Consider the following 72089-nt stretch of genomic DNA (forward strand, 5'->3'; position numbering starts at 1 on the left):
TGTCCTGATATGAACAATTTTTTTTCGCCTTCGTATTTTCTAAAAGGCTGTGTGACTTTCCTATGAGACTAATAGAAATAGTTTCCATAATATTTGATGTTATATAAATATAAGTGCGCTCTCTGTCCAGAGTGAGTGCGTTTGGTTTGGTGAAATTTTATAGGCCGATATCCATACTGAGTGGACATGTATCTTTCATCTTATTACACATTTTCAGGTATTGAAGTTTTAATTTGTGTGGAACCACAATTAGGAATTCGATGTCGTCCATTTTCGTGAACAAACTGTGAGGTTTGCGAGCCAAATAAAGCCGGCGACTCCCGCTGAAGGGCGCTTAGAGCGCAGTGTCACCTTAACCAGCTAGTGTCATGTGCGAACACACTGTCTCTCGTGACGTTCGATGTCCTGTCTCCGTGCATGTCAGCGCTTGCTGTCTCGTGCCATGCACCGAAGGCTTTAAATGCCAACCATAAGTGGCAATCCTAATATGTCTAATGCTGTTTCTTTCTAACATTTTTTTTCAAGTTTCTTCGCTACAAACTGTGAACCATAACCTGAAAGTAACGACTGCTATTCCACAATTTGAACAAAATAACATCTTTACAACTGATCAACCAGCACTTCGTTAGTTACTCTGCAGATGCTGTAAAATCTCACGCATTTGGTGGAAACATCCAATACAATCAAAGTACAGGTACACACACTTCTGGACACAGGCAACGGACCAAGCTAATCTACTGTTATTAGCTGTATAGGTTTATCCATTTCGATGCTTTGTCTTAAACCCTGAGTAGGTGCTGAAGCTGTTCTAAAATTTTGGTGTAGGTCATAAGCGATGACCTGGTTCTATACCCACCTCCACATGTTTTCAAATTTCAGCATCTCTTGTAACTATGCAATACATTTTCTGACACCAGAAGGAGCAGAAAGGCCATAACTACGATGCATTAAATTAATTAGCTCATCTGTCTGTTCATTTGGCAAGCATAACTTCCAGTCCCCCCGCCGGCCGCGGTGGTCTCGGGGTTAAGGCGCTCAGTCCGGAACCGTGTGACTACTACGGTCGCAGGTTCGAATCCTGCCTCGGGCATGGATGTGTGTGATGTCCTTAGGTTAGTTAGGTTTAAGTAGTTCTAAGTTCTAGGGGACTGATGACCCCAGATGTTTAGTCCCATAGTGCTCAGAGCCATTTGAACCATTTTCCAGTCCTCCCCATCGGCTTTAATTCTGTGGAGGAAAATGCCTTGGTGTGATTTTTAGCATATTCACGCCTTACAGTGTTTACAAAAATCTAAGATTTTCTTAACAAATGACAGTCATTCATCCCGGGTCTGTTCCTATGTGTTTCTATGCAGATATACCGAATTGCAGCTCCAGTCTGTGATCATCTCAAGTAAAACAACTGTAGACCATTATGGCTGAAACTCAGCAGGTAATTCGGATAGAGCATCCAATTATAATATTGCCTCACCCTCACAGAGTGTACCTTCAAATCGAACAATTCTAAATTGTCCATTGGTCCAACTTACTATGACTTAGTAGTCACTCCTTAAGGAGACAAAGTACTTTGTGATTTGTTACCACCGTTGTATTGTTACCAAACAAATACCTTTCAAATTTCTGGAACCCATACACAACTGACAAAGGTTCCTGTTCTGTAGTACAATAGTTTCTTTCTACTGCTGACAACGTTTTACTCATGCTATAGTGCAGTGCTGACTCTCTTCATTCTTACTTTCCAATTGGAAACTCTCAACGTCAGTATCATAAATACACGCATTAAAAGACACTAACAATAATTTCAAGTTATCTGATTGATACACAGTATTACTCTGGACTAATTCCGACTTCAGTTTCAGGAAACCAGTTTCGTATTCCTCTGTCCATGCCCATGTGCCATAAATATTTTGCAATTGATTCAAGGATGCATTGATATGAAAATCTTACTGAAAGAAAACAAACCAAACATGACATGGGACTGTTTTTTATTCGTATGACTAGGGAACTCCTCTTTAGCTCTTAACTCACTTACTTCAGGAAGTATACCATGCACTCTGATGATGTCTCCCAAGAATTTAATATCTCTCCTAACCAGCTCAGTCTTACTGAGCTCTGATTTCAATCAGCCTTTGTGCATCGCTGCTAAAACCCGTTTAAATAACTCAAAATATTCTGGACAACTGGGCATAGCCAGCAGTACATCATAGACATATACCATCAATTGATTCATTAGTTCTGGTACTAATACCTTATGTGTTGTCCTCGCTAATTCTGAGACATATATTCAACCCAAAGAGCACTACACGTAACTGGTAACGCAATTTACCATCCAAGACGGCCGTGAGTAGGGGGGGGGGGGGGGGGGGATGGGTAGCTGTAGAATCCAGTATCCACGAGCGATATTCAGTGATGTCAGAATTTCGCTCTGTGGAACCTTTGAAAAAGTTAGTCAATAGAACCAGTTTCTCACTTTGTCTTTCTACGATCTCATTACACCACTGTGCATCGAGAAACAGCCGTACACTGCAGTCTCGTTTTGGACGAAAGGAAAAGGGTTGATAAAAGTTCAACAATGCTCACTGATTCCTCAATCTACCACCATCACACTTATTTCCTTCCGTACAGCATCTTTTTTGCGAAAGGTACCGAATAAGTTTTTTTTCACTAACTGTTATGTGGCTTGTCACCATACACTCGAAGTTTATGACTACTGTGGGTTGGTCTGAATATACTTCACCATTTTCTGTTTTGCAGGACCTCTTACTTTAAAAGTTGCATTTTGTTGCTGTGACAATACATCCATTGCGTGAAATCTGTAGCTTGTTTCGGCCCTTCTTTCTTTTTGTTCATCAGACGATGGCTTGTTGATCTTAAGTCAATATTTCTTTCTCTGTATCCTAAGCAAATGATGATTATTCACTCTTATCTCTTTTTCTCCTTCAAGTTTTTAAGTGTAATGATTTTCTGAAGCAACCAGTTTTCGTCTTTCCTTTTTACAAAACACATTAAAGGTGCATTTCACCGACATTCGACTTATGTAGAATGCATTAAAATCAAGTTCACAGGAATAATAACTTAGGAAATCAACACTCATTATCGTATCAAGATTAAGACGAGAAGAGCTTAACGTTATTAAATATCAAAGGCATCATAACTCATGATTATTATCTTTGGGCGGTTGCCCCAATTTTTTTTCCACCAGACATCAGAATTACAACTGTTGCTTCGTTATTGGGTAAAGCGTTAATATTCCTTTGGTACTGCAGATATCTCTGAATCGCTGTCTGTTAAGATTTCAGAGTCAACGCTAGCTATTCGTGCAGTATGCAACAGAACTGATATTGCTTCCATTCATAATAGGGTCATATGTGTACAACAAATCTTCAATAACTGCTTTATGATCGAAACCTCTATCAACAGGTGAAATCATACTTCGCGCTGCCTCCAGAGCTAAACAGTGGGCCACTCCAGCCGGAGGTTCGAGTCCTCCCTCGGGCATGGGTGTGTGTGTTGTTCTTAGCATAAGTTAGTTTAAGTAGTGTGTAAGTCTAGGGACCGATGACCTCAGCAGTTTGGTCCCTTAGAAATTCACACACATTTGAACATTTTGGTAAACAGTATCGTGCAGCAACAGCTCACATAGACACTGTGTCTTGCGTCACACTTTACATGCATCTAAAACAAAGGTAACATTTTCATCTAGCCTGCAGGTCGGTTCTTATTCGTATTTGGTATATGCTCTCTCTTTGATTATCTGGCACTTCTGTGCATTCCCATTGTTCTACGTTTCTGAGTTGCGAGATATGTCCCCATGGATGTGTACTTGCCCACATCTTCTTCGAAGTTATTTTTTGAGACCAGAAATCTCATACTGGCCAGCTAAATGTTCTATCATTTTCCCCTTATCTTATCAAGTTTCGTTCTCACTTATTAATTAGCATTGCAATAACGAAAATGTCATCAGCTTTTATATCACCAAAAATGTCAAGGTTGCTTGAAGTGCCGCTAAGATGGTCACACTGTCTGGTCATAGGTCGCTAGTATAACTATGCGCCCACCTCCGCACTTCAAGGTTAATTTTGGGGACATCATTCTGCCCTTCTTTTTTGTCCACTGTAAAACATTTTCCGTCATCTTTCAAATTTAACAAATACCTTTGGACAACGGAATCTGTTGTCGTACGGAGCCCCTACCTGGTTTAACTGCTCAGGTGGAGCACGATGATTTACATATTCCCACGTCATATTATCGTCCACATTATGTTGCGTGTTACCGGATTTCGACTGCTTGCCTTATACTGTGCATGGGCCAACCGGCGTCTTGCCTGTGTTGTGGGATCTTACTGTTGCCATCTTTCCATGCACATATTCTACCTGCTCCAAAAATCTGACGTAACTGTGATAATTGCCCACGATGCTGTAGTTATCTATCTAAAGATGTAGATAGGCAACATTCTCTCAATAGTGTCTACCTCTGTATCCAACAACGTATTTAACATGCTACCACCAGAACTCACGAAAACCTAGCATTGTGCCGGAGTTTGACTGATATCTTTCACCACTTGAAAAATCAGCTAATAATTCCTGCTGAATTTCTGCACACCAATAGTTTCACATAAATTTGTCATAGAATTGTTTCAGATCTGGGCAGGTGTTCAAAATTTCAGTCAGTCACTAAACTACATGTCCTTTCGATTGTCCCATTATAAAAGAAATCTGTTCCTGCACTGAGCATGATAGCAGTAACACACTCATGACGTCTTATAAATGGAGCTTTTGCTCAGGCAACAGCAAATGCTGTGCCATCCATTGCAACAACTGGTGAATGTAATGGTCAAATGACAGTGGTATTGTGCACCAACTATATATTTTGGAACGATTCGAGTGCTTCCGTGCAAAGTGTACGATGGTTATCGTCTACATGTTAGTAAAACTAGTGCACTGCTCTTGTATAGTGCAGGGTGTCCCAACATATTGTATAAACTCATTGAAACTGAATATATCTTTAGTAAAGGAGATGGAAATACAGTAGAATGTTTGTGGTCAACCTTATGGTGCAACTAAACGTGGTAAATATTTAAAATGGTGTCCTTAAACCGCAATACACCGTCGACAACAACTTACAACAGACCGACATGAAAACTGTATCGTTCCTAGTATATCAGCATCACAGGCTTCCTCAACTGGCTCTTTAAGAGGAGATTTTCCTATCAATTCGCCACGGAATGTGCGATTCAGAAATTCCCTCACGCAAAAAAGGACCAGAGTCATCAAGTGCAATATTTCTAAGGAAGAGTTACCTGTGGCAATGTTTCCAAAGAAGTATGGCTTCAGTAACCCTCTAGAAGACAGGTCACACCAGACCGATACTCCTGGCAGATTAACATGCCTTTCCTCGGCTTTTCACTGGCCCAGTACCCGCAATTATGGCTGTTAATTGCTCCGTTAAGATTAAATAAAGATCTGTTCATCCAACGAAAGCATTAGATATTGGAAACGTTCCTCTTCTTCACATCTATTAATGAACCGCTCACGAAATTCACTTCGTCTGTCTGGATCATCCTCTTTAAGAGCATGGAAAAGTGCTGGAATGTAAGGCTTAAATTTCTGAGCCCGCAAGATTCTATTAATACTGCTTTTGCAGATACCAGTCTCATCAGAGCTATACCTCACAGATTTTTCTGGGATTGTGTGTACACCTGGATCGCTGCGCAACACTTTCTCTTTTCCGTAATCCTCTTATCCTCCACCGTTCCTTCGACGTCAAACTTATCTCGTATTCTTTTAAATGTTCCCTTGTTGCTAGTAGTGTTCCAAATTGAACCCTCACTCACATTGTCTGTTTTCCAGTAACACTTTAGCACCCATTTCCATTGATTCAACGATAATGCCATGTTTGTTTACAATCCTAAAACAAAAGAAAGCGTTGATATGTTATTGGCCGCCTTCTGAATTATTAACCGCAGAAACTGTACTTCTGTCTCCTTTAATTAAAGAGATATTCCGTTTTAAACAGTGTATATATTATTTTGGGACACTTTGTATTAGTACGAATGTTAGATAACCCTGGATACATAGTTATCTAGTGTGCAGCTTGCTTTATCTCCGTCTGTTCGAAAAAAGTGTGATAGGCGTTTTCATTTGCTTCCAAGTTTTTCTCGAGTCTCAGCTGAAACTCTTAGTGTGCACATTTCACAAAGTTGTCACACTACTGTAAGTTCTTGGTTGGTATTCGAAGCAATAACTTATAATCAGGAATCGACAAGTTAATCCAGTTGTACTCGGTAGTGTGTAAACTGATTTTCAATGTCCTGTTTCATTTCCGATTTCAAGTTAGAAATTTCAGACGAAAATTATATTCATGTGTTATATATTTTCCCATCATGTTTGACAGCCAGAGACAGTTGATTCTGACGTTATGTGAGTGTTATCAGTGGCACTAAGTACTTAATCACTAGTCCCAAGTTCTACGGATTCCTTCAGTCTGGAATCCTGCCTCGGGCATGGATGTTATGATGTCCTTAGGTTAGTTAGGTTTAAGTAGTTCTAGGGGACTGATGACCACTGATGTTAACTCCCATAGTGCTCAGAGCCATTTGAACCATTTTTTTCTATTGATTCCGTTTCCAACTAAGCTACCTAGTAATTCTTCAGTGGTTGATTCCTCGTCCTTAATGTGAGTGGAATACACATCAAAAATGAAATCTTCTATAGTGGTGACAACGTCTTTAATTTTATGACTATTAGTCTTACATTCAGCATCACCAAGTGACATACTGTAGAAACTACTTATTCTGAATTTTACAAAAGCACCCAGCATTTGGGAAAAATACCTTTCGACTTAGATTTGGGGATCTTCTTAATTATTTTGACAAAAAACAGCTGCTATGAGGCGGGTGGGGAGTGGAGAGCCGTGATCTCATTGTTTTATTCGCCCCCCGGCGTGAGGTTCGACCGCAGGACGACGTGCGCCCCTCACGCAGCCGACAGATGCGTACGTGATATAATAGGTTGCTGTATAAGCTCGTAGCGCTTTTGTTTTGCATGTTGGTATTCCTGGTGCTATAAGTTTATTTATCGATTGTTATTTTTTGTTTGTAGTTCACTGTTGCTATTTGAGTTTACATACTGGAAAATGGAGTGCCAAGTGGAGAAATTTGAACATTTTCGACATATTATTCCTCTGTTTGAGTCCAATAGAAGGGTAAAAACAGCGGGGACAGCCAGAAACATACGCATAATGTATGGGGATAATTTGTAGTAGTAGAATTTTGCTGATGGCTTACCCGCAACTTCATTTCATCCTTTTAAAAGTATTGAGAACTTTTAAAGAAAATCAATATTCCGTTTTCTTAAGCAAATTGTGAAGATTTCTCTCAATGGGGCACTGCTTTAATATATGTGATATTTAAAAAATGTGTCTTGAGAGTTTTGTTAAGAATATTCCTTAGGAATAATGCGCAGAATCAGCCCAGTCCACCACTCCACACTTTGGAAGTAGTTTTTGTTTTCTTTAAATATCAAATCGTTTAAGTTTACCATCTGGTACAATCATGACTCTTTTTCTTCTTTATCCTGTGCCTTAGTCTCGCACTGGCGCAGTGCTGGTATGCTTAGGAACGGAATTAGCATTTTTGTTTTATTTCTTGGAGTCACCAGTTTTCCGAAGCGATTTGATGTTGCGCGCCACAAATCCCTCCCCTGTGCCAACCACTCCATCCAAGAGTAGCACTTGCAACTTACGTCCTCAATTAGTTGCTTGATGTATTCCAATATCTGTTTTCCTCTACACTTTTTGCCCTCTACAGCTCCTTTATAGTACCATGGAAGTCATTCCCTCATGTCTTAACAGATGTTCTATCATCCTGTCACTTCTTGTCAGCGTTTTCCACAAATTCTCCAATTCTAGCCAGAACCTCCTCATTACTCACCCTATCAATCAACCCAATTTTCAACCTTCGTCTAAAGTACCACATCTCAAATGTTTCGATTCTCTTCTGTTTCTATTTTCCCACAGTCCATGTTTCACTACCATACAATACTCCAAAAATAGCATGGTTAATTTTAAACAGTGTGCTGGATACCCTCCCTGTCTGCACCCCTTTACCCTGAGAATGGAATGTGTGTCTCCCATTTGTCCGCATGCACTCTTTCATATGAAAGTGAGCGAAAATTTTCTAAATGTGTTCAAATGGTGTAACTGGGGAGGAACTTGCGTACCAGCCCAGTATTAACCTAGTGAGCTTCGGATAACCACTTAAAAACCATTCCCACGTTGGTCGGTAATTCAACCCTCGTTGTTAGTCTGCCAGAGGATTCTGTCTGGGACCAGTGCATCTCCCCATCCCGGAAGCGGTGCTTTAACACGCATGTCTCTCTTAGCAAGTGAATTATTATGACCAGACACACACATTAGACTGGAAAAGGTGCGTCTATTACTGAAGCCTGACGCCGCCATCTTACCTCACCAAACGTCAAGAACTTTGTATACAGTACTAGAAGGTTGCCCAGAAAGTAATGCACTGCATTTTTTTCTTCAACAATTCCTTATTGAACATAATGAGAATTACACACGCGAAAGAATTGTTCTTTATCCACACTATTTTCCCACGTAACCTTTATCCCATTCTATGGCCTTTCTCCAGTGCAAAACAAGGGCGTGTATACCCTGTCGGTTCCTATCCTTGTCCTGGTAGCGGAGGCAGTGTTTCACTGTGTGAATCACATCTTCATCATCCTCAAAATGCGTTCCATGAATGGCACCTTTTAATGGCCCAAACAAGCGAGTGCGACTGGGCTACGTCACGGCTGGAGGGTGGCTGGGGTACCTCTGTCCAACCCTGTTTTGCGATGTGTTCAGAAGTCCTCAGCCTTGTGTGGGGCCAAGCGTTATCGTGTTGCAGCAGAACATCTCCTGGGTTGCCGCAGCGTCGAAGTCGCCGGAAGCTCTTCTTGAGTTTTATTAATGTGCTGACGAATGCTTCTGAATTAATGGTGCCACCTGTTGGCATCATATCGATGATAATCGCATCTTCACAGACCCAGAACACAGTCCTAAAGCTGCGCCGAACCGCCTTCTGATGACCTCACCCTCCATGCCTAGTGACTAACTGTACTTCTGTCGACAGCAGATGCTCCATAGACTTTGCACAAGCGTTAGTGATATTCCCCACAGTTTCTTTCTCTGGAGTGAGAAATTCGGTACGTTGGTTGTAAGGTATATCGCCTACAGATGCCATTTTGAAACTGTACTGCAGCTACTAGGCTTGGCCACTGTTTCGATACAGTGTATCGATACGTGGAACTGTTTCAGTATTTCGGAACGACTGTGGTTCACTGTTTCGAAACAGTGGTGTTTCATTCCGCCCTGTCTCGGATAACCGCACCAGATTCGATTTAGAGCCAGACACAGAAACTGTATCGTTGTTTCAAAATAAGGCTGTTTCAGTCCACCTGCGCTTCGAACGGACTAATTGTATCGAAACAGTGATGTTTCATTCCGCTCTGTGTCGCACGAGATTCGGGCTCGGCACAGATACTGAAACACAACATAACACTTCATGAAACACTTTCAAGAGTGTCGAAATCTTTTTGAAAAGCAAGAGAATTAAGCTTAAGATACCCGGAAATAAAGCTTCGGTTTAGCTGACTGTCCTATTACAAAATGGCATAACATCTGCTTCATAAACACTAACCAAACAATGAAACAACGCATACTATTCACATTCAAAATAATAAATATGTGAAAATCATTCGATTAAATTAGACTTTTTTTTATAACATACGCTTCTCTTTTCATGTACAGTAATCGTATTAAGAAACGCAAGAAAGCCAACAACATTTTGAATAAAAAAGGCGAAGAGTGACAGTTATTAGACATATACATAATTTTTATCTAGGTATAGTTGCAAGCAATCTGTTTGACATATCACTGATAGTGTAATGGTGAACGGGTAGGGCTGGGAAGCATGGTGACTTTATAGTAAGGATTCGAAACAACTGGAAATAAAATTTTTCTGTTATATTTTGTTAGTTATTCGAATTATTTCGCGTTATTTGAGAGTCTACAGTCACTGTGCCTATTATCCACAATGATTCCCTTTGTGTGCATGGAAATTAGCAGGATAGGTGTATTACCCATACTAACGGAATGTGGGAATCCCAGTAGCATATTCGTTATTTCTGCAGTTTTCTCCTACCTCCATTTCCGTTCGTGGTGGTTCTTCTGTCTTCAGCTATGGCTGTCCTCAGCCAATTGAAAAGTAAGAAAGTCACACAACACGAAAGCAGCGCATTTGCTGCAGGAAATACGAAACTGCCAAGACGCCAAAGTGATAGTGATGACTTTCTGCGAAATGATCAGCGCTCTCGCACCTCATTTGTGTTTATATGGACGTACTTATAAAGAAGTCATTCAAGATTATGAAATGTGTAGGTTTATTAGATTACAGAACACAAACTGTTTGACTGTTTCGAAACAGCGTATCGAAACATTGCATTGTACTGTTTCATTTGTTTCGAAACAGTTAAGTGTTTCAGTTTGCCCATCTGTAGCAGCTACGCTATCCGTCGGAAGTGACGGAAACTTGGCGCGCTCACTCAGAAGACTTCAGATAATATATACGCAAAGCCTAGTTTAGACGACGACACTAGGTCGCAGGCAAATGCGCTACCGGCCACTGCGCTTGCGCGCCGCGCGTTTGCGCAACTATTCGGTGAAACTAAACAGTTTCAGCGTGTTCCAACTTTGGCGACACTAGTTGCATGAGTTTGGAGGTTATGTATATTCGTATAGTGTAGATAAACTGAAATATCAAGTGGGGAACTGAGAATAATGTTCACTTTTTGCATACCTATGCTTTGCGTAGGTGATTGTGGGATTTCAGTGATACTGATTACAAAGATAAGCATAATATTGATGCTACTGAGACGTTCATGTGCTATCAGAACATAAATAGTTTAACAATATCTGAGATGGAGGGCAAAGTTTATTGAATTAGGAGCACGTATACAACTGAATTATGAAAAAATACAAGCAAATGTAATTCTAGCTGTAGAAATACTCTTGTCTACAAGACTAAAATCCCATCATTTGAGTTGGCCCACCCTTTTTAAGGAATATTGTTGACAGGAGGGAAGGCTATATAAATTCAAGAAGCCGCATTCTTCATTAGATATTCAGCTATTTAAAACGTCGGTGCTTTGCTCCCCATTCACAAAGTTTGAATTTTGAAATATTGCCACTGTACAGATCTATCTACAAGAGAGTAGTTTGCAAACCTTTCTCTTCTTAATGCGGCCTGCTTCGAATAATTACTGATTTTAATGTTAATAATTATTACAGTTAATACTTACTCGTGCTAATGCCAAGCGTCGTCACCAACTAAAACCGCATCTTATAGCATGCCGAGTCTTCTCGATTGTAATGCATGCGATGTGATATGTAATTTCAGTTCTGGCGACAGTGCTTCACGCATTACAATATTTTTATTCCTTATCACATAATTAACTCTATTTAGAAGAAACGTTAACAGTGCTGGTGGAATTCTAAGATAATTCAAAGAATTACAAATTACACTCCTGGACACCGGTGTGTCAGACCCACCATACTTGCTCCGGACACTGCGAGAGGGCTGTACAAGCAATGATCACACGCATGGCACAGCGGACACACCAGGAACCGCTGTGTTGGCCGTCGAATGGCGCTAGCTGCGCAGCATTTGTGCACCGCCGCCGTCAGTGTCAGCCAGTTTGCCGTGGCATACGGAGCTCCATCGCAGTCTTTAACACTGGTAGCATGCCGCGACAGCGTGGACGTGAACCGTATGTGCAGTCGACGGACTTTGAGCGAGGGCGTATAGTGGGCATGCGGGAGGCCGGGTGGACGTACCGCCGAATTGCTCAACACGTGGGGCGTGAGGTCTCCACAGTACATCGATGTTGTCGCCAGTGGTCGGCGGAAGGTGCACGTGCCCGTCGACCTGGGACCGGACCGCAGCGACGCACGGATGCACGCCAAGACCGTAGGATCCTACGCAGTGCCGTAGGGGACCGCACCGCCACTTCCCAGCAAATTAGGGACACTGTTGCTCCTGGGGTATCGGCGAGGACCATTCGCAACCGTCTCCATGAAGCTGGGTTACGGTCCCGCACACCGTTAGGCCGTCTTCCGCTCACGCCCCAACATCGTGCAGCCTGCCTCCAGTGTTGTCGCGACAGGCGTGAATGGAGGGACGAATGGAGACTTGTCGTCTTCAGCGATGAGCGTCGCTTCTGCCTTGGTGCCAATGATGGTCGTATGCGTGTTTGGCGCCGTGCAGGTGAGCGCCACAATCAGGACTGCATACGACCGAGGCACACAGGGCCAACACCCGGCATCATTGTGTGGGGAGCGATCTCCTACACTGGCCGTACACCTCTGGTGATCGTCGAGGGGACACTGAATAGTGCACGGTACATCCAAACCGTCATCGAACCCATCGTTCTACCATTCCTAGACCGGCAAGGGAACTTGCTGTTCCAACAGGACAATGCACGTCCGCATGTATCCCGTGCCACCCAACGTGCTCTAGAAGGTGTAAGTCAACTACCCTGGCGAGCAAGATCTCCGGATCTGTCCCCCATTGAGCATGTTTGGGACTGGATGAAGCGTCGTCTCACGCGGTGTGCACGTCCAGCACGAACGCTGGTCCAACTGAGGCGCCAGGTGGAAATGGCATGGCAAGCCTTTCCACAGGACTACATCCAGCATCTCTACGATCGTCTCCATGGGAGAATAGCAGCCTGCATTGCTGCGAAAGGTGGATATACACTGTACTAGTGCCGACATTGTGCATGCTCTGTTGCCTGTGTCTATGTGCCTGTGGTTCTGTCAGTGTGATCATGTGATGTATCTGTCCCCAGGAATGTGTCAATAAAGTTTCCCCTTCCTGGGACAATGAATTCACGGTGTTCTTATTTCAATTTCCAGGAGTGTATTTCAGGTTGGATGCTGAGCAACAGAGGTCACCTCTTTTCTCCATCCTGTCACGAATCGGAATACATTTCTTCTTCTTCTTCTTCTTTTTTTCTTCTTAAGCTGCGATTCCACGCAACAATCTTTAACTCCATCTCAACTTGTGCGACGTGCAGCTGCCAAAACTTTCATTTCAGACACGACTCAGGAACTCACAAAACTATGAAACTGAATTACGTACTGGTTTCGCCGTGTCTACAGTCAAATATAAAACTATTTGCGTGCAACTTATTCCACACAACGAGTGGCACAACCCTATGTCGTCGTGTAATCTAGGCTTTATGGTTCAAATGGTTCTGAGCACTATGGGACTTAACTTCTGAGGTCATCAGCACCCTAGAACTTAGAACTACTTAAACCTAACTAACCTAAGGACATCACACACATCCATGCCCGAGGCAGGATTCGAACCTGCGCCCGTAGCGGTCGCGAGGTTCCAGACTGTAGCACCTACAACCGCTCGGCCACTCCGGCCGGCAAACTAGGCTTAATGTTTCGCATACGTAGCACTGTTGTCAGCTGAGAAAAAAAAACGCGCAGGCCCGGGTGGCCGAGCGGTTCTAGGCGCTACAGGCTGAAACCGCGCGACCGCTACGGTCGCAGGTTCGAATCCTGCCTCGGGCATGGATGTGTGTGATGTCCTTAGGTTAGTTAGGTTTAAGTTGTTCTAAGGTCTAGGTGACTGATGACCTTAGAAGTTAAGTCCCTTAGTGCTCAGTGCCATTTGAAGCATTTCGGAACAAAATGCGGTGCATTACTTTCTGGACAGCCCTCGTACTACGATTTTCCGAAACGAAATGACGTAGGCTTTTGAGGTGGTCTAAACAATTTGTACAGTTTAGCTAATATTTCCATACTAGTAGAGTTTAACACGTATATTGTAAAATCGTGTTGTGAGAAGAACATCAAGTTACATATACACACGTCTAAAGCAAACGGTAATTTTCGTAAGAACACTCAAATGAGTAAAGCCACTTGTTATCCACGACAAACGTCACGTTCTACTTATCGGAGGACTTTTATAAAGTGCATACTATTCGAAGAAAAATCGAAGTTGACCGAAACTGGCAACATATCATTATGAATACAGTAACACCATTAAGGCAACTTGACTCATTACTATATGTATGAGAAAATAGTAAATAGTGAAGAATAATACAAGTTTTTTGTTCTTACATTTTTTAAACTTTCATAGCCATTAACATACAAATAAAGACTCTCTGCGACTTCTTACTGACCCTACATGAGATTTCGTTCATCGTTGCCGACTCATTAACTATGTTTCTTTCCGTCAGCTCTTCCAACAGCTCCGTTTTGCGTCGTGGCGGATTAGCTATATCAAGTTCATCATAACTTGACGATAAACCGTTATCAATGCCTGTAAATTGTTATCACCAGCATCTTCACGAACAGGAGGCTCCATCAGGCGACCATTTTCTGAAAATACGGTGGATACGAAGAGAATACAGACGGAACAATGACTTCTCGAAGTCTCATCGTCTGACCAGCTAGACTCATGTCTTCTTCACGAAAGTGCGGGGAACAAACACATGAATCATTTTCGGGTGACCAGTTTCGCCTGCTAACTGCTTTTACCCAGGCGTCCATTAGATCTTTCCTTTTTCTTTGAATCCTGAAACATCGTAATTATTACGAAATAAGAAACAATAGTAAAATAACTAAGGTCAAGGTGACTGAGCCATAGGTTAAAAACACATCATTAACCTACCTCTGTTAATGCCATATTAGCCCAAAAATAAACCGCCAACGCATATAAGCAGCACCCCTAAATTTCAAGGAAGACATTTTTAAGAAATGCACTAGAATAAGCCGCACACTAATTGAGAGGAGAAAAAATACCAAAAGTTTTTTTGTACTTACACGTAAGGCATAGGTATGTATCGAAAACATTTGTTCTAACATTTGATACAAAATGTTCGCAATGTATTTCATGTTATTTAGTCTCATCGCTATCAGTACCCGTACTCACTTCACAATTTTCACTCTCACTCCTACCATTTTCTTCATTCTCTTCCCATAGTACGTCCTCCTCAGTGCCATCAGCGCATTCGATATGCAACACTTCTTGAAACTCTTCATGATGGCCTCTGACGGTGTTGAGGGCCATGATGTAAGAAGCCACTCACATAAAAGTGTGACAGGCGGCTTGTCTGTCTTACCAAATGTTGTAAGGACATGGTCTTCTTTCCAAGAGGCAATCTGAATACAATATTCGCAGGTTGTCCTTGAACGGTTTGCTTGTTGCCACATTTAGTACCCGTAGTTTTGAAGCCATTCCTCCAGGTATTGCGACAAGATCTGTCTTTAGGGCAACAAGTTTATCTTTTACTTCAGTTGTTAGATGTCTCTTAAAAGCACTCAAAACTAACATGACTCTCTTAGCAAACAATGTGCCAGATCTGCGATTCCAAACAGTGGATAGTCAACCATATATTGCGGTATCATCTAGCGTTTATCTTGGCAGCGAATCACTAATAGCCTAGTACATAGAGGATCCAAAAAGTGGTTCAGCTTACATTAATTCTGGCAAAAGATTGTTTTCTAGGATCGTTTGGTATGGTGTGAGAACGCCAAATCTAAGTTTTCGACCTCGAAAGTGGGAAAACTTTTGGTGGCCTAAAAAATTTTAAGTTTTCGGACTTTTTCCAGTTTTCCGCTTATAACTCGAAAACAGTCCATATTTTGGAAATAATCACCCTATAGTAAAATAAAGAGGATAAAATCCTGCGTCGGTTAAAAGAAAAAAATTAAAAATTGATCCAGTCATTCGATTTTTATGGGGATCCAAAAAACAGCAAATTTTTCCAACTTTGACAAAAACTGTGTTGTATACATTTTAAATGTGCTGAAACTTTCAAACATCAAATTTTGTCAATACTGTCCTCTCCCCCTCATCCCCCCCCCCCCCCATCCTGCTTAAAAGTTGTACACAGGGTGTTACAAAAAGGTACGGCCAAACTTTCAGGAAACATTCCTCACACACAAATAAAGAAAATATGTTATGTGGACATGTGTCCGGAAACGCTTAATTTGCATGTTAGAGCTCATTTTAGTTTCGTCCACCTACGCTCAATGGAGCAAGTTATCATGGTTTCATACGGGATACTCTGCCTGTGCTCCTAGAACATGTGCCTTTACAAGTACGACACAACATGTGGTTCATGCACGACGGAGCTCCTGCACATTTCAGTCAAAGTGTTCGTACGCTTCTCAACAACAGATTCGGTGAACGATGGATTTGGTAGAGGCGGACGAATTCCATGGCCTCCACGCTCTCCTGACCTCAACCCTCTTGACTTTCATTTATGGGGATATTTGAAAGCTCTTGTCTACGCAACCCCGGTACCAAATGTAGAGGCTCTTCGTGTTCGTATTGTGGACGACTGTGATACAATACGCCATTCTCCGGGCCCGCATCAGTGCATCAGGGATTCCATGCGACGGAGGGTGGATTCATGTATCCTCGCTAACGGAGGATATTTTCAACATTTTCTGTAATAAAGTGTTTGAAGTCACGCTGGTACGTTCTGTCGCTGTATGTCTCCATTCCACGATAAATGTGATTTGAAGAGAAGTAATAAAATGAGCTCTAACATGGAAAGTAAGCGTTTCCGGACACATGTCCACATAACATATTTTCTTTCTTTGTGTGTAAGGAATGAACGTTTGGCCGTACCTTTTTGTAACACCGTGTATAGCATCAAGCCATGAGTTCCAAAAGCATCAGTTCTCCCGAACTGGGCCAATTTTGAATTTTTTTCTACACATAAAGCAAAATTGAGGAAATCCTGTATTCACACTATTGAGTTTTCGCTCTTTATTGATGTCTACAAGTCTGATTTAATTCTGAGGATATAATGTGGCATCTGAACGCATATAAAACTAGTTTTAAGGAATTTTGTGAGAATTTGAAAATCTAATTTTTTGGTAATTTTCGCCTAGTACTACTGGTGTCTTGTTCGCAATATATATTCTAATAATTGAATAGCTACGTTAGGTCTAAACGCGTATTTTCCATGTACCAACTTGTACATCCACTTAAATACATATGAAAAAATTGGGTTTTATTTCTAACTTAGGAAAGTTGGTCATCCAGAATACTTCTGCCTGAAGAAAATCCCACATGACTTATATCTTCAATGAACAGGTGAATATGTGCACATCAAAGGATGGCGCTTGGCGAGCTGTTTCGTAACGTTGAGATGAGGAGGAATTGGGACGAAGAGTTGGATCGCAGAAAGTGGAGAACAGGTAGCCTGTTCCCTCATGTAGGCATGTCGTTGTGCCTTAAAGGGGACCCAATGGAAGGGGGGGGGGTGGCCTACTCCCTAACCTTAGTTTTACCATCGAGCTCTTCAGTTCAGATCTATCAGCCAATGTGTACGGCTACCAAAGTGTTGTGAGAGAAAGTTGTGGGGAGAAGATCAATGTATGGCACGTGGACAACGACCACCCACAGCATCAATGAGCTGAGACATCATCTTTTTGTGAAGATGTCGACAAAGGTGAAGTTCATCTTACTCCGACTTCTCTAGCACTCATTGCTGTAAATCTGCACAGCTACAGAGCATTCCTCCAAGTTTAGTGGCGGATGGGAAACACGCTAGGTCCACTTGAATGAGGATGGGGATGGGACAGTCTCGTACTCACTCCAATTCCTATAACGAAAGAACCTGCTCCCCAGGAGATTCTGAAACTGGCGTCCCGCAACTGCAAAATGTGATCCACCAGTGCATGCACTTGCCGCACATTTTCGCGAAGTTGGAAACATTTGCTATTTATTGGATCCCCATATAAATCTAACTTCTGGATTCATTTTCAATTTTTTTTTCTTTTAATCGACGCAAGATTTCACTCTCTTTGTTTCAATATAGGACGGTTATTTCCAAAATATGGACAGTTTTCGAGTTATAAGCCAAAACCAGGAAAGAGTCCGAAAATTTCGAGATTTTTCGACCACCAAAAGCTGTCCCCCCCCACTTTCGAGGTCGAAAACTTAGATTTGGCACATCCACACCACACCAAACAATCACAGAAAAAAATCTTTTGATACAATTAATGTAAGTGGAAAACTCCCTACATACTGGGCTATAAACCCATAGGAATATTTTCTTTGCGCATGGGTTTTCTCTTCAGAATAACATAAAAGGGTAACTTTTCCACATCGGCTATAAGAGCTAACACCACAGTAATTCTATTTTCATCATCCTCAGTTCCTCTTAATGAGATGCTTTTTGCTCCTTTCATGTCTACTGTCGTACTGCTTGGCAAGTTAAAAATTCTGGTGTGTCGTCAGCATTTCCAAACTGATGAAAAGGTTATGAGTGACACTTTCGCAACTGGACGACGTAATGCTGGAAACTGACCAGCTTCTCCTCGAAATCTCTTTGATAGCGTAGTACTTCGTCGGAAAGCAAAGCCATTTTCCGCATCAAGTGACGATACCAACCAATACTCGCACGAAACTCTCGTTGTGGTACATTTAAGGCTTTTGCTTATTCCAAGGCTTAAAGTTGGATAATTTCCGTGAGACAGGTATACCATCTTTCCTCTTATCTTGCACATAGGAAACAACCTTAGATTCGATTTCCGCTTATTTGGCTCATTTCGCTCCCTGAACGATTTCCTCTTTGAAACTGCTTTCTTTCATTTTTGTTCTGAAGCGATCCGACGTCACACGTTAAGATTCGTCCAGTCCATACTCTCCTTAGCCCACTCTGTTGGTTGTGGTTTTGGCACAGCGGACAATGGTAAGCTTGAAGCTTGCATCGTAGCTACGCCGAATTCCTTGGCTTGATGTTGCTTTTCGCTCTAAATGGTCGTTCATATCGTAATAAATCAGGCTTTCTTACTAGCATCTAATCGAAACTGAATTATAAGCTGAGGAAACAATGCCGGTAGACCTACACAATGTTTGAAACGCCCCTTAGAAAAATTGTACAAGACTGTGCTTAAGCTGACACACAATATTTTTTGCGCAAATCAATCTGACTTTCAAAAATCTCTACTAAAAAAAAATGTCCCTGACTAACATTAACCTATACGTTTCACAAATCGCTTATCTCACAAAAATCTTGGTTACTCGAACTACTGCAATACAGCGAGCGCCACTACTGCCAGCTAAATAAAAGATTCAAACTACTGAAGGCACTAACTACTGATAGGCATAGTTAGCAAATGAAAGATTTTGATAGAGAACAAACAATGTATTTACCTTAATAGTCAAAATATATATAGCAGTGCATGACATCCAGTCTTACAAATTTCAAAACTCCGCCATCTCTCTCCCCACGTCCACCACTGCTGGCGGCTCACCTCCAACTGCGCAACGCTACGCGCTGTTAGCATCCAGCTGCCGCTGCCCAACACTACAATGGCAGACAACAATGCAAACCAGCCACAGGCTGCACACGGCACAGCCAGTGATTTTCATACAGAGCGCTACGTGGCGACGGCGTTACCACTAAAAAAACCTAAACGGCCTACTTACATGTTAAAGCCAATAAAACACCAGCAAGAGTTAGAATTGTTGTGTAATAAATACCTTGTTCCCTCTTTCGGCTAGCGACGCTAGTTTTACTGTTGCAAATGAACTTCATTTTTGTACAGCAACTGTGTGTAAAAACACAACATAGCGTAACTTTTCGAGGATGGAATTTAGGTAAAAAGTGCGGCTTTTTTGGGTCAGTACGGTACTAGATTTGTTAAAACCCTTAACTCATACATAAACTATTTGAAGACAGGTGGTGCTTCAGGCAAGACAAACTGTAATGTAATTATTTACGTTTACACACAGTACAAAATCAAATATACGAAAGGTGTTCTATTCAAACATGCACTGAAACAGATTCCGTTCCTTATGTCTCCCGTCTGCCTTACGAAAAATTACATCCCAACACACTGCACGCATTGACCAGTATGTCAAAACTCTATCCCCATTTTTACGACTGTTCTATCAGTACGCAAACATTTGTTTACACAACCCCTAGAGTCATAATATGACAGCAAGCGCAAAGTGCTGACTTCAGTGATTCCAGTGATGCTGTATACATTATTGCCAGTCTAGTAATGTGCAGGGTGCGCATAGTTGTTTAAAAAAAGAAAAAAACACCCTCCGAACAGACATTGAAGGCCCAACGGTGCCGTGTCATCCTCAGCCCTTAGGCGTCACGGGACGCGGATTGGCATGTGGTCAGCATACCGCTCTCTCGAGCGATGTCAGTTTTCGTGACGGTGCCGCTAATTCTCAGTCAAGTAGCTCCTCAATTGGCCTCACAAGGGATGCGTGCACTCCGCTTGCCAACAGCACTTGGCAGACCCGGATGGTAACCCATACAGGTGCTAATCAAGCCAAACAGCGCATAACTTCAGCGATCTGACGGGACCCGCTGTTACCTCTGCGGGAAGGCAGTTGGCGTCCATAGTTGAAGTTCCAGTTTCAAAGCGCTGCAGAAAGACAACCGCTGCTCAGGGTGACGTCAAATCTGAACAGCGTCATACTGACGAAGGGGAAACGTTACGGGGGAAAAAATTATCAATAGATGGCACTATAAGCGCCTTAACGTAGCTGGGGTCGGCTACAAATGATTAATGAGTCGCAACAGGACGAGTAGGACTCATCTCAAAGAAAAAATTCTGTCCTTCGATAAATGATGCCGGCAACCCGCACCACAGTGTGACCTTTGCAGAATGAAGTCCTACCGGTTGATGAGCGTGCGGGTTTTCCGTTTCCCGTATTACGCAATTGTACGTATTGACGTGTCCTTGGATATGGAAATGGGCTTCGTTTGTTCACAGAATGTTCCATGACCATTCACAGGCCACTTCCATGTGAGCAGGAAATTCGAGAGCGATCGTTTGTCTTGCTGGCAGACCAACAGGAAGCAACTATTGAACATGGGTGATTTTGTATGGTCATCAATTCAGGATGTTTCGTAATTTTTAATGCACCTTGCCTGCAGACACTGCATGTGTACACACTAACGCTCGACCCCAGTGCTGTGGCTACACCTGCGACAGGCGTAGGATCAACTACTTTCCTGCCTCTGTCACACTGGAGTTCAAAAAAATGTGTCTTTTCGAATATTGTAATTACTTTCTCCAGACACTTGGCATACATCAGACCAATACCTTTTTTCATACCATCGAGTATCTGGAACTTCTGCAGGGCCATCAGCAAATAGTCACTGTTCTTGTGAAATAGCTCGACCAATTTGCAGATGGTCGCGTTGGGAATCTCGGGTGCAAAGTGAGAAACAGCCGTGTGCTGCGCGTTTTTTTGGTGTGCATAATCTGACATAGCGCTGTCTATTGGTCAAATCTAAGTTTTTTCTGTGAGTGTTCCCTCTGCATCAAAATATGCTGTTCAAATTTGATGTAATTATGAGCAGTAGTTCTCTTCCAACGGCGTTTTGAAAGTGGAACTTTAATTATGGACACCTTGAAGATCTATGCCAGGAACCAAGCTCCTGTGGCAAGGAGTAGAACACTATTGCACCTTCTCCTCATACAAACACCGAACAAATCTTGCTATTTCATTCCCAATGGCTGTTTATTATTTGAAAGTTAACTTGATCCCTAGACAGCGAATTAATTTACCCATTTTATTTGTTTACTTACTCTAACAGTTTGACCATTAGACACGATGATTTGGACGTGTTGGGTAGTGCTCTATAAATACCTAGTACAATTCATAAAAGGCTCTGTGCCGTGCTGAAAGCTAATTCTCAGCGATAGAGCTTCCTGAAAGAGCGGACGGATAAGTTCTACGAATATTCTATAAACGTCTCTGTTCAGCTATTAATTACTTGGGAACAACAAAATGGAGAAGTTTCTCACTAATCCACACATATTATGAAATTATAAAGTATCAATGTACGTATCCTCCACATCTCTTCCTAAGCCATTGGATCGATTTCAACCAAAACTGGATATCACTTACTGTCTGGAAAGAACCACTGTCGGGGTAAGAACTACCTACCTCCCAAAAGAGTAGGAGTAGAGGTGGCGGTGCGAAAGACGCGTAGGTAGCGATACACAAACAGGGAGACTATATTCATCCAGTATTTGAGAATGAGAGCTCTTAGTGACTTGCAACCACCCACACACATGATTTCGTACTTTACGAGACTTCTAGTAGCTGACACGCCCCACAAAATAGTGAACGGAAGAAACGTTTACGCTTACTTCGTTTTCGCTGCTCTTGTAGTAAAACTGCGGCATCAGGCATGAGCTTTTACTTCTAACTCTGCGTGCAACAAATTTTGCAGACAGTATTCAAATATACCACTGAATATACTTGCAAAAATAAAGCATTGTGCTATAGTTCGTGAGATATTGTGCCACACACTGAGATGCGTGAAAAACAGCTGTATAATGCATGACGTTCTGATTTATTACTTCTTCACTTCTAAGTCTATTCGCAACAGATTCCGTAGACAGTATGCACATGTATCACTGGATGAATCTAAACAATTATGTTGTTGTATGACACATAGTTCGCCAGATATGACCAGTGTGAGAAAGAAACTGCAGGGCGAAATTCACTAGAGATACAGTTGAAATATTTGCACAAACACGTGTGAAATATGTTAACATATGTGAAAAATGTGTGACATATGAGTACGCTGTCAAAGTCCAGAGTAAAAAGCTCCTCCTAAACCCCAGGATCGATTTCAACAGAACTTGGTACACATATTACCTACTACCTGGAAAGAAATACTGTGAGAACAATAACATACAGAGGGAATGGGCTAGCAGCATATGGACAGATAGAGGGGGGAAGGATGAGCTGGTCATAAATATGGGGGAGAAGGGAGGAGACGGACAGAGAGAGATGGAGAGGGAAGAAGAGATGGATAGAGTGAGGGAAGGAAGAAATGGACAAAGGGAGAGGCAGGAGCAGATGGACAAAGGGGAAAAGGGGACAAAGGAGTTTAGGAGGACAGAGGAGGGAGGAGGAACTGGACAGAGGGATAAGAAGCAGATGGACAGAGGGGGGAGATGCAAACGAACGGAGAGTGAGAGGGAGGAACAGATGGGCAAAGAGGGGAAGGAGCAGATGGACGAGAGAGTGGCTGGAGTAGATGGACATAGAGGAGGGGAGGAGGAAGTGAACAGAGAGAGAAGGAAGAGTGAGGTGAACTAACAGAAGATTGGAGTAAAGTACATACCTGGGCAACATTGGGTACTCAGTTAGAAACCTGTAAAAACCTTTCAACAGACTTCTTTTTCACATATCGTGTTTTGAAAAATGTCTCCAGTGTTGAAGGGGCACCGGCGAATTACATTATCTGTGTGTTGTAGCGACACTGATCTACGCGTCGTACGGGTCGTTCATCGGATGGCCCGCGCCGACCCTGCTCATCCTCGAGTCTGAGGACTCGCCCGTTCCGTTGACGGCTGACGAGGGCTCGTGGCTGGCGTCCATCAACTCGCTCACCATGCTGGTCGGCATATTCGCCGCCGGGTTCGCCGTGGACCGCGTGGGCCGGAAGAAGCTGCTGCTGGCCGCCGCCGTGCCCCTCCTCGTCTGGTGGCTGATGGTCGCCTTCGCAGAGTCCTTCGGCATGCTGCTTGCCGCGAGGTCAATCGGCAGCCTCAGTGGCGGACTCATCAACACCGTGATGCCCATGTACCTGTCTGAAATTGCCGACGCCGACATACGAGGAACAATCATAACTGTTCACAATGTGCTGACGGATACTGGCAGTTTGCTGATCTACTGCCTTGGTCCTTACTTGTCTATTACAAATGCCGCTGCTATTTGCGCAATCTTACCCGTTATTTTTTTCATCACCTTTGTATGGATGCCCGAATCACCGTACTTCCTTTTAATGCGGCGCAGGGAACAAGACGCTGTCAAGACACTTCAGAAAATAAAGGGAAATCTCAGTCCCGAGGAGCTGAAGGTGGAACTAGAAATGATGCATGACTGCATACGGCGGAAGCAAGAAACGAAAGGCAAGCTTAAAGACCTGCTGACCATACCAGTGCATCGTCGGACACTGCTCGTAACATTAGGGTTCATTATACTGCAAATGTCCACCGGTGCTATAGCGCTGTCGACGTACACGAATACGATTTACAAAATGAGCGGCAGTGAACTCGACCCTAACTTGTCCTCTATTATGCAGATCTCTGTCCAGCTCTTGTCGAGCGTCGGGGCGTCGTTAGTGATTGACCGGTTCGGTCGGAAGACGCTCGTCATGGTGTCTCTCGTAACCTGCGGCATCTGCCTCGCTGTTGAGGGCGCTTACTTCTACGTCAACGACGTACAAGGAGACGTCCCTTCTGCCTTCGCCTGGGTTCCACTCGCTGCCATGATTGGCTTCAATGTAAGAAACGTCTATTTTTATATAATATTATGCTGCAGCGTATGCGCAGCACGATGTCTGACTACAGCTGTTTATTGGAAGAAAACGACTGAGGAAAAAGACGTAAAGATATCGTATACATAATCAGAGTTGTTAGCAATTGATTATTGCACAGTGTGCACGATTATTTTTTATTCCTTTTTCTCAAGCAATAGAGAAACGGGAGTAATACTCTAGCCCCCTTAGTTATTCCACAAGGTGATAGAGGATTCCATTGCTATTACCATCTAAACTTGGCCTTAAATGACATCGTAAACAGTCTGAAATACTCTATGAACACCGGAATACGAATTCGACACCATTGTAGGTAGTTTTTTTTATTAATTTTATATGTTACTTCTTTTACACCCCAGTAACACTATGTGTGTTTTATCCGCACTTACTGCCCGCTAGTACGCCACTATTTTTACATAATATCGTCTCGCCACACCTGTCCAAGTTCATTCAAGGGATATACAATATACAGGATGGTTAAAACAAAGTCTGAAAAGCTTGTAAGGGTCTTGCAGGATAGGTTGTGATGAGAAATAGTTGTTGAGAAAAAATTCGATTCGCTGCGCCGTTTCCGAGCTAATTAGTACTGAAGCTAACCAATCAGGCCGTTGTGCGAGCAGATTCAAGCGGCCGGCCAGGTAAAATAAGTGACGGTCGTGCTAATAGTACAGATGATAGCGCAAGAGACTGCTCATCCTTTGGCTCGGATTCAATCCTTACTACCGTCCCAAGTCAAATTTTTGTATCGCTGGCTTGTTCTCTTTTAAGAAGCCAGACAAAGAACACGTTTGGCGACACCATTTCTGCCAGACTGCTTGGATTTGTGCTAATTAACTCGAAAACGGCGCAAAGTGTCGAATTTGTTTCTTAACAATTATTTTTCAGCACAGACTACCATGCAACACTGTTACAAGCTTTTCCGACTGTTTCTGTACATTGCGGTAGCATCCTGGAGAAGTCTGTATTTAAATGTACAGCTCTTTACGAATATTGTAACTTCAAACCAGCATAAAACGTTTAAAAAGTTTAGTATTGATCATACTAAAGTTCTGTTTCAGAATTCTTTGCCGTAAGTATACAACAAAATGTAACTAAGCTGCTGGTGTTATGCAGTAAACCTAAGAGACAAGTGCGTACAGTGCTGAAGACGGCTTATTCTATGTTATCAATTAGATCTTTAACGAATTTGCGTCCATCAGCAGTGTGACGAGGAAATGAAATTCAAGATTGTCATCAGAAGGCGAAACAAAGCCTTCGAAGCGCGTTGCAAATTGTTCAGTGACTGCTTATGAGAGCATTTCTCCCTTTATCAGAACTAATCATCTCATCGAAATATGCCACGAAACTGAGCAGGTAGTCGGCAGTACAGATCTTACATAACCTACCTTTAGCCCGCCCTGTAAGCCGTGCGGTCTAACGCAGTGCTATCCGGGCGGGAAGACGTGCCGGTCCCCGGCTCTATTCCGCTTGGCGGATTAGTCTCTAGGTCTGGTCTGCCGACCAGTCTGTGGATGGTTTTTTAGGCGGTTTTCCATCTGCCTCGGCGAATGCGGGCTGGTTCCCCTTACTCCGCCTCAGTTACACTATGTCGGCGATTGCTGCGCAAACACTTTCTCCACGTACGCGTACACCATAATTACTCTACCACGCAAACATTTGGGTTTACACTCGTCTGGTGTGAGACGAGGGAGGAAGGGGAGGGTCCACTAGGAGCCGAACCTCACAATAACCCTGGGTTCGGTGTGGAGCGGCGGTGGGGTGAATGTTGTGAGCCACTGAGGGCTTCGGCGAGGACGAAGCTTCGTTGTTTCTAGGTCCCCAGTTCCATACAATACAATAGAACCTACCTTTACATTTTTATTGGTAGAGCAACATACCATTGCACGCTGTTGCAAAATTTGTAACTGTGTTGCAGGTCTCCTTCAGTTTCGGAGCAGGGTCAGTCCTCTATCCGATAATAGGCGAGATATACCACGTGTCTGTAAAGGGCGCCGCCACGTCCATCAACACGACGGTTATAGCGTTGTACGGCTTCTTCCTGAAGAAGATGTTCCAGGTGGTGTCGGACAGCGTGGGCGCCTATTGGTCCTTCTGGGCCTTCTCCGTGCTGTGTGTGTGCGGCGCTGTGTACACCTTCTTCCTGCTGCCCGAGACCAAGGGCAAGACGTTCGCGCAGATCAACCAGGAGATGGACGCCCGATTCGGCGGAAGTAGTCGAAAACTCCCTGAAGGTCTCCGGAATGAGGAACCCGAGGGAGACGTAGAGATTCTGAACTTACCCGAGAACATCCCAAAGTGCCGCTAAAGATCTTAAGATGTCTCCACGACATGCAGCTGTGATCGTCAATCTGTGAATGAAATAACGTGATAATTCATAGACTAGTGAGAGATCTGAACCACAAAGCCGAAACTAATATTTGCCAAGCATTTTAAAAATACTGGTATGTGTATGTCCATGTTAAGTTCTTATTTTCACTTTCGTGAACACTGTGCCTTGATATCAGCCCTGACTTCTAGAAGTAACTGTTGAGTATAGCTTGTCATCCAGATCTGAATCATAATAATAATAGATCATACATGACTCAGCCAAGAAAACATTTATATTTTTCTGCATTTGATATGCATATGTAGCCCAATGTACAAATGATGCGGAACACAGACTGTGTTGTGAATGTATGTAGACTCACAAATGATCTCAAATGTATTAAACTTTTGGGCTTCTAGGAAGTCTTGCATGAATTTCTGGGTACTCCGGAGTAGTGTTGCCTACAATAAAAAATTGTGAGTGGACGATAGTTCAGGATTTTCCACTTCTGATGACGACCGTGTATGGGTAAAAATTTTGTTCTAACACACTTTATGAAAAAGAGACGTTGTTTTAATAAATAAACACATGATGTTCCTGATTGTTAGAAGATTTTCTGATTACAGAAAGGAAAGAAAACTATCCGAAATAATGATATTAACTACATATACATCGTGGTTCGCGAATCTGATGAGCACCTTTTCTTTTTTTACCACATGCGCTATTCAAAATTAGGGTGCACATAAGATTCGATGGAGCATTACATTCGAGGACAAACTTGAATCCACCGTTCACCGGCAACATCATTGATATTTATTTGGTGTTTCTCACGTGACTCTGAGAAGAAAAGTCTGGAGTAGAAATTAAAGATCGGGGAGAAGAAATAAGAACTTTGAGATTTGCCAGTGACATTGTAATTCTGTCAGACACTGCAAAGGTATTGGAAGAGCAATTTAACAGTGTCTTGAAAGAAGGGCAAAAGAAGAACACGAAGAAAAGCATAACGAGGATGATGGGATAGAGCCGAATTAAATCAAGTGACGCAGAAATATTTGAAAATGAGACATTTAAAGCAGTACATACGCTTCTCTATTTGGGTCGCAGCGTAAATGATAATGGTCCCACTAGAGAGAATATAAAATGTAGATTAGCAATGGCAAGGAAATCGTGTCTGAAAAAGAGAAATTTGTAACGACGAGTATAGATCTGAGTGTGAAGAAGTCTTTTCTGAAAGTATTTTTATGGAGTGTAACCATGTAGGTAAATAAAACATGGACGATAAAACAGTTTAGATAGGAAGAGAGTAGAGGCTTTTGAAATATGGTCCTACAGAATGATGCTGAAGATTATATTGGTAGATCACGTAACTAATGAGCAGGTACAGAATAGAACTGGAGAGAAAAGAAATCTGAGGCGCTACCTGACTAGAGGAAGGGATCCGTTCGTAGTACACATTCTGAGGCATCAAGGGATCACAAGTTTAGTGCTGGAGGAACCCAAGGGGGGGGGGGATAAAAATCGTAGACGCAGACCAAGAGATGAATACAGTAAGCAGATTCAGAAGGATGTAGGTTGCAGTAGTTACTCGGAGATAAAGAGGCTTGCACAGGATAGAGTAGCATGGAGAACTGCATCAAATCAGTCTTTGACGACCGGTTGGACTGATGACCGCAACAACAAGAACTAAAATTAACTATTCCCTGTTATAATTCTGCATTGCGTACATTATTGTTGGCCTATAACTGCGCCAATAGACAAGAGTAGAAGGCAAGGGGAGAAGAACATCGTATGATGCTACTTTCAAGCATAAAATAATTCTTTGCGCTGAAAAATATGGTAACAGGATGGCGGTACAAGCGTTGAGCGTAGCTGAGAGCAACGTTCGATAATGGAAGAAATAGAAATTGGCATTATTTGCAACTGCCGCTACTAGAAATAAATTCACTGGCCCTCATAGAGGAAGACATTCCGACGTTAAAGTAAAAGTTGTGGAGTTCGTCCGTGAATGGAAGAAGAATGAGCAGCCTGTGTGACTAGTGACACCGTAAGAAACAAAGAAAAAGTGGTGGCTGTAGTTCTTAATTACACCGAGGCAAGATTTTAAGGCTGGCCGTGGATGGGTTGATCGTTTGATGAAAGGGGCGGGCTTGTCTCTACTACACCGAACAACCGTATGTTAAAAACTTCAAGAATTTCAGCGGTATATCATCATACTTCGGAAAGAGAAGAATTTTTCTATGGACCAAATAGGCAACGCTGTTAAAGACGCCAGTTTTGTTGTCTATGCCATGGCATTACACGGTTGATAAGAAGAGCACAAAATAAGTCGCCATCAGAACATCAGGTTGTAAAAATCAGCGCATAACTGTAATGCTGGCAGTCACAGCAGATGGGCGCAGACTTCCCGCTTTCTTAATCTTTAAGCGGGAAACAAGCTACACTACGCATAAAATTGATAAATGTTCTCTGATTGTTCGACATCGAGAGAAGGGTTGGATGACAAAAACTTTAATGCTTGACTGTCTCCGAAACGCTTGGGAACTCCGTCCTGGTGGGCTTTCCAAACTACCATCAATTCTTTGTCTTGATGCATTTCGTCACTGACGACGTAATAAAGAAGACCCACAGCCTAGCCAGTGACCAGTGACATTCCTGGAGGAATGACGTCTGTGTTATAACCCTAGATCTCACTGTAAATAAAATTTTCGAAGGTTACTTTCAGGAACAGTACGAAAAATGGTTTTGCGAACAGAACCGTGAACTGACTCTGACAAAAAACATTAAGTGTGCTGCACTCCACATTATTGCACTCTGTGTTTCAGCTCCCTGAACAACCATCGAAGCACCAATGATTGTAAAATCAGGCAAAAAATGCTATGTTTCAGGTACTCAAGACGGAGTGAAGACGATGTGCTCTGTTACGACATCGGAGATGATAGAGAAAGAGAAAATGAATTTGTTTCTTATGTAGACTCCTGCGAGGATACAAGTAGACCTAATTAGGACATTAGTGAATAATGATGAGTAGCGCCTGTAATTTACGGTATATTTGTTTGCGTGTGATGTAGATCATCAAGTTAGGCGTTCTCTTTAATAATGACTGTGACACAGAAGAACGGGTTACTTAAAATAGTTGTTGTGTTGATAGTTCATGTACACATCCATTGTTGTTCACAATGAACCAAGAAACTCTTTTTGTGATTTTAAGTATTAAAATTTGGGTGAGCATCACATCCGATGGCGCATTAGATTCGCGTAAACACTGTAATCTAAAATTACATGAGAATGCTAAATCTGATTTCTCCCCTTCTAAGGACTATACTGTGTGGATAAGATGTGCATAAAAAAATTTATTGGGTTGGTACAAAGTCTGAATGGCCTTTTACTATGGGCATACGTAGCACACATAGTATCAAGTATGGCAGGCAGTACAGAATAGGAAGGACAGAAATTCTGTTGAGATGGTACGAAATTTCTCACATTTCAGACGAACGAAAATATGGCGAACAATCTCTGGGAACCGTCCAGAACACCACCCAAGTCTTGAGGAACGCTTTCCTGCCGAAACTCGGTAGTAAATGCGGGGGGGGGGGGGGGGGGGGTTCACAGAATGTGCTTCCTTGAGTGAGAACCTTTCAACTATCTCCCCATAGTTTGTACTGCCTGCTTTTATGAAATAAATGTAACTGAACGGCATCGTAAAGAGATCTGTATCAGCCATCTTACGTCAAGTCCTCGTTCCTTCAAAACACACAAAAAAAGACTGATGGTACTTCCCTTTCTCTTTTAGCTACATTAGTTCTTCACCTCACTTAGGCACTGCAAAAAATTTACTGATACTATAAAATAAGAGAAAATGGAACTTAACAGTCTTCCTACCCGAAGAGTGTACTGGCAAGACACATTGCAAGTTACGTGATTTTTTACAGCGAGATAAAAGGAAATAAAAATTTTGGATACCACGTCTTGCACTAGAGCAACTGACAGAAAATAATTCTAAGATGCATTGAAAATTCAGTCCCACATAAAACCGAAAATTAAATAAGTTACTTTCCTACCTGCTTTGACAGCTGAGAAGCTTGATACAACGGAAGTATAAAAAAAATGTGTGGTAAAGTCTTATGGGACCTAACTGGTGAGGTCATCGGTCCCTAAGCCTACACACTACTTAATCTAACTTAAACTAACTTACGCTATGGACAACACACACACCCATGCCGTAGGGAGGACTTGAACCTCCGAGAGAGCCCCACGGACAGTGCAAGGCGCCCTAGACCAAGCGGCTACCTCGGGCGGCAACGGAAGAATAGATAAATGGCTTAAGATCTAGTAGATTTGTCTGTTCATTTGGCCAGAGTTCTTGAAATTATTGTACAAATCACTGAAGAGCAAATTGCTGAACCATGTGTGTGCTAATATGATTATGTCTGCCACAAATAATTTGCATGAAATTAAAGAGGATTTGAACGAATATTTAGCTCTGGAATTACTCATCTGTGTTATTATATAAATTCATACAAAAGTTTTCGTTGCCAGTTCTTGAGGATAACACAAAGTGACGGGAAAACGTGTTTGCACCAGAAAAAAACATATAAGAGAGTGTGCAGCTTTAAAGAAGATTAGTTAACAAATTCCAGCATAATAGCAAAAGGAAAAAAGTTTACATTCAAAAACCTGACTTTGAGAGAAATGACAAAAGTGTTCTTACAAGAAAAAGTTTGCAATTAACTATACAAGTTTGTAAAAAGATTAATTTTTTAACAGTAATGACATTCCAGCATAACGACAAGTTTCTGTTTAAAAATTTAACTTCGTGAGAGGTGACAAAAGTATTCACACAAGAAAAAAACTTGTAACTGAGTACACAAGTCATTACAAAATTAATTGGTTGACAAAAATGAGATGCCAGCATAAAAGCAAACAAAAAAGTCTATGTTTAAAGACCATCAGGCAAAAAGAATGTTTAAAACTAATTCCTTCTCAGTTTTGATTATTCTGTAATTTACAACCTCTGGATATAGGGTGTTCACTTCCTGGCGGCTTATATCAGACAGGTCCGTGGAGCTTTCGTTGGCAGTCGCGTTAGTGACATGGCCAACATGGTGCTAAGGGCCTTCCCTGGCTGGCCGATTAAGTAATTCGTCCTTGGTCTGCTCTTGACGCTGTCTCATTCCCTTACGTGTCTTCTCATGCACATCATATCTGACCTTTCCCACAAAATCGAAAGAGATAACTAGTACCATATTAAGTACTTAAATACAGTGTTGGCTAGCCAATTGGCACTCCTGTCAGATAATTTCATATCTCATTCTGAAAAAAGCAAAAATGTGTATGTGTGATCTTTAAAATGAGAGTTGTAATAATTAACCTCAGTCATTTAGTGAAAATTAAAAAGTGATACCAACAAAGTTCCCACAGTTATCTTTTGTGGTGTGCAAAATTATTAACTCTTTCTTTAAGTATACACTATATGAAGAGCTGCTCCCCGGAAATGAATCTGTATTAAACGATATTTTTATTGTTATGCTCTTTCACTCATTTGTAGTTGAAATCATGTTGGTGAGTTGGTGAGACTTGCGCATTGCACAGATAGTTTGTCTTGGGTGGTGACATTATAACAAAAAAGAAAAGCTGTTGCCACTGTTTTTTTGTAACAATTCAAACTGAGACAGAGAAAAACGTAGTCCCTAATATCAATAAAATCAATATCACTTAGTGCTTTCCATGCAAATGCATTTCATGATAACTCTCACAAAATTAAAAAAATTAAAAATCCGTCAGCGCTTTCTTTGTAAACTGATGACTGATAAAACTTTCATAAACCGCATCAAACCTTCTGCCCGGTCCCTAAGCATATTTACTTGTTGCCAGTGGCATGCAATTACAAAGAGAGTCTGCAGTGCATCCTTATGACCAGTCAGATCACCTACGAGAATTCTGAAAATATTCCTTGCACTATAAACTCCAACCACTCATACATCAATTACTCCAGCCTCATCCTTCAAAACTTTGCATAAACAAAGGAACCTACGGTCTCCTTAAAAAGTTAGGAATTTCATAAGGTGAAGTACTCATAATCTAAATAGAAATGAAATGAGACTCCGTTACTACAATTTCAAAATTGAGGAGGAACAATACTTTAAGGGTTTTTTACCTTTCTGTCAGACTGCGACACAGTAAAATGATAAAACTATGCTACTGGCCATTAAAATTGCTACACCGCGAAGATGACGTGCTACAGACGTGAAATTAAGCCGACAGGAAGAAGATGATGTGATATGTAAATGATTAGCTTTTCAGAGCATTCATACAAGGTTGACGCCGGTGGCGACACCTACAACGTGCTGACATGAGGAAAGTTTCCAACCGATTTCTCATACACAAACAGCAGTTGACCGGTGTTGCCTGGTGAAACGTTGTTGTAATGCCTCGTGTAAGGAGAAATGCGTACCACACGTTTACGACTTTGGTAAAGGTCGGATTGTAGCCTATCGCGATTGCGGTTTATTGTATCGCGACATTGCTGCTCGCTTTGGTCGAGATCCAATGATCTAGATCCAATGACTGTTAGCAGAATGTGGAATCGGTGGGTACAGGAGGGTAATACGGAACGCAGTGCTGGATCCCAACGGCATCGTATCACTAGCAGTCGAGATGACAGGCATCTTATCCGCATGGCTGTAACGGATCGTGGAGCCACCTCTCGATCCCTGAGTCAACAGATGGGGACGTTTGCAAGACGACAACCATCTGCACGAACAGTTCGACGACGTTTGCAGCAGCATGGACCATCAGCTCGGAGACCATGGCTGCAGTTACCATTGACGCTGCATCACAGACACGAGCGCCTACGATGGTGTACTCAACGACGAACCTGGGTGCACGAATGGCAAAACGTCATTTTTTCGGATGAATCCAGGTTCCGTTTACAGCATCATAATGGTCGCATCCGTGTTTGTCGACATCGCGGTGAGCGCACATTGGAAGCGTGCATTCGTTATCGCCATACTGGAGTATCACACGGCGTGATGTTATGGGGTGCCATTGGTTACACGTCTCGATCACCTAGTGTTCACATTGACGACACTTTCAACAGTGGACGTTACATTTCAGATGTGTTACGACCCGTGGCTCTGCCCTTCATTTGATCCCTGCGAAACCCTACATTTCAGCAGGATAATGCACGACCGCATGTTGCACTTCCTGTACGGGCCTTTCTGTATACAGAAAATGTTCGACTGCTGCCCTGTTTCATTCAGCAACTACTCTCACAGCCACATTGTCATATTTACGTTGTAGTCTAGGAAAGCTGTTTCAGTACGACGAAAGACTTTACATTTAAATAAGACAGCCATTCTGTGTATGGTATTATGATGAGACACAGGTGTATTACTGAGGTGCATATTAACAACGTTTCCTCTTGGGTTATTGAACAAAATAGACACAAAAATCAGAGAAATTATCAGCAATATATATTCCACCTCGTTATCGAAAACAGTCTGATGAAGTGCAGTTAGTTTTCGGAGTCCAGGCGTATAGCGACATGCTTATTCTGAGTTAAGCCACGTTTAAAGCGCAATCGCCAGAACAAAACAAACAGAAGAAAATAAAAACTACCTCTCTTGGTGCTTGATCGATGGTGGACGAGTGAGGTAAAAGCATGCGCTGGCCAGATTAGAAGTCACGTGGTGGACGTGCTGGCCAACCAAGCTCCTTGGTGCCGCCTGCCAGGTCGCATTTGTTTCTCTGCGACTGCATGGCATCTCATTTGTTGACAACAAATGTCAGCTGCGAAGGGCACATCTCTGTGAAGCAGACCTTAGCACAAAAAACCTTCTTTGGTTCACCAAATTTATATCAACAATAATGCATTTTTTGGACACGTACAGACCATCATTTGAGATAACGTTTGTTATGGCGTATCCACTATTTTCTTCTTATGAAGTTACCATAACGTACTTCAAATCGCCATCAGGCCGCACTGATTTAGGTTTACGGTGACACCCTTAAATCTAATATGGCAAATGCCGGGATCAGTCCTTTGAAAGGGCACAGGTGACATCCCTTCCAATCCTTCCCAGCTCGAGATTCTGTTTCTCGTCTAATCTTGTGTTCGACGAGACGTTGTACCATAATCCTCTTCCGTCCTTTTAATCTCATTGTGACTACCGAAGGCAAGCGTCGCACGAAGGTTAATTGGTTGGCATACTTGCCAATTACTGGGTACACCGTCACAGACCATAGTAGTAAATCACAGAAACGTCCTTAATCAACGGCTGCGGTGTCTAATTTATCTCAAAACGATCGTACATGAAATGCTAGAACTTGACTTTCTCGGTAGCAATCACTCCTTATAGGGCAAAAGTATTTCGAGTTGCCCCGGCTCCTTTCACTCTTTTATTGAACACAATGTCACAAATGCTCGACTTTACTCCGGTTTAGACTCCGTTTTCTAATGCATAAATGACTCTCTTTGTAACGTCAACATTGAGAAATATTCAAGTTGTCATGGCACGAGCTATATCAGAAACTTGAATAAAATAAGACCATAGTTAACTACGCTTATAGCAACATGTCATACAAAATCGCCACAGAACATGCTGACACATAGTACTACATCATAGACAACGTTACATGATGTTATACTTGCTAATTCGAGTGCATAAAGGTCCGCTGGAGGTCATGGGATCTGTGCCCGATACGTAGCGGGCACTTGGGTGAACGCCGGCCTCTATCAAGTGGCCGCTGGCTGGTGGCGCTGAACTTGGTCTTACCATCACAGACACCCACGATCCTTTTCATAAACAGGTTTCCGCAAGATTTTTCTATTACTGGCTGGTTAGAAAATGATCTAAACTGTCTCTGGCCTCCTGTCAGATCGATGCTCTTAGCAGACAGACGGAATACGGGTTAAAATGAAAGTAAAATGATGGGTTTGAGATCACAGCTTTGCGTCATTCCCGCATGACGTTGACTACTAGACCACGAAATAGCTTATTCACAACAGCCCAAATAGAAGTCAACACTTCTCATGTACCCCGTCAAGACAAAAACCTGAAGGTAACACATGTGAAATTCGGTTGTTGACTGGACTGAGGCTAGCTTGTAACGGCTAAGGTGTGGGTTCGATTCCCGCTGGGGGTACCAGTAACTGCCACAAACATACCCTCTTCACCTCCACGGTCGCCAAATAAAGGACGGAAGACTGTGCTGTGGTCCAGATCAGCATGAAACATGTCCATTCGCTACTGACTGGAACAGAGTCAGATCAGTTTTGGCTGTCAGTGGCGGAAATCGCTGCTTACAGAAACTGTCTCTAGCAAGCTGTCTTACGATAGTGATGTTACTTTATTTCACGAAGCAATCGTCATGTAAGGTCATAAGATCTTCGTTTTTTATTTTGAGGGAGCTAGAACTTTTGAAATATTGGCGCTTGGATGGGATTAGAGCTATGATTACAATTTTTCTCTGTATTTGAACCCTTCGTGATGATACTGTCTCGTCATTTCGTTGTTTCCTCACGATGCCTAGCTCCTCCAGATCTCATCGAACACCGTGATCCTAAGTAGTAGCGAAAGGGAATTTTATAGTTGACATCTCTTCGTGTAGGGTCAGAAACGACGATATGCGCGGGGTTGGAGTCCCAGGCGACACAGAACAAGTCCTTGCGTTACCTGTAGCCGAACATCTGCACCTACCGCTACTGGTGAAGAAAAAATAAATATTTCATGTCCATTCGTAGCTACAAGAGAATAGCGAACGATACTGTATTCGAGTCTCTGCTAGGCAAAAATCATTCTATCATCGTTCCAGGTTCCAACATCATGCTATTGGTGAACATATTTAATGCGTGACATCTGGTTGTGATTAGTTAACAATTCATATAAGCACTGGGTTCTACTATCTGTCCATCACCACAACTTTACTTCAGAGCGTTTCGCACTTGTACATTGCACTTTCTTTCGTGGTTACTTCTCAGGGCCAATATAAGCGTCATGGGGTTCCCGGTACAGCGCTAAACGTATCGTCATTTATTTCCAGGTTTGGACATTCGACTTCATAAACTGATACTGGTGAACTCTTTGGTGTGTTACGTCTCTTTATGCCTAGTCGAGTCTCTACCAGACACGTAAGCTTTGTTTGGTTAACAGATCACAAATTCAGATCACGAACAATAACTCGTCACGTCATTTAATAAGTGTGATAAGACTCTTGCATTCTCATTAAATGTAATTAAGTGGAATCTAAAGCGTTAAGTACTGTCTCATCTCTAATAACGAGTTTTTTGATATTTGTTATAGGACGATATTGGTTTAGAACTGGACTGATGACTTAAAGAGAACTATCCTCTTGTAGTCTATTTTGGTGTCCACTGTCTGTAGTCAAACTACTGTAGCCGGCCGCGGTGGTCTAGCGGTTCTAGGCGCTCAGTCCGGAACCGCGGGACTGCTACGGTCGCAGGTTCGAATCCTGCCTCGGGCATGGATGTGTGTGATGTTCTTAGGCTAGTTAGGTTTCAGTAGTTCTAAGTTCTAGGGGAATGATGACCACAGATGTTAAGTCCCATAGTGCTCAGAGCCAATTGAACCAAACTACTGTACTGCAGAGGGTCTAGAGGACCTGCGGCACAGATACGCTATGATGGTTGCATACAGTCAGGTGCCGCCTACACATTGGAATTCAGGGTTCGCCCGCTTTTTGTGCTGTGAGTGTACATTCTCGGAATTTCAAAAGTAAACCTTCATGTACTGCACAATGCTACTCCTATAGCGTTTACCATTAGAGGTTGGTGAGCATGTGTGTCACTTAACGAAAGTGTGAGGCACTGCTCTTCTTTGGCTCTTCCTCATCTCCTCTATTATATCTCTCCTGTAAGGGGACCATACTGAGTGTATGTGCGAAAGAATCAAGAAAACTATGACTTTGCACGTAAATTTATATTTTCTCGGATTCTTCGAATGAATCTTATACTGAATTCGCTTTTCCTGCTACTCGCTTTGTGTGATCATTCCATGTCGTGTCGCATTCACACTCCAAGATATTATATGGTTGCTAGAATTATGTTTATATTCAATCAATATGTTGTGATCAATTAAAATTTATGCTACTCCAGAATTTAAAGGCGGATCTCCCACTTGTCGTGAACTGTCACCTAAGCTACGAGTACTTAAGCCATACGAACACGTGTCTAAGATTGATTCAGATCTGCAATGTCTTTTTTTTTCCTCCTATTACTTCCAAAGACAACAAAAAAAGTTCTTCCACGGGGTAGTGCAATTACATGAAACGAAATGATGAACTCCGTTCAGAAATGTTGAACGTGCAATATAATGGATACTGTAAGTAGGCTGTTTACGTTTTCTTATTGGTAACGCCACGTAGCGCTCTGTATGAAAAATCACTGGCTGTGCCGTGTACAGTCTGTGGCTGGTTTGCATTGTTGTCTGCCATTGTAGTGTTGGGCAGCTGGATGCTAACAGCGCGTAGCGTTGCGCAGTTGGAGGTGAGCCACCAGCGGTGGTGGACGTGGGGAGGGAGACGGCGGAGTTTTCAAATTTGTAAGAATTGGTGTCATGAACTGATATATATACTATGACTATAAAGTTGGCAGTAGTGGCGCTCGCTGTATTTCAGTAGTTGGAGTAACCAAGATTTTTGTGAGGTAAGTGATTTGTGATACGTATAGGTTAATGTTAGTCAGGACCATTCTTTTGTAGGGATTTTTGAAAGTCAGATTGCGTTGTGCTAAAAATATTGTGTGTCAGTTTAAGCACAGTCTTGTATAAATTGTTCTAAGGGGACGTTTCAGTATGTACCTGCAAATAAAATTCGTACCACACCTCCTGATGCAACTCATTTGTGTTTGGGAATTCTCTTCATACACTGACGGAAAAAAAATCGCAACATCAAAAAATAATTAATACATTTCAGTGATTAACATTGTAAGAAAACCGGTTAATGTAGGAGCGGGATCAGCCATTGCAAATGTGAAATACTGGTACATGAATAATCAGTCTAACCGCCAGAATATTGAATGTAGGCATACAAACTGGTATGCATTGTGTTGTGCTGGCGCGGAGAGTCAGTTTGTGTAATGGAGCTCCATCCGTGTTGCTCTTAGTTGGTCAATACAGAGACGGTTAATGCTCTTTGTGGGTGACGCTGGAGTTTGTAACCTTCCCCTCACTTATTGACCTTAATGACAGTGAAAAATTAAACCGCGTGTACCTAATGGAAATTTAGCAAAAGTAATCGTCACCGAAGTTAATCTGTCGGTAAAGAGGGAGGAAGGGTTACATCTAACTGAAAGAAAAAATGCAAATGGAATTTGTGGAAATTAATTTTGAAAAAGGGTAAAGTTAATAGGGGAAGCAATGTGCGGTCGTTACATTAACAATTAACAAGCGTTAATTAGATATTTGAGATTTGCGGAAAGTTATGGTCGCCAGTCCTATGGACAACTACTATAATAACTTAAAAAGAAAGTTTAATGCCCATATAACTAGCACTAAAAGCGTGGCAACTGAAGGTTGACACGTGTAGTGTGAAAACTGAAAGTTTGTCAGAAGTAATAAATTTTGCTACACTCTGACTTAATTTAGCAAAAGAATTAATAAAACCGGAAAATTGAAAGTTAATTTAATGACAGAAGTTAATAGTGAACTTAGCTTCTGAAGCATTACGAAATTAAATTAAATAAGGTTAGTCTTGGGCTACCTCAACAATCATCTCAAAAGGTACTTGAATCTACGCAATTGGGGAATAAGAGATTTAACGTTGAACTTGTATTAAATGATGATGAACAATTAACAATAGTAAAATCTAGTACGTACTAAGCTGAGCTGCAATCACAGGTAAGTTAAAATATGGTAAAAAAACTCGTACACTTAATTTTTGCCTGTGACATCTAAATATTCTAGCCAGCTACGAGTACTTTAACTGAACTTTGAAATTAAAGCAGTGAAATGGAATGATATTACTTTAATGCTGGCGGTTGAATTTCAACGACACACGGGTTCATTTCAGAAAAGGAAGGGACCCTGCTTGCTAATGCAATTGGGATAATGAGCAACAAAGGTACAGTCTTAATCATAAAAACTGACCGCCGGCCGGCCGCCACAGAGACTTAAGTCCGAGTCGTTCTCTTAAGGTGGCCAATAAAACTGACCGCCCCTGACAACTCTAAGTCCAGCCATCTGCACAATCTGGCAACACTGTAAGAAGTGGAAGTGTTAGAAGAAGTGTTGTCTACTTCCGAGATGATGTCACAATGTGTGAACCCGTGGTCTAGTGGTTAATCGTCGGGCATTCTGAACTTGTAGTCGCCTGTCCCGTCCAACTGTATTCTTTTTTTTACCACATTTCGGCCCTGGTTTAAATTTACGAGTCTGATTGAACATCGAAGATAATTCACTTCACATTCTACCCACCAACAACAACAAGTACTTCCAGAAACAATTCCACAGGACAGCTCGTGGCTGCGTCGCGATCATAACAGCTTACGCTCGAGCGTTTCCTCGCGCTGCAGCGGCTACCGGTCACAGGCCAGACGCCACCCGCCGCCTGAAATCCGGCGCCGCGCAGGTGGGCACGGCTCGACGCTGTCAGTGTATGTATCAACTGTCATTTTCGAATTTGAAGTTATAGTTATCATCTTACAGTTAAGCATTGGATTTTGCATTATTGAAAATCCTGAATTACGGTTAAGCATTGTAAAATTGAGTAGCAAATGGAAAGAGGTGTAACATCTGCAACACAATATTTACTTTTGGCATAACAGAGGGGTGAATGCAGAGGAGGCAGCTGGAAAGATTTGAACTGTGTGTGGAGCGAGTGCTTTTGGGAAAAATACCCCAGAAAAAGATATTCTTGCTTCAACAAAGATTGTTCTGCCATGAGTGATTTTCCACATTAAGGAAGTCTCGCCTACTGATATATGTGATGCATTACCATTTCATCATCATGTGACATTTTAATTCAATAGGCAAAGTTCAGAAGTCTTGTGTAGGAGTACTGCATGCTCTAATTCGAAACAACAAAAATCAACGGAGTGACTATTACTGAACGTCATCAGATCGCTCATTGAGCATTCCTATGCAGTACTGTTACTGGACGTGTTATGAAGACTTTGTCGTTAACGTCCTAAGAAGAAATGAAAGGCTGAGCCCCACCAAAAGACGTAAACTCGAGCAAACTGTAGTGTGAACATAATATTTTATATCTGATAGCCCTAAAAGTGTGTTTTGGGCTACGAATTCTGCCCCAAGGGGTGTGTGCATCACAGCTGGAATTTGCTGCCAACAACTGAAACACCTTTCGGTCGCAGTGTAAGAAAATCCAGCAACAAAACTACATCACCTGCGCTACTGCGTGATAAAACACTCTGTTGTTTTGAGGAAAAAAAACTATCCAGGAGATTGATAGGAAAGTCGTCTATCAGACACTTGTATTGATAGGGAAGTTCTCGCTCAAGCACTTGTCCCTCTCATCATATACACGTAAAATTTTACCTTTCCCGTTCTTGATCGATCAACCGTCAAGGCAATTCATTTCTGGACGATAATACTCTTCAAACTACACTGGTTTAATGACATCGTTAGGACCAGTAGGTTTCTATGGGCGTAGGATTTGTAAACTACTTTAGCATTGTCAGATTGTTTTAGATGTCGTGAAAGAATATTCAGCTGCTGATTAATTTATCTTTGATGATTACACTTGCGTTCAGTAAACTAATGGAAAACGCAATTGCAGTATTCATTGTACTAACACAAATTAAATTCAGCTTCCTACAGAAACATCACGACTGCAGTCTATCTTAATAAAGCATTAAATATCTGTAAGACGATTGAGCCTATTTTAACACGAATTAGTAGGATATTACCGACTTTTGATTCCGAAAAATCTGTATTTACTTCATTTCCAGTATCATTCGCAAGTAGTATGTAAATGTGGCAGTTCAGAGATAAAATTATGTATTCACAGCAACAAAAAAGATGTCAGCAGAAAACAAAAGCGGCATTATGAATTTGGCAGTAGCGTAAGGTTTTCGCTCTGACACTAAGGGTTACAAAAAGTAGCAATACGGATTTTGCTCGAGCGTTGTCTTACGATTCCCTTATTAAGTTTGTATCTGCCTGCTACAAGAGAATTAAAAATTTGACTTTCAGCGAGTCTCGATAGGCTAACAAAGGCAGTGTGCACCTGAGAGGCAAGCACGTCACCTTGGAGCTAGCGAATAGGTGCGGTGGGTTTGACGTACGTATTGGCTCAGTAGCCGCTATGGCAGATAAATCCCAACATAAGAGACGAGAGTAGTTGTATTTCCCGTGTGGAATGACTTTCGTTGACTCAAAATCATTAACTGATATCCTTGTGTAACATCTCAAGAGAAAATCACAAAATCACTCACAACGTTCATTTGAAATGACACGATAATATCAGGTGAATTTAGCAGCATAGTTCTGTGCCATCAAGGAAGTAACTCGTCGGTCACAGAGCTGACAAACATATTCTGCGCTGTTGCCAAGTTTCAGTTACACTGCTAGGAAGGAAACCAGCTGATGTGTTCTGTGAGTGAACTCGGAAGTGACTATAGCTTCGACTCAAAGTTGCGGGTGGCAAGGGCCGCAAGATCCTCAGTATATGTCAGTGAGTCTTATTCGCATTTCTGTAACTAGGTTTAGGAGCTAGAGTGCAATTACTTGTAATACAGCGACCCACTGAATGCAAACTAAATGTCATAAATTAATAACTGCGACAATTATTTGTGTTTTATTGTCTTAATCGTACCGAAACCTTGAAAGTGTATTCACTAGACGCGATTCACAATTTTGGAGCTTCTCCAGGGGCTGAGTTGGCAATGTATCAAATGGTTCAAATGGCTCTGAGCATTATGGGACTCAACCCTGAGGTCTTTAGTCCCCTAGAACTTAGAACTAGTTAAACCTAACTAACCTAAGGACATCACACACATCCATGCCCGAAGCAGGTTTCGAACCTGCGACCGTAGCGGTCTCGCGGTTCCAGACTGCAGCGGCTAGAACCGCACGGCCACTTCGGCCGGTGGGAATGTATCTTTGCTGTACAATATTGTTATTGAGATCTCTGTCATTGGCACATCCGCCAGAAGACAGGCATGGACTGGCTTATTGTTGTCAGCTTTTCTGATGGATATCTGCCTTTGCTCGAAACGTGAAGACTTAAGGTGAATTCGAACATTCCATATGGCGAAAATTTGATTTCCTATTCTCCCAGCTCCAACATTCAAAAAACAGTTACAATAATCGGCAGAAAAGAGCTGTGAACCAACAATTAATAGTGCAGTCATTATTAGTGGAATCTGAAAAATTCCATCTATCTAATAAGTGTAAAAAACTATTTTTTTATCTGCTCAGCACCGCGGTATGAACTCAAGGGTTTCATAGGATTCCTATACTTAATTTCGTTGTGATCGTTTCCAATGACAGTAGGGGAGGAACAAACCATCTGACTTGAAACATACTTTTCCAGCGGGATTTGAATCTTTGGCTACAGCTGCAGTAGCACGTCCAGTAAGGTATCAAGAATGTGAGCAATCACTGATTGCTGTATGTCGGCTAGGGCAGAAAGAAGCAAGTTTCCGAAAAAGGAAACGATGAGAGACACTGTCGCTATCACTTATTAAACAGAAATTGCTCAGAAAATTATAAATGTGTAGGTTGATGCAGCTCCAGTCAGGCAGTATCACTGAGTTGCCAAACGTTTTCCGAATATCACTTAATCTAAAAATGTGTGTGTGTGTTCTTTCAGACATTTCCAAAAGAACAGACACTAAGAATCGAAATAGACAGCCCTGTTAATCAATTAAATATCGAAGGACAGATACCCAAGCTGTCATGGGCGTTAAAATAGAACAACGGCGTCAGATGAAAATTTGTGCCTGACCACGTTCGAACCCGGATTCGTATTGTCTTTTCTTTCGAACATGTCCGAAATAACAGACACCATACATATATCCATATTAATGGTGTTTCAGGAGGAACAGTAGATAGTTTAGCAGGTGGTAGTACAGACGAGTTGCATAAAAAATTCCATATAAATGCGTCCACTGTTTATTGAGTACAGAGACACAGCTGTTAGTACGTAATCCTAACAAACTCAATGCAAAGGCAAATGAGAACGTTCAAAGCTGATTTTCAAAAATTCCCCCACCAACTTCAATACACATTTGACTTCTCTTAGTAACACCACGTGTAGCTCTTCTGAGGTCGTCTTTGGGTTCTTTTATGAGGGCTGCACTATTCATAATCCGATCAAATCGGCACTTGGATTTACTTTTTCTTTGTAGACTTCGCCTTTAGCCATCCCTGCAGGCAGAAATCCAAAGAGATAAGGTACGGGGACCTTGAAGGCTAAAAAAGTGCCCCTATCTACTGATCCATCTTTCGGGAAATGTTAGGTTTGGATAATGTGTCACTTGATGACTAAAATGTGCAGGAGCCCTGTCATTCTGGAGGAATATAAGCAGTCTTGTAGCCAAATGAACCACTTCCAATAACGCTGGAAGCTCATTTTCAAGGAAGTGTAGACAACGGGGTCCTGTAAGGACCAACATACGAAACGAAAATGCATTGAACCCAGCTATATGTACGCAATAAAAATTGGACACATGTTATATGTCATTTTTTCTGCAACTTGTCTATACTACCACCTCCTACAATATTTTTTACTATTCCTCCTGAAACATCCTGTACAATTATTCGGGTCCGACAGGTCATCGAAACTTTTCACGCACGTCATTATCCGAACCTTCGCGGGAAGGGAATACAGTGTGGCCGCTAGCGAGTGGGATGATTGACGAGAGGGGGGGGGGGGGGGGAGAGGTACCGCGCATATGGTACGCGGCAAAGATGGGAATTCGCGTCTGATGAGGAGCAAGTGTAGATAGGTGCTGCAGAGATGTTGGCTGCTGTGACCCGACAGTGCCCACCGACAGAGGATCGAGTCCTCCCTCCGGCATGGGTGCGTGTGTGTTTTCCATAGCGTAAGTTAATTTAAGTTAGATTAAATAGTGTGTAAGCTTAGGGACCGATGACCTAAGCAGCTTGGTCCCGTAAAATCTTACCACATATTTACAAAATTTTAAATCCAAAAGACTGCATCTCGGTTCTTACAATAGTGCAATAGGTGCGCACTGGTTAGATGTAACTGAAGAGAGACTCCAACTCGGAATAAGGGCGAATCCCAAGCCCAAGGCTACGAACAATTGGGAGCGGAAACCTAATGTCGTCGGAGCCTTGTTGAAGGACCATGACACGCGATCGTTAGACCGACTGCCCCAGTTTATAAATACATACATACTTAGCAAAATACATCATGTCGCAGTGGTCTTACCGTTACTGTAGGTCACTGCACATAAAATACTAGCTGTAGCGTCTTGGTATGTGTGGAAACAAAATATCTTCAAAGTACCCTTCCACGCGGTGACTTTGCAGAGGCAAAATGGGGGACTTGGAATTAAAGACGTGCTTTTAAACTAATACATGCCACTAAGACGGGCAAAACGAAACTTCTATTCCTCTCGTTAGATCCTGAGTATAGGAATTCTCCTGTTAATGTAACACATATAGATGCCAGCCTAGATTACGTCCGAAAGTACTATGTCGATAGTACTATGTCGATTTGAACTGTATAATACTACCACCAGCACAGACGAACACTCGAACCGTGTATGATTATATTACCAGACATCGTCTTCACAACCCAATTTAGGTAAATTAACATACTAAAAACTGGCTGAACGTCTGGAAAAATATCAACAATAAAATTCTACCAACTAGAGTCAGTACCGTATGGTACGCCGATGTATACGAAGCCATACCCACAGTGGAACAATTATGGAAAATCAAATTGAGACCATCTCCATACTGCGACAAATGTCGGCTTGTAGCAACTGCAGCTCACATCTTCTTATGCGAAAATAGAATAAGAATTTGGAACTGGACTAGGGAGAAATTAGCACTATCAACAGAACCGAAGAAAGCCATAACGATAACTGAAGCTTTACAATCCGATTGGAAATGTTACCCGTCCGCAAAAAATAACATTTATTCGTGGCTTCTGGAACAGTTTGCGTTTTACGTTTTAACAATTAAAACTTCGAACGTAGAAGAGTACATGTTTTATGTTGCAGAAGAACATTTTACGCTGAAGAAGAATACCAAGTGTAAGGAATGGTTTCAATTTTTTTATCTATTGCTTTGTGTGGGTTACAAAGAGGTGGACAGTTTTATTGATTAGAAGCAGAATACATTCTTTCACCTTTTTTTTATTCCTGGGATCTTCTTTTATGTTGGTTCTAAAATCAGAACTGTCCTAATTTGGCTAAATCCCTCCGGCTCCGTAATTCCTTTCATTTGTTGAAAAATATATGGCTTCCTTACAGACCTCATATGCATCCAGTGCATAATAATTTAAATTGTGAATATATTTCTGAATGAATGTTCGTTACGTATTTTTCCGTCACCATTTCCACTGTTATAAGTTATGTTCTACAAGGAACGCACACCAATGGAGGCGACAATCTGTAATTTATTTTACCTTAATTACTATTTCAATTTCGTTTAAGGCATGTATGGGAACAAACATGGAATACGTGGGAACAATGCAGCTACTCAGTGACAGGTACGGGGAAGGCATTGTGGCCAAACCTCGGACCTTCGACCCCTGCCCTCGTTACCTCCGCCTACCTGGTGCTGAAAGTCTTCTCAAACTTTAAAAAAGAAAACAGTGCAATGATCAGCACGTCTGTCTAGTAAGCAGGAGGTCCAGGTTCGAAGCCCAGTCGGTCACAAATTTTCATCTGCCGTCGTTGCTGTATTTCAACGTGCTGTCACAGTGCGGACGACGGTCCTTCTAAGATGCAATTGTCCCATTTGTTGCATTAATTGTAATAACAATGCACTGGTGTCTGAAACATGTTCCTTAGTGCTATTCGGCAATGCATTTGAACCGGCAATACTCGCAGTTTGAAAAACAGAAAATGTGTCTTGACTTATTTGAGAAAGCGGTGAGGACGCAAAACCTGAATCTACAGTATTTGCAAGAATGTGTCCTGTCATTTCGGAATCCTGAGGCGAGCTGTTGCCGACTGATCAATCGATAATTGTTCCCTGTTCACTACTTATTTCACTGTCTACACCATTGTTTGCAGCCCGCTCCATTTACCTATGTACAATTACCAAATTACTACTTTGAACATTAGTTAATTCATTACTCAGTGGCGCTAACACACTGCTTTCGTCTTCACTGTCATTTCTCAGTTTACTTTGGAGCCTAGTATTACGTTTTTCACACACCATTATAGTCACAATATTTCACATGACAACACAGAAAAGCACAATTTGAAGAGCAAAATAAGAAAACACATTAACATAGCACTGAAAATAATAACTAGTTAATTGAAAGCGCAGCTGCGAAATACTAGGTGCAAAGTTACATGCGTGCCACACCTGTTTTACTGTACAACAATGAAAGACTGCAACTACAAAGGAGATTCTCTCTACAATTACGCGTTAGCAATAAACAAAATCTACACTAATTACACAAACTACAAGAAAAAATCAGAAGATTCCAGTGAGGTATCCTCGGCTAAGGGTCGACATATGAAACGTCCCCTTAGAAAAATTGTACACGACTGTGCTTAAACTGACACCCAATAGTTTTAGCGCAACGCAATCTGACTTTCAAAAATCCCTACAAAATAATGGCCCTGACTAACATGAACCTATACCTTTCACAAATCACTTACCTCACAAAAAAAAATCTTCATTACTCTAACTACTGCAATACAGCGAGCACCACTACTGCCAGCTCAATAAATGACTCAAACTACTGAAGGCACTAACTACTGATAGGCATAGTTAGCGAATGAATGATTTTAATAGAGTACAAACAATGTATTTACCTTTATCAGTTCATGACACCAATTCTCACAAATTTCAAAACTCCGCCATCTCTCTCCCCACGTCCACCACTGCTGGCGGCTCACCTCCAACTGCGCAACGCTACGCGCTGTTAGCATCCAGCTGCCGCTGCCCAACACTACAATGGCAGACAACAATGCAAACCAGCCACAGACTGCGCACAGCACACCCAGTGATTTTTCATACCGAGGGCTAAGCGACGTTACCAATAAGAAAACCTAAACAGCCTACTTACAAGCTGCTTTCTTCGCCTTTCGAGACTCGCTGAAAGCCAGATTTTTAATTCCTTTATAGCAGGCAGATACAAACTCAATAAGGGAATCGTAAGACAAAGCTCGAGCAAAGTTCGTCTTGCTACTTTTAGTAACACTTAGTGTCAGAGCGAAAACCTTCCGGTACTGCCAAATTACTAATTCCACTTTTGTTTCCTGCTGACATATTTTTTGTTGCTGTGAATATGTAATTTTATCTTGAACTGCCACATTTTCATACTACTTGCGAATGATACAGGAAATGAAGTAAATACAGATCTTTTCGAAATCAAAAGTCGGAAATATCCTACTAATTCGTGTTAAAATAGGCTCAATCGTCTTACAGATACTTAATGCTTTATTAAGATAAACTGCAGTCGTGATGTTTCTGTAGTAAGCTGAATTAAATTTGTATTAGTACAGTGAATATTTTAATTGCGTTTTCCATAACTGTAATCATCAAAGAGAAATTAATCAGAAGCACAACTTTCTTTCACGACGTCTAAAACAATCTAACAATGCTAAAGTAGTTTACAAATTCTACGCCCCTAGAATCCTACTGGTTCTAATGATGTCATTAAACCAGTGTAGTTTGAAGAGTATTTTCGTCCAGAAATGAATTGCCTTGACTGTTGATCGATCAAGAACGGGAAAGGTAAAATTTTACGTGTATATGATGAGAGAGACAAGTGCTTGAGAGAGGACTTCCCTATCAATGCAAGTGCCTGAGAGACGACTTTCCTATCAATCTACTGGATAGTTGTTTTCCTCAAATCAACAGAGTTAGTTATCACCAGTAGCACTGGTGATGTAGTTTTGTTGCTCGATTTTCTTACACTGCGACGAAAGGTGTTTCAGTTGTTGGCAGCAAATTCCAGCTGTGATGCACACACCCCTTGGGGCAGAATTCGTAGCCCAAAACACACTTTTAGGGCTATCAGATTTAAAATATTATGTTCACACTACAGTTTGCTCGAGTTTACGTCTTTTGGTGGGGCTCAGCCTTTCATTTCTTCTTAGGACGTTAACGACAAAGTCTTCATAACACGTCCAGTAACAGTACTGCATAGGAATGCTCAATGAGCGATCTGATGACGTTCAGTAATAGTCACTCCGTTGATTTTTGTTGTTTCGAATTAGAGCATGCAGTACACCTACACCAGACTTCTGAACTTTGCCTATTGAATTAAAATGTCACATGATGATGAAATGGTAATGCATCAGATATATCAGTAGGCGAGACTTCCTTAATGTGGAAAATCACTTATGGCAGAACAATCTTTGTTGAAGCAAGAATATCTTTTTCTGGGGTATTTTTCCCAAAAGCACTCGCTCCACACACAGTTCAAATCTTTCCAGCTGCCTCCTCTGCATTCACCCCTCTGTTATGCCAAAAGTAAATATTGTGTTGCAGATGCTACACCTCTTTCCATTTGCTACTCAATTTTACAATGCTTAACCGTAATTCAGGATTTTCAATAATGCAAAATCCAATGCTTAACTGCAAGATGATAACTATAACTTCAAATTCGAAAATGACAGTTGATACATACACTGACAGCGTCGAGCCGTGCCCACCTGCGCGGCGCCGGATTTCAGGCGGCGGGTGGCGTCTGGCCTGTGACCGGTAGCCGCTGCAGCGCGAGGAAACGCTCGAGCGTAAGCTGTTATGATCGCGAGGCAGCCACGAGCTGTCCTGTGGAATTGTTTCTGGAAGTACTTGTTGTTGTTGGTGGGTAGAATGTGAAGCGAATTATCTTCGCTGTTCAATCAGACTCATAAGTTTAGACCACGGCCGAAATGTGGTGAAAAAAAAAAAATACAGTTGGACGGGACAGGCGACTACAAGTTCAGAATGCACGACGATTAACCACTAGACCACGGGTTCAAACAATGTGACATCATCTCGGAAGTAGACAACACTTCTGCTAACACTTCCACTTCTTACAGTGTTGCCAGATTGTGCAGATGGCTGGATTTAGAGTTGTCAGGGGCGGTCAGTTTTATTGGCCACCTTAAGAGAACGACTCGATCTTTGTCTGTGTGGCGGCCGGCCGGCAGTCACTTTTTATGTCTAAGACTGTACATGCTAAGGTACTGTATTTTAGTGATGCAAATGGAACAGTTTGAGCAGCTGAGGTCTGCCACACTGTTTCAAGACTTTATGTGCTTTCAGTCTTCCTTGTTGGTTGATTGAAGGTTTGAAGTCGTCGATAGAGGAAGTGGTAACAGTCACTTATTGCCGGCCGTCGCTGTTGCAGAAGCTGGATGTTGGCGCGCCTTCTTCTCGACACGGTCTCCAGGCGAAACGGGCTCTTGATGTGTGCTAGCTAACGTTTCCCGTCCGCGCCAGAAACTATCATAGCAAGTCGAGTACAATTACATGCTGCCAGACTCCGAAAGCGCGGCAACTCGCGGGAGCGTCACTCAACACACCTGCTCCACCGCCCTATCCAGCCAGACTCTGCTCTGCCCGCGTTCCACACTGCACAGTTAACACTTCCCAAGATCCTAAACACTTTGGTTCTCCACATGACCTAACGATGTAATCGTTCGATAGCATAGTTTGCCCTTGGCAAGACCCAGCGTAAAAATACAAATAATATTTACAAATCAAAACCAATTTTTCAGGTAACAATAAGAAAAAAATTTATAGTACAGTAGATGGAAATAGGAGGATATGCATTTCAGCGCTACACGTGCTCCACATTGTCTGAGGATGTTCGTGTAACCTAAACAGACGCAGAAAATATATATTTAAAAAAAGCGGAAATGAATATGCTCAAAACATCAAGACAATTTAGCATTAGGCTAATTAACCATAAATCAATTTTTAGACCATAATAATTGAGTGGAGACACTCCTAATCTTATTCCACTCTGTCATCTTGCACAAAAGAAAATAGGTTGACAACATATTAAAATTGATAGAAAACATAGAAAATGGTTTAGCTATTCTAAAATCAGCGAAATTCCTAACAGTATCAAGAAATGGAATACTATTTACAAAATTAATCAGAGTACATGGTCATAAAAATAGGTAGATCAAAATGCGCAAATTAATAATTAATTACATAGAATACACATTTTTATGTAACCTTCTCATAATTACTATTCTCGCCATGAGAGTCCACTTAACGCTAAACAAGAAAATAATATACAGCAGATAAAAAAAGCAAATATTGACAACAGAATGCTTTCACATCAGCTGTCCGGGAAGAAAAACAACTCCGCCTTCCGTACTCGCAAGTACAAAGAATGCCGACAGGGACACAAGAGCCAACAGCGGCTCCGCCTCGCCAGTATTGTTGCGCCCGCCTGCGCGCTTGATCTCACTCGCCTGTGTAACGGCATTTCCAGAACGTCCGTTTCACTGAATTCTTTCGGAAAAACTTACTCCCGAGTAATCTCAAAGAGTCCATTAACACTAATACAGGGGATAACTCAACACTGTCCATCATCACACGCATATACTAGCCTGAAACTTAAAACAGCGTCTAAGTACATCGGCAATGACTAGTAAAACTCATATTCATGAAATCGTACAGCTAGCTACAAACTCATATTTACATTCCTTAATCTACTGTGACTCAGCTGAAAACTAGCAGCTTGGATTTTTCAGTTGATTAATAATCAGTTGCTCTTAAATCATTTAATCAAAATTAATTTCTTATTAATTATAACTTATTTAATGACCTCTTGGTCAGGCAAAAGCATCGCAACATGGCAAATCGTTAAATCTTACACTCTATATTTACATACTGTACAAATTACCTATTCTGTGGTGGTAATCAATCCTTGGTTGGTACAATTTCAAGTCTACAATGTTCTGTATACCTAATAGTTTTCCATAGCTTGGATGCTGTAAGCAATAAGCATTTGTGTGAGGTATACCAATGACTTTATATGATCTATAATAAACAAACTTAAATTTATAGATTTCATTGTCTATCTCGCTCGATTTCTCATGAGCGTTTACAAGTACTAAGTCTCCGATTGCAAACTTAGCAAAACGCGGTTTAGCGTCATGAAGACGTATGCGAGCATCGGCTCTTAGCTTCATTCTTTCTCGCGAACGATCTTTTTTCACACCAATAGTAATGTCAATCCGTGGAGGGAATTTGTTTATCTCTTCCACTAAACTTTTACTTGTGTCATCTAACAGGATTTCCTCACGTTACAGTAGTTCAAATTCATAACTACGTCAATGGCATCCGGCCAGTTAAAAATGTGTTACAGGCTGGTATTGCCTAGGCGCAGCATCTCCTGCCTCGTCAAAACTAACTACTATTGTTTTTTCTTGTGATGTACATGTCAAAGTTTTGCTTTCGAAATTAATCTCTGCACGGTACTTTAATAGCCAATCTAACCCGAAAAATTCCTTCCGTAGTTAAGTCTGGCACGACGACAAACTCTTTTTCAAATCGTGCCCCACATATCTCGAAGTTGACAAAAACCTGTTTTGTGATCGGTTAGCACCTGGCACAACTACCATACCAGGTCTGTCTTTCAGTAACTCAAATATTTTCCCAGATACAGCACTCAATTCTGCACCGGTGTCACTCAACACATTTAGTTGTAAGTCGTGCATATTAACAGACACTACAATGTGTCTACACTTGTCCTCGGCTGTTTCTTTGTTTTTCCCACAATAAATCCTCGTATATAACCAAGTCATTCCAGAAAAAAACTATCCGGCCTTGATCCTAAATCTGACTTATGTGGCGGCTTTTTCAGCCTCTGTTCACATACAGTTTTAATTTCAGCACGTTTGTCCTGATGCTGTCTGTAGCTTCGCCTCCAATAGCGAAACCTTTGCCTGTAACTCGTGAACTAGTGAGTGTTGCTTTGCTATCACTTCACTAATTGTCACCTTCGTTGATTCCTCTTTGGTCAGATTGATCTCATTCGCCAAACTACCTGGAGGAATGTGCCCAGTAGTATCTGCAGTTACTTCCTCTGTATCTGCCAAACCCACACTGCTACCGTCCGACCGTATAACGTCAGCTCTAACCTCACACACGCTGTAATCTACTTGCTTTTCTACCAGTCGTGTCCGGCTATCACTAAAATTCTCGTAATCTTTCTCCTTAATACTTTCGCACTATTTAAACTGGAGTTTTGCGTCGGATGGATCGGCTACTTCTACCACTATAGCTTTCGGTAAAGTCTGCCGGTCAGGGCTAGAACTTTCCGTTACTACTTCAACATCCAACTCGTGCGGGACGAAACGCAACGAATCTTGATCGTGCTTCCTATTAACATCAACTATTTCTGGTGAAGTCTGCCGGTTAGGGCCAGAAGTTTCTATTACTTCACAAACACTATCTAACTGCGGGACGAGACGCGGCAAATCGTGCCCACTTTCACCGTAAACACTTCTCCCATACAGGCCCCTATAATCTCTTGGTTCGTCCTATGAGCGATAGAACTGCCTTAAACAGACTTCATCCCTCTCTGCACCCTTTCGCTCGATAACGGACATGTTATCCGACATCTGATCTTCTCTCAACACTTGCGAATCATTTTTAAACTCAATCTCCGGTTCCGCTGTGGGTGTTACAGCTGCCACTTTATAATCGATTTCCGGAACACTGCTTAAATTGTTCTCACTGACAGTAATGTATTTTCTGCTGCCGTGTCTACAGCTGATCTACTACTTGTGGGCGCACTCCTTTCTCCCAACACTGGCACACTCTCCCGCCGTCGATTATTCCGTGTGGAATTTTCATAAAGACGACACCTCGGTTTTCTCCTGCTATTGGGCCGCCAAAATTTCTCCATGCCTGGTCGGCCCCTCATCGGCGCGGGCAATGGTTTCCCTGTCTCGTCCCAGCAGATCCGCTCCCTGGATGCTGCTTAAGGCGGCTTATCATATCCTCTGGCGTTATTGCTATTCTGCGAAGCCCGTATCACGTTAGTATGATACTAGTTTCTGGCATTCCTCTTATTATTTGCATTGAACCGATTGTCATTACGGTCCGACCCATTATTGTTATTGCTGCCATGATTGCGGTATGCATTATTCCCATGGTTACTGTTGTTGTGGTTGTTGTGGTACCTGTTGTTGTTACCACGGCCTCTACCATTGTCGCGATCATTGCGCCAAATGTCCTCGTCCACAACTCTTTCCAGGAAATCACTGATTGTCCTGTAATTGCTTCCTACGTAGCGTTTTGTATCATCTGGAAGCTTCTCGTAGAGTTTCCAGACTATTTCGGATTCCGTGGGGCAATCACGCACATATTCCAACTTGCGGACCCAGCCCTCACAAAACTCCTTCATCGAACCACGCGAATTCGCATCGAAATTCCTCGATACGACAAATTCGCGCCAGGCACTTTGTTGTTTTTGTCTGACCAGTATTCAGCAAGAAAAAATTTTTAAACTCGTCGAATGTCAGGTTCGTGATGTTGAGGTTTATGCAGAAACGCTTGGCATTACAAGCCAACACGTCAATAACTGCATTAATTTTTCTCTCATTAGTCCATGATCTGGGTAAAACTCTTTCACAATTTTTAATTAAATCGGTCGCGTGTATGCCGCCTTTTTTCAAGGGGTCGATCCGCTCCTCTTTCGTCAACAAATCCGAAATATGTGCACAGATTGATACGTAGCTTTGCTTTTCGTCAAGTTTCTTTTGTAATTCGGACACTCTCGTAATTACTTGGCAAGTGGTTGTCGCAAGCGTTTACACTTCCTTCCTTTTCTCTTCACAATTATTAGCCTGCTTCCTCACTTTAGTACCTGCCTTAGATACTAAAGCCATTAAAGTTTCCATCTTCAGTTGATCCTCTTTTTTCACTAATTGGATTTGTTCCGTCACCTTATGCTCGATGATTAGAGGAGCAACTGCTTCTCCTACACTCTTCTCGATTCTGCTAATTTCGGAGTCAAAACGAGTATTACTAATCGCAATTTCGGCCTGAACTATCATTTCTTGTTCAAGATTACCGATTTCGGTATTAATCACAACAATATCTTCTTTCATTTTATCAACTTTAGTGTTAACAACTCCAACATTGTTGTAACAACAGTAATATCTTTGTTCTGATTGTCTAGCTTCCTGTCAATTTTTTCAGACTGTGCTTCTTGCTTGGCTGACAGCTTTAATTTCTGCCGATTAAGTTTCTATCTTGCTAGATTGAGCCTGAGTTAACAACTCCAACATTGTTGTTAACAACATTAACAGCTTTGTTCTGATTGTCTAGCTTCCTGTCAATTTTTTCAGACTGAGCTTCTTGCTTGGCAGACTGAACTTTAATTTCTGCCGATTGAGTTTCTATCTTGCTAGATTGAGCCTTGATTTCGATGATCAAAACATTTAATAAATGAGTAAAATTGCCGGAAACTACCGGTATTACTTCCGCAGCGGGTTCCTCTTTAATTGCCCCCCCCCCCCCTCCCCGTATTCGTCATCAAGGGGTTCAGATTTGATTTTCACTTCCGATTCCGAAACATTTTCTAAAGTTTGGAATTCCATTTCTGCTCTTTGTTGCGTTTCGTCGGTCGCGTCTTTCATGCTAGGCGCCTGCCCCTGAACAATGGGTTCTGCGGTGCGCGTTTCCCACTGTTCGACCGATTCTTCCGTACCCAAGTCTACAAAATTTTGGTAATTGTTGCCTTCACTCATTTTACTAATTTTCAATATAAATGCCAAATCTCAAATCTAATTAGGATTCCTCCCATTACTTATTCTCGCTGACGTAACGACCTGTTCGTAACTAGTACTTTGTTACGAGAGTTGTAGAATGCAAAATCCGTGTCCAGAACCTCAAATCCGAAGATTGTCCTGTCACCAGGTCGCCATGTGTAACCTCCCCATCACTTATCGACCTTAATGACAGTGAAAAATTAAACCGCGTGTTCCTAATGGAAATTCAGGAAAAGCAATCGTCACTGAAGTTAATCTGTCGGTAAAGAGGGAGGAAGGCTTACATCTAAATGAAAGGAAAAATGCAAATGAAATTGGTGGAAACTAATTTTGAAAAACGGTAAAGTTAATAAAGGAAGTAAATGTGCGGTCGTTACATTAACAATTAACAAGCGTTAATTAGATATTTGGGATTTGGGGAAAATTACGGTCGCCAGTCCTATGGACAACTACTATAATAACTTAAAAAGAAAGTTTAATGCCCATATAACTAGAACTAAAAGCGTGGCAACTGAAGGTTGACACATGTTGTGTGAAAACTGAATGTTTGCCAGAAGTAATAAATTTCGCTACACTCTGACTTAATTTAGCAAAAGAATTAATAAAACCGGAAAATTGAAAGTTAATTTAGTGACAGAACTTAATAGTGAACTTAGCTTCTGAAGCATTACGAAATAAAATAAAATAAGGTAGTCTTGGGCTACCTCAACAATCATATCAATAGCTACTTGAATGTACGCAATTTGGGAATAAGAGATTTAACTTTGAAGTTGAATTAAATGATGATGAACTATTAACAATAGTAAAATTTGGTACATACCAAGCTGAGCTGCAGTCACAGGTAAGCTAAAATATGGTAAAAAACTCTCACTCTTAATTTGTGCTTGTGTAATCTAAATATTGTAGCGAGCTATGAATACTTTAACTGAACTTTGAAATTAATGCAGTGAAATGGAATGATATTACTTTAATGCTGGCGTTTGAATTTCAACGACACACGGTTTCATTTTGGAAAAGGAAGGGACCCTGCTTGGTAATGCAATTGGGACAATGAGCAACAAAGGTACATGCTAAGTTGCTATATTTTAGTGATACAAATGGAACAGTTTGAAAAGATGCGGTCTGACAAAGTTCTATAACTTTATGTGCTTTCACTCTTCCTTGTTGGTTGATTGAAGGTTTGAAGTCGTCGATAGAGGAAGTGGTGACAGTCACTTATTGCCGGGCGTCGCTGTTGCAGAAGCTGGATGTTGGCGCGCCTTCTTCTCGACACGGTCACCTGGCGAAACGGGCTCTTGATGTGTGCTAGCTAACGTTTCCCGTCCGCGCCAGAAACTATCGTAGCAAGTCGAGCACAATTACATGCTGCCAGACTCCGAAAGCGCGGCAACTCGCGGGAGCGTCACTCAACACACCTGTTCCACCGCTGTACTCTAGCCAGACTCTGCTCTGCCCGCGTTCCCCGCGGCAGAGTTAACTCTACCCAAGATCCTAAACACCTTGGTTCTCCACACAACCTATCTATGTAATCGTTCGATAGCATAGTTTTCCCTAGACAAGACCCAGCGTAAAAATACACATAGTATTCACAAAATCAACCAATTATACATCGATATAAATGCATATATATATATATAAATTGTAAAACAATTACAATATATAGAGACACAGAAATGTCATTTCTTCAGGTAACAATGTTGTTGTTGTTGTTGTTGTTGTTGTGGTCTTCAGTCCTGAGACTGGTTTGATGCAGCTCTCCATGCTACTCTATCCTGTGCAAGCTTCTTCATCTCCCAGAACCCACTGAAACCCACATCCTTCAGAATCTGCTTAGTGTAGTCATCTCTTGGTCTCCCTCTACGATTTTTACCCTCTACGCTGCCCTCCAGTACTAAATTGGCGATCCCTTCATGCCTTAGAACATGTTCTACCAACCGATCCCTTCTTCTGGTCAAGTTGTGCCACAAACTTCTCTTCTCCCCAATCCTATTCAATACTTCCTCATTAGTTATGTGATCTACCCATCTAATCTTCAGCATTGTTCTGTAGCAATGCAATGCAAGGTAACAATAAGGAATGAATTTATAGTACAATAGATGGAAACAGGAGGATATGCATTTCGGGCGTTAAAAGTTGTCGTCCAATGGTGTGCTCAAATGAAGACAGATCTTGTGATCGAGCTGGCCGATTATCTTTGGAGCTTTCTGGATAACAAAAGCGGTAGATGGGAGAGCGTTATCCTATTGTAAAACACCCCCTGGCCTGCTGTTCGTGAATGGGAGAAAAACAGTTCGAATCACCAGATTGTCGTACAAATTTGCAGTCAGGGTGCACCACAAGAGTGCTCCTGATGTCATACGAAATCGCACATCGGATCATAACTCCAGATTTAGGTTCAGTGTGTCTGGCACGCACACTGCTTGGTTGCATGCCCTCAAATGGTCTCCTTCTAACCAACATACTTCCATCACTGGCACGAGGCAGAACCACCTTCCACCAGTAACAACACTCTGCTCTCCTATCAGCTCGCGCTTGAGCTCACTGAAGTCGCAAATGGCGGTGATCTGGGATGAGTGGAATGCACGCTACAGGGCGGCTTGCTCGGAACTGTCATCGAAGTAACCGATTTGTAAAAGCTTGTTGTGTCGCTGTGGTGTCAAGTGTTCCTCAACTTGCTACTGCAGACGCAGTACGATGTGCCAGAGCCATACGCCGAACAGGATGGCCTTCCCTCTCGGCAGCGCCCGCTATCCACAACTCGGTCTTCTTGCGACCGTGGTTCTCGTGATCATCGCTGCCAGCAAGCACGTACAGTGGTTACATTCCTGCCAAGTCCTTCTACAGTATCGCAGAAGGAACGTGCAACTTTTCGTAGCTCTATTACATGGCCTCGTCCCTACACAATGGCGTGTTGAAATGGTGTCTTTGTTGCCTTAAAGGCATTCCTTGACAAACATCAACTCACCATGTCCAGTCTCGAAGGTGACTAACGCTCGCGACCGTTAAAAGCGTGTATTTAAAGAAAATCTGATTTTCATCCTGATCGTGGCGCTACTAGCGCCACTCTTACTTATTCCAATGGCGCGGAATTTGAATAGCCATCATCTTTCAGATGCAGATAGGAGCCTACTAGCTTCCATTTGTGTTGCACAACTCCTCCTTGGTGCTGCGGTTTCTTTTTCGTCAGTTTATATGGTGAAACTGAAATGCAGTGAATATGTCATGACAGTTTCTGAACAGGGGAGGCTTTCTTGTCTTTCTCGTTTATTTCATCTCCATTAATTCGATTAATTTTATTTCCTTTAATTTAATGCAGTTGATGTATGATGCCAGGCTATACGATAGCCCTCCGTCTCAACTGATGTTTTGGTGTTATTACTGCATACGGGTGGACCAGTGGCAGTTTATTCGTAAAAATGCAAGCCAAACGTAATACTGAATGATTCGGCCGGTCATGTAGGTGTCATCTGATGGCATAATTATTAAAGTGTCTGCTTGCAATAAGCAAGAGCCCAGTGTTCTGCTGACGATTAAATACACGTTGTCACTACATGTTCATTGCATTGTGCGTTTAGTGATTTTTTTTAAACATTTCACTTGTAATCTTTTTATTTTATGTATTTTCATTTCTTTGTTTACATTGATACCGTTCATTTCATTTCAATGAGCATAACAACAGCCGTACAATTTACAAACATTGGGCTAGAAGGAAGGTTGTGTTCCCTAGTAACGGGACAGCATCGTCGTGTCTACTCATGTCCGTGGAGGGGAAAGACAGTGATCCAGGCACTCATGCTACAGGACTATTGCAAGTGAAGCGCTGTGCCGAGTTGACAGACAAGCGAATGATAAATTTCTAGCAAAAAAAGTCTTAGATAATTTTCTATACTTTTTGGATCTAGGTGACGGGTCTACTCATCTAATTTCTGTAGCGAGATCATCAGCAGTGCGTGCAGCAAGGTCTTTCGACACAGTTGAGGATGATACTGACGGCAGGTTGCTTGACAATGTGCTGACTGACGTAATTTTACTTTCGGTTCACTGTACACATGAGTATAATTAGTCTAGTAATAATTATACTCATTTCTGAGTCCATTTACCGGTTGCATAGTCATTTAACGCTCCACGTATATGATGCGATGAGATCTTGTGTTCATTTAGCCAGATGTGGACGACATTGTCACGAAGCAAAAATTAGCCACGCCGATTTTTTTTCGGATTGCTCGGTCCAGTTAAGGTCTCATAATATGTATCACCAGGTATTGTTTTAACCTAAGGCAAAAGCGTCCGCCCACTCCAAAACAGAGTTTTCGGGCAGAAATTGTTAGCCAGAACTTCATTCTCTTTGGTGGAGTTTAGTGACTCCGTTCAGTCCATTGCTGTTTCGATTATGATGTGCCATTCATTACAAACACTCTCGTTTTTCCTCTCCAGTGACATTCATCGCCCCATTACTGCAGCGTTCAAGGAAATTCATGGCACTGACTGTTCTACTGGTTTTCTGCACTTCAGTGAGCATTTCAGCCACCCAGCGTGGGCACCAGTTGATAGCGCTCTATGAAACTTCGTAAAGAACCCTTCTTGAAACATGAAGAAACTCATTAGATAGGGACTGAATCTTTATTTCCTTCAACGTCTACATCAACTTACTGCAACAAGTGTCCAGTGATTATAGAATATAGATGATCCCCACTTTTTACTGCACCGTAAACATTAGTACGATCATTTCTAATCACTCTAACCCATTTTATTACTACTCATCTCAAAAGATTTTACTAATCTGCTGATGAATTTCGGCTGCTTTCACGTCTTTTGCACAAATGATAAGCACCAAAGAGCGAATTTCAAACTCATTGGAAATTTTCAGTTAACTGAATCAGTATGAAATAAGCAAAAATAAACATCATTACGAACGAAAGCTGCCCTCGTAGCACCTGAGGGTAATATATGTAAGTATTCAGAATGCATGTGCAAATTGCCAACCACAATTAATGCAGAGGCTATATTCAAAATCGAAACTCACTTAAAAATCCCATCTTATGCTACTTTACCGCCTGCAACTTTGGAAGAAATTTTTCTTGGGATACAGTATGTGATATATGGAAACAGCGAAGAGAGTTAAAACGTCTTTAATGCTTTCTTGTATTGGGTATATACAGAAGCAAACGTTGTTGGAAACTGCTGCTTGGCAACAAATGTGATACTATGTCACTTTGTGTCTGATTCCGCGTGTAATGTGTGTAATGTTACATTTTGAGACAGTGACTGTAAACAATGTACAAGTTGATTCTTGGAAAGATTATAACAGAAAAGACGTCACACTTCTTTTTTAGAGAACATATCCTACAAACAAAGCAATCTGTTTAAAAGTACAAACATTATCTTCCACACAAACAATAAACTTCAGCAACTAGTCGTTTATAACTTAAGGATCAACAGCCTCCCATACAAAAGATGAGGCATATACCAACTCAGTTGCCAAAGTTGACCCTCCTACTATATAGGTCAATCTAGCAGAAGCCTCGTGACTCGGTTCAAAGAGCATTTACTTGGTATATGGATGAACTGTTAACAAAATCCACATTTGCAAAGCACACAACTACCAAAAGACATGGTATAAAAATCATCGAAGACCACATCCAGGTATTGCACGACGAGGAGAGAAGTAGCCTAATGAATCTACTCCAAAGACAGAAGTACACGCAGATAAAAACGAGTCACTACATCATGTCCTCAACGAACAGACTGAGTCAGTTAGTGCAGCCTTGCTACATAATTTCATTCAGCTAATTTCTAGGTTGAAACATAGACAAACACTCCTCCCTTTGACAAAAACAACATGTAGATACTAACCCATGATGAAATACTACACTTAATCGTAACTGCCTGCCTAGTCATATATTAATGCAATAATTAATGTAAACTTTCAACTCGCTATCAAACGTTAAGATGATGACTACTACCATAATATTTATTTACTTAGAATTGTTTTTCAGTTTTTCATCTTTTATTTCGTTTCCTTTTCTACATCAGAAAATTTACGTAATATTTATTTCTGTAATATTTTCTAACGAACTGGTTTATTTATTTATTTATTTTAGCCTCATTTCTTCCCCATAAGTGAAACTCTCTGAGCTTGTGCTCTGTCTCTAATGACCTCTGCGTCAACGGAACGCTAAGCCCCAATCTTCCATCCTTCCTTCTTCCGAATTACAAATTGTTCTCAACTGTAATATCGTCATCTTCGTATACAGTTACCCATGTGTAGAAAACTATTCGGTGTGTGTGCCTGGAGGAGGAGTGTGCATTACACTATGTGCATATTTATAAATAAAAAAGTGCAACATAATGACACCGGCATTTTGACGTAAGCAACCAAAAACTCCAAAAGTTCTTCGTTAGAGATTCGGTCGCAAAGTTTTCATTCGTTAGCTAGCTGCAGCTATAGTTAAAAAGGCTGTTTCTCATGTAATTTTTACTATAGGGCACGATCATACCAAAGAACTTTTGCCACAAGGGCTAAAAATGTCAGCAACTATTGTAAACAACAAAAAACGCTATATAAATGTAACAGTGATCTGAAGACAAACCTTTCGGCTCTAAATCGGTAATGGCGCTATAGCATTATTAATAACTGCTGGATTCTGTTTTCTTCTTTTCAAGAATCAATTTCTAAAAGAAACTATATTTTACCGTTCACTCTTCGAGACTTCTTTCCATTTCTGAAACAAAATCTCATACAATCTCATAGTCAAAATATTTTTTTCTCCGTTTAGAGTCCAGCTCTGTGTTCACAATAGGACTATCGCTCTTTCTCTTCTCCTTTTCTTGTCACCAGAGGAGGAGTAGTTACCTGTTAAGACATATATGCTGATTGTCAGCAGAGTATTTTGACACTTGCCTTCTCCACGTCCATCTACTACCGTGACATTTCCTGCCCCATGAACTGCACAATATTCACTAAATCTAACGGAGAAAACACTGTTTTGCTTCTAATAATGTAACTATCACAAGGAGTAATGTATACGTTTTAGTCATAGCCAAGCTCTGCACTTTTCCACTACACTGGTTGAAAACCTGAAAATCAAAGAAGCTCTACTGATGTCTCTCCTCAGTAGCCGGCCGGAGTGGCCGAGCGGTTCTAGGCGCTACGGTCTGGAACCGCACGACCGCTACGGTAGCAGGTTCGAATCCTGCAGCGCGCATGGGCGTGTGTGATGTCCTTATGTTAGTTAGGTTTAAGTAGTTCTAAGTTCTAGGGGACTAATGACCTCAGAAGTTAAGTCCCATAGTGCTCAGAGCCATTTCTCCTCAGTAGCTGTTATAATAGCTAATAAAAGTTAAACCACACTATACCTTAGAAAGAATACTTGCCGTCTGGAATGTGTTTATCTGCAGCTTAAATCTGAGGCTATCGTTTTTGATAAAAAAGATTCATTCATCTATAATCGGGATACTTCAATCTGGGTGATAGTTATCATGTGAATAGCAATGTGACGCAAATGTGGGTGTTCCAGCAGCGCATTAAAATTTCCGCTGAAATATTTGTCCCTGATAATCACATGAATAAGTGGGAGACTGAAATGTTTCACACAATCGATATTTTAAGTGGGTGTTGCGAAAGGAGTCTCATATTTCTTCTCGCTGCCAACGCATGAGCGTCAGACATCGTACTGACTTTCTCTGTTATATGTATGAGTCTTTGTGTCATTATTCCAAAAACCGGCAAAAGATGAATGATAAATCTCAGGCCTCTTACCACAGTACCTCCTTTTGTGAATTTTATCGCGACTGAAATCAATACTGCCCTTATCAATTTTTAAATTCAATCGGTAGCATAAATAAGTAACACTATGTCCTAGAAAAAGCGCATCAGCCCGGCAGTATAAGACAAGAACTAAACGAACAGAAAAATAATTCAGCTCTAAAAGGACGGTAACTTTCCTAAATGAAAGTCAAATGATCTCTGTTGGAAATATATCGCTAAAATTTACAGGGTGTTCCAGGTCAGTTTTGAGTGATACGACAGGAGCGATCATTTGCAGCAAAAACTCCTAGTAAACAAGGGCTATGAAATACAAACCTTAAGAGCTGCTAGTACTTCGTCGTCTTCGATGTTGTCTTGTCTCTTCTACTGCAAAATCTTTGCTTTCCATATTTTGGAGTGGGTAGTATGGAATAACACAAACAAACAAAATTATCTGATAGAAATGGGATCCAAACTGCATACCTTACGGGTTATTTGCACTTGTTCAGTAGAAGAAATGTGTTTCACGGGAGCGAAGAGCCGCGCAGGATTAGCCGAGCGGTCTGAGGCGCTGCAGTCATGGACTGTGCGGCTGGTCCCGGGCGAGTTCGAGTCCTCCCTTGGGCACGATTGTGTGTATTTGTCCTTAGGACAATTTAGGTTAAGTAGTGTGTAAGCTTGGGGACTGATGACCTTAGCAGTTAAGTCCCATAAGATTTCACACACATTTGAACATTTGGAGCGAAGGTGAACAAGTGCACATAGCTCTCAAGGTATGTCTAGCTGCAGTTAGCGTCCCACTAACAGTGGGGGATGACATAAAACATTGCAAGGAGCCCATTATCTGTACTCGAATACCAGGGGCAGGTGTGAAGGGGTTACAATGTGTTTGGTACACAATACGGCAATCCTCTGGTGGGGTGGTCAGATGTGGACTACCAGAAGTTTGACGACGAGTGTACCTGCACTCACATTCCCGTGCAATCCTCAATGGAGACTCACAAGGGGGCCCGAATGAAACTTCTTCGGGTGCTGATAACACTGTCTCACACGAGTATACGGCAGCACTGTGTCCTTCATACTGATCAACGAACATCCGACACTGTTCACGGCCCTTGTATACCCTACCAGACTTGATAAAAACACTAAACACGAGCAATACTAATGCACTGTAGTGGTTGTTATACCTGTCGCAGAGAATTCCAGTTCTAGCAATTTACATACTCAACGACGGTGAGTACGTCTTTGTATATATATATATATATATATATATATATATATATATATATATGTGTGTGTGTGTGTGTGTGTGTGTGTGTGTGTGTGTGTGTCAGAGAGAGAGAGAGAGAGAGAGAGAGAGAGAGAGAGAGAGAGAGCTTGTACGATTATTCCTAATTTAGTGAGGCTTTTTTTTACAGTTCATCTGAGTGAAAGCAGAAATAAATAGCCTTAAACGGTTCTAGAAATATTTGAAGTGAACAGCGTAGATAAGTTGCTCTGCAAAAAGTAAGGACGAGACAGGTAACAACTCAGTGGAAATGACTGATGGTGGGTAGCATATTGCCGGAGGTGTCGGACTGATGGTGGGTAGCATATTGCCGGAGGTGTCGAAGTCGTGTACGGAGTAATGTACGTCACACGACATGAGTTCATCGTAACTATAGAGCCAACTGCGGGGTGGCCCCACAATGCGAGGCAGTTGAAGGAGTGGAAAAAGACAGTGTGTGTCGATCAGCTGCACTTACAATACGCTGTGAGGGTGTTGTTCACTAGAACATGGCACGGACACACCATTTCTATGACTTAAATGGAGAAGACTGACTGGGAAACTGGAAGAAGGGCAAAGCGTGACGAGTGTAGGCCAAGAGTTTAGTACTGATCACAGATAGAGTCGTAAAACTACTGTAGGCTACCGTATACTACCACAATTAAGCGCAGACTACAGTAGTTCTCCCAGAAGCTTCGGTCAGTGTTGGTTAGGTGTTTTGCATTCCTACAACGATCGCTTTCTTTATGTATGCGATCAGAGTCTAATTAGGTTCCCCTACAAAATGGACGTGGTGAACCGTCTACAAACTGAGGGAGGGTACACAAATGGTCGGGTAACCTAAGGAACATTTCTGTTCTTCATAGTTATCCTCGTGTCTGTGACTTAAGGGTAAATATTATTTATAGCAAAACTGAAACTGTTAATGTTTAATTCAAGTTTTATTCGAAAATCGTTGGTTTGTAACGAGAAACAGAGGAATGTTATAGCAAAAATAAAGACAAAATACAGCTCTATGAATAGCGCCAACGAACGCAACTTCCTCAACTACAAGTTTAAATAAGAAAATGCAAAGCAAAAATCTATCAAACGTTGCTTCAATACTTCGATCAACTTACATACAATATGTTTCTGTTATTCGTACACAACTTTCATGATGAGGAAGTTCTATCGAGAACACTTATAAACTGCAATTTATACTCTGTAGGAATTTAAAATACACAATGGACTAACATTGTGCGATTCTAATTACGTGCACAGAAAAAGAGAGAGAGAGAGTGAGAGAGAGAGAAGGAAGCAAATAGAAGTCTTCGGCTCCCATTTTCTCTCACACACGTTCATTTGTATTTCTTTCCCTATTAATGCTCCCAGTGTTACCGGTAATCCTACCATTTATTACGTGATTTATACAGGGTGGTCCATTGATCGTGACCGGGCCAAATACCTCACGAAATAAGCGTCAAACGAAAAAACTACAAAGAACGAAACTCTTCTACCTTGAAGGGGGAAACCAGATGGCGCTATGGTTGGCCCGCTATATGGCTCTGCCATAGGTCAAACGGATATCAACTGCGTATTTTTAAATAGGAACCCCCATTTTTATTACGTATTCGTGTATTACGTAAAGAAATATGAATGTTTTAGTTGAACCACTTTTTTCACTTTGTGATAGATGGCACTGTAATAGCCACAAACATATGGCTCATAATTTTAGACGAACAGTTAGTAACAGGTAGGTTTTTTAAATTAACATACAGAGCGTAGGTAGGTTTGAACATTTTATTTCTGTTGTTCCAATGTGATAAATGTACCTTTGTGAACCTATCATTTGTGAGAACGCATGCTATTGCACGGTGATTACCTGTAAATAACGCATTAATGCAATAAATACTCAAAATGATGTCCGTCAACCTCAATGCATTTGGTAATACGTGTAATGACAATCCTCTCAACAGCGAGTAGTTCGCCTTCCGTAATGTTCGCACATACATTGACAATGCTCTGACGCATGCTGTCAGGTGTTGTCGGTGGATCACGATAGCAAATATCCTTCAACTTTCCTCACAGAAAGAAATCCGGGCACGTCAGATCCGGTGTACGTGCGGGCCATGGTATGGCGCTTCGACGACCAATCCACCTGTCATGAAATATGCTATTCAATACAACTTCAACCGCACGCGAGCTATGTGCCGGACATCCATCATGTTGTAAGTACATTGCCATTCTATCACACAGTGAAACATCTTGTAGTAACATCCGTAGAACATTGCGTAGGAAATCGTCATACATTGCAAAATTTATATTGCCATCTATAAAATGGGGCCAATTATCCTTCCTCCCATAATGCCGCACCATACATGAACCCGCCAAGGTCGCTGATGATCCACTTGCCGCAGCCATCGTGGATTTTTCGTTGCCCAATAGTGCATGTTACTCTGGTTAACGTTACCGCTGTTGCTGAATGACGCGCCCAAAAAATCTGTCATCGTCCCGTAATTTGTCTTGTGCCCAGTGGCAGAACTGTACACAACATTCAAAGTCGTCGCCATGCAATTCCTGGTGCATAGAAATATGGTACGGGTGCAATCGATGTTGATGTAGCATTCTCAACACCGACGTTTTTGAGGTTCCCGATTCTCGCGCAATTTCTCTGCTATTGATGTGCAGATTAGCCGCGACAGCAGCTAAAACACCTACTTGGGCATCATCATTTGTTGCACGTCATGGTTGACGTTCCACATGTGGCTGAACACTTCCTGTTTCCTTAAATAACGTAACTATCCGGCGAACGGTCCGGACACTTGGATAATGTAGTCCAGGATACCGAGCAGCATACACAGCACACGCCCGTTGGGCATTTTGATCACAATAGCCATACATCAACCTGTCACAAGGACTCGAAATAGATGAATAGGGGGGCTGTGGAACTACAAGGAAGCCTTTTGAGGTATAAAATTCCGTGATGAAAGTGGCCGTGTGAAATGGGATGATGCTGCATCCATTTGTCTGTAATGTCCAGTCCAACTCGATTCACCAATTTCCTGTGCCTTGAATGACATCTTTGTAAAACACTTGAGTGATAGTTTGTCATTGAGAAACACATTATTTAAGCATGATACCTCTACTGTCAAAAATCAAATCGGCATTGTTTTGATCTTTTTATTTGCCCATTCGAGCTTCTTTCGGTGGATGAGATATCTCAGTGTGCCACTCCTCACTTTGCGCTTTGTCTCAGGATCGTATGCAGGGATCCAGGATTCATCAACTGTGATCACACGACTGAACCAATCATAGTCACTGGCAGTCCTCTCAAGATCTTCGCACACGTTTTTTCGACTGTCCTTCTGCACAGTTATGAGGTTGTTTGGCACCATTTTGGCACAAACTACGCACATGTGCAAAACTTCGGTCAAAATTGTATCTACGGTGAAAGTGTTCAACAAGTCACTCATCACCCCTGTTGTTAAAAGTCGGTCCGAACACACAAGGGCACGCACACGTTTCATGTTTTCGTCGGTATTTGAAGTTGAAAGTCTCCTGCAGCGAGTTTCACATTCAGTATGTTCTCGGCCTTCCAGAAATTATTTGTGCCAGCGAAAGACTTGTGCCCCTGATAATAAATGTTCCCCATAGCCCGGTTTCAACTTTGCAAATATCGCACTCGCGGATTCTCCAACACAAAACTTGATGGCATAAGGTTGTTCTAAATTCAGCTATTCCATTTTCGTAACACACAAGAAAAGCAACTTCAGTGATGGCGCTCCCAAAAACCACGTGATGGCTGTACGGAAGTGAAACTCGGACTGAGCGTCTGGAAGGGATGAACTCGCCGCCTACACAAGTAGAACGACACAGCGTTACCAAATCACTCGCTGAGTTGTTACTCACTTCTTTCTCACACACTTCGCATGTACAGGTTCTTTCAGTAAGAGCGTCCAAAATTGTAACAGGACGTAGAGGATACTCCACTGAACAATCTGAGGTAGCGATCCTGGATTCAGAGAAGCCATCTTAAGGATATAGTAGTAATAAAATCACATTGCTGTTTATTTCTTTATTTTCATTATTTACAGTTAACTACAAACATCATCACTGTTACAATGAACGTACTATTTGTATCTCACAAAATGTGTTGAAACTGACGGCCATCAAACTCAATGCAAGCATGACATTTGCGAACAAGTCTGATGCAGCCTGACAAACACCCCTGGTGTGTTTCGAATCACATCAAAGACAGCTACAATTCTGGCACTTAATTTCATCTACGTATGCACTGTAGTCTCATACACAAGAGACTTTAGATATGCTCATAGGAAATAATCAAGGAGATTAAGGTCAGTTGACCTCTTAGGCCATGGATTAGAACCTTCCCTTCCAGTCCACCTAGCAGGAAATACAGCAGTGAGATGGTTGCGGACATCCACACTGAAGTGAGGCGAAATTCACAGCAAAACCTACTTGATGGTATGAGTTCACTACAGCGTCAGGATTTTCCTCATCACACACATGGCTGTTCTTGCTGTGCGAAATCCCATCGCGATCAAATGAGTCCTCCTCAGTAAACAGCACGATCTGGAGGAAATCTGGTCGATAAATCCATTGTTGGAGCAACCACTGACACAATGCAACCCTTGGTGCAAAGTCAGTCACAAGTATTGCATGGACTCGTTGTGGGTGATGTGGGTGTATTTGTTTTTCGTGGAGTACTCGTCACACACTAGTATGTGCAGCGCCCATTTCACTTGCAATACGACGAGTACTTGTAGTGGGGTCCGCTGCAACACTTTCCAGTCCCTCCTCTTCACAATCCGGTGTGCGAAAGATTCTCACGTTGCCAGGTCTCACGTTTCTGGTTTGCAATGAACCAGTCTCCCGCATTCGTCGATCGAGATAAATAAACACTCATCGTGACGGATGGTTAGGAAATCTTTCTCTTTACAGCCTTTCAGCAGCCAGAGTATTGCAATATATTCCCCAAACGGTTTGCCTTTTTGATTCTTTTTTTCAGGCTCTATTAGCAAATTAAACCTTTTTAAGCCTTTATTCAAAAATTGATAATCACTGTTCACATAACGGTGCAAATCGTGACATTGCAACCTTTCACCAAACACATTTTACATTTAAACACTGAGGATAAGCTTCAGTGAAATGTTTCGTAAATAAGTAAGAGCGTATTTTACAAATATCTGACATCTTTTAATAATACTGAAAAAAACTCTTCAACTAACGCTAACAGTTAATCTTTCTCAACATTGTCTTTCTCAGCATTGTCACATACCATACTGAATATTTTTAAGAGACACTTTTTTACATCACATAGAATTTGTTCTTTTAGATTAGTTATGAAGTATCTCTAAGGTAATCTTGGTGGGGGAAACTAATTAGAATATTGAACACATGACTGATAATTCTCTCTGGATACCAACACTACAATAATTACTAAACTAGTACTTGCAGCAAAATAAACTCAGTGAAAATTACCATTTTTTAAATGAACAGTGTCTCTATGCCATAATATTAGATCATCCTCTATCCTCAACTACTCTTCATGGAACATCTCGAATGAAAATCTCTGTGCCTCACATCCGCTATCCTAGCTCCTCATTCTGCCATAACAACACTCTCTAGCCGACAACTATTTCCGACTTCCTCACTTGTCCGAACTCTAGTCAATAATACTACAACCTCTGGCAGTCAAAGAGCACCTATTAATCATGTGTTCAATATGCAAAGATTCTAAAAATATTAAACATTCCAAATAACAATCAAATGTATCAAACAAACGGACATTTCTCATGATATATAGCTCCTCGTAATCATTTCTCCTTTCAACATTCGTGTACTGTTAGCAAAGCCCATTCTTTGTGGTTGGACGATAGCCTATGTTGTAATGCACTGGTGTGCAAAACTTAAGGACGAAAGTAATTTTCACTTGATGTGTCACTGTTAAGTAACGTAGCTCGATGAAAATTGGACCCTACATACAAAAAACTGCTACAGTACAGTCAAGAAGGCACCTGAAAGAAACACGCAATGAGTCTCACTGAAATGAGACTTTTATTGAAAGAAAATAGCTATACAAAAATTACCGTGCTCTATGAATGTTCCGTGGACATTACAAAAGGCGAGACATTGTTCTTAACATAGGGTGTGATCCCCATAGAGGGCAAGGCAGGCTCTGCAACGTGCTCCCATGATGGCTACAAGGCTGTCAAGGAGTTCTCGTGGGAGGGCGTTCCATTCTTCCACTAGCTCGGTGGATAACTGCTGGAAGGCCGTTAGTGAATATGGAAAGTGCTACAGTCGTCTCCCCGACACATACAGCACCTTATCGAAGGGGTTTAAGAGCACGGAACGGACAGGCCAGTCCATTCGCTGAACATCTTCTCGTTTCAAGAACTCATCCACTTGTACAGTTCAATGTAGTCATCCATTGTCAGTCATAAAAATGAAATCATGGCCAAATGCGACCTGCAAAGACGCGCATGGGGAAGGAGCACAATGTCACAATAAAGTTGACCAGTGAGCATAACATGTTCAAAGATCTGGAGGTCAGTACGTCCATGCAACATTATACCTTCCCTCAACATAACCCTTGGCCAACAAAAACGACAGCGTTTGACAATGTTCTCGCATGCGTTACGTATCCTCATCTGGCGAGAGATGGGAACTTGTAAGAGCACTCGCCATGTGGCCTACACATTTGGCGCCGGAACACCGATTCTTCCCCTGACGTGAACGCTGCCCCACAAAGCAGGTCGATAAGGCAGGCTGCTACTATTCTCACACACTACACCTATCAACCAGAGCAATAAGGGGCTGAAAAAAACATGACCAGAGTTTAGTCGAAGTTGTACTGGCCCACTTCATCAACCTGTTGTACAGAGGCTACATGTACGTTTGCCAGCAAAAAAAAATTGGGTCACCCCTGAATTCCAACGTGTAGGCTGCACCTGAATGTATGCAGCCAACATAGCATGTCTGTGTTGCTCATCGTCGCAACGCTCCACAGTACAGTCGTTGTAAGATACACAATGGGTACCGTTAGAGACTATTAGAGAACACCAGTCTTTATGACAGTCTGTCCAGATGTAAAGTAACACCACGATAGTACAGAGGAGATCAGACAGTCCTTAACGTTTGTAAACTAAACTTAATTACATTAAGTGACATTTCAAACTCTATGGGATAACTAATTTTGTCACATAAATCGTTCAGTAATACTTAAGCACAATTAAATATTTCAGACAGTATATGGATTTTTAAAGTTTTATGGCAATTGGAAACAAGTTCTTTGCTGTCTAAAAGGTTTACCCAACACATGCTGAACTTCGTTCAACGTTCAACGGGGAATGGTTTCGCGTCAACTGTATGTAATACTAAGCAGTGAAAGAAAACGTGATTAACGGTGGCAAGCACTCTACGGAAATCCCAACATTAACAGCGAATCACAAGTAATATCATTGTTCACATTACTGATCAACAGTAACTTGTACACA

At 41.8% G+C, this 72089-nt stretch overlaps 1 protein-coding gene across 1 annotated transcript; it reads left to right on the forward strand.

The window, feature by feature from the left end:
- Positions 1-6382: 6382 nt before the first annotated feature.
- Positions 6383-26709, forward strand: LOC126267257 (facilitated trehalose transporter Tret1-like). Its single transcript, XM_049972358.1, has 3 exons — positions 6383-6419; positions 23341-24371; positions 26320-26709. The coding sequence occupies exons 1-3, from the start codon at positions 6383-6385 to the stop codon at positions 26707-26709; spliced, it is 1458 nt and encodes a 485-aa protein (XP_049828315.1).
- The last annotated feature ends 45380 nt before the right edge of the window (positions 26710-72089 follow it).

Source organism: Schistocerca gregaria, chromosome 1 (genome assembly GCF_023897955.1).
Source record: "Schistocerca gregaria isolate iqSchGreg1 chromosome 1, iqSchGreg1.2, whole genome shotgun sequence".
NCBI lineage: Eukaryota > Metazoa > Arthropoda > Insecta > Orthoptera > Acrididae > Schistocerca > Schistocerca gregaria.

Coding starts and splice junctions, on each gene's coding strand:
- LOC126267257 (XM_049972358.1), top strand. CDS start 6,383: ATGTTTGACAGCCAGAGACAGTTGATTCTGACGTTAT. Junction 6,420..23,340: donor ACAGTTGATTCTGACGTTAT/GTGAGTGTTATC, acceptor TGTGTGTTGTAG/CGACACTGATCTACGCGTCG. Junction 24,372..26,319: donor CTGCCATGATTGGCTTCAAT/GTAAGAAACGTC, acceptor ACTGTGTTGCAG/GTCTCCTTCAGTTTCGGAGC.